This window comes from Fistularia commersonii, chromosome 22 (genome assembly GCF_037954325.1).
Source record: "Fistularia commersonii isolate RoL2024-O1a breed Wild chromosome 22, RoL_Fcom_v1.0, whole genome shotgun sequence".
Classification (NCBI taxonomy): Eukaryota; Metazoa; Chordata; class Actinopteri; order Syngnathiformes; family Fistulariidae; genus Fistularia; species Fistularia commersonii.
Window position 1 is genome coordinate 387501 of NC_141305.1, and position 65000 is coordinate 452500.

Below are 65000 nucleotides of genomic sequence, written 5' to 3' on the forward strand. Positions count from 1 at the left end.
GCAGTCTGTAGATTTTAGATTGAAGGTACTACAGGTTGTAGAAATGTTGGCTGAAGGTTTGACTGACATCTGACAACATCTCACTCTGAGGAGGACGAGGGGAGAAGAACCCTCAACCTTCTCCAGCCCAGACCAGATCAACTGTAATCTCTCAAAGCTTCAACAGATCTAAATCAATAAAATCCTCTCCAACATCCACAAAGTCTCTTTATGCTTCCTTCTACCCCTGGTACCTGCAGCAGGTCCTTATGCCTACAGTAGGTCCTGCTCAACCTGCTAGCTGCAGAAGATCCTGGTCTCTGACCTGCTGCAGAGGGTCCTGGTCTTCCTGATAGCTGCAGCAGGTTCTGGTCTCTCTGGTAGCAGCAGAAGGTTCTGGTCTCTCTGGTAGCAGCAGAAGGTCCTGGTCTCTGACCTGCTGCAGAGGGTCCTGGTCTCCCTGACCTGCTGCAGAAGGTCCTGGTCTCCCTGACCTGCTGCAGAAGGTCCTGGTCTCTGACCTGCTGCAGAAGGTCCTGGTCTCCCTGACCTGCTGCAGAAGGTCCTGGTCTCCCTGGTAGCTGCAGAAGGTCTGACGGGGAGCAGAGCGGGCCGTGCGGCTCTATAGCGCCCTCTGCTGGACGATCCGTGTTCCTGCACTACGCTGTTTGATCACTGAAAAGTAACGTGAACATTTGGGTAAATCCTGATCCAAACAGGTATTTTTATTTTAACGGATTGTTTCACATTTTCCAGACCACTTTCTTTTAATGACTAATCCTTAATCCTATTTATGTACATGTGAGAACGTAAAAATCCCGGCAGTGAACTCCTTCGGTTGGACGGCTTTGTGGACATTTTCTCTGGAAGGATCCCGGCGCCATTTCGGGGCACTTTCGTGGCCGCCTGACCCGCGGCGGAAACCGGGATCGTGTCTCTCGAACCGCCGCCGGTGTCGGACGTCCCGGTTGTTTCCGACCACTGAGCCGGTTCCTTCCCGCGACCCCTTCGTCTGCCTGGCTAGCGGGCCTCCGGCTAGCTAGCAGCCGGCTAGCTTGTGCTTGGTTAGCCAGCTGTAAGAAGTTGAACTCATTTGAAAAGCTATTTAAAGTGTTTGAATCCGGTGGAAATGTTGATATCCACCGGTTTCCCTTCACTTTGTGGCCTGGTTGCGTTTGGGACCCGCTTTCTCTACACGAACCCAGAGTTGGTTCCTACCGAACCAGACAAACCCCCCCCTCCGGGGCCGCAGGTGGTACAGTCCGGCTGCTCGCCGGCCCCCTAGTGGTCAAAGCTGAGAATGCAGTCTCCAGACTGCGCAGGTCTCCAAAGACCAGGGGGTCCCCCAAAGACCAAAAGGGTCCCCCAAAGGCCTTGAAACAGCTTCTGCATCCCAATCCCTTCCTGTATGAAGGCGAAGCAGCATCATGGAGATGTGGACCAGCCTGAACCAACTTTGACGGTTCAGTTTACTGGGTTGTGTTGATGTAGCTCAATTTGACATGACAGACTTCATTTGGGCAGTTTGTCATTGACTAACGGTCCTCAATCCTCTCTGGCGGCTGGTTAGTTAGTGGGAAATCTGTCGGCTGGGTGCGAATTCAAGAGAACCAGTTTAAATATCAAGGCAACTTTCCGTTTATTTTCTTATTCTTTTGATGTCACAAAAAAAAACCGCTGGGTTCAGAGTTAATGCAAAAGAAACTTTCAAGGCAAAGTCACAAATGCAGCAACATGATTTCAAGGAGAACGGAATAAAAAACGGGTCGGGGGGAAATCCATCGATAGGAATGTTGACTGATGGCAGGGACGGGGCGCGCAGAGGGCTGGGTTCAGAGTTCCCCGCAATCAAGAATGGTCAGCTTGCTGGAGGTCTTGCCGCTCGACGATCCGTACTTCTCCATCTTCTTCACCACGTCCATGCCCTCCACCACGCTGCCGAACACCACGTGCTTCCCGTCCAGCCTGCGCGCGCGCACACACACACACACACACACACACACACACACACACACACACACACACACACACACACACACACACACACACACACACACACACACACACACACACACACACACACACACACACACACACACACACACGTGAGCTAACAGGCTGACACAGAAGCCAGTTGGCTTGTGAACACGAGCTCATCAGAAACTGGAACGCTATCAAAGCACAGTTGGAGTGACTTTCTGTGACTCTCAAAGGGTCTCCCGTGTGAAATCGAGTCACCAAAAGCTATTTCGGTGTCACGCCACTCACCAGGAAGTCACGGCCGTGCAGATGAAGAACTGCGAGCCGTTGGTGTTCGGGCCGGCGTTGGCCATGGACAGGATGCCGGGGCTGGTGTGCTTCAGGGTGAAGTTCTCGTCGGCAAACTTGTTGCCGTAGATGGACTTTCCGCCGGTTCCGTTGTGGTTGGTGAAGTCGCCGCCCTGCGGGTCAGAAACACGGGAGATCCGTTGCATGTCCGGCCATCCGGCGAGAGTCCGGTCCGGACGGGACGCGGGGCCTCACCTGACACATGAAATCCGGGATGACGCGGTGGAAGCTGCATCCCTTGTAGCCGAAGCCCATCTCGCCGGTGCAGAGGACGCGGAAGTTCTCGGCAGTCCTGGGCACCACGTCCTTGCGGAGCTGCGGGAGGAGACGGGCGACCCAGTCAGTCCGGGAGCCGAGCGGAACGACCCGGGAGCGGGAAGGAGCGTCAGACGCAGGACTGCGGCTGCCAACCCGCCCTCCCTGCCGCTGCAGCGGAGCGGCTTCACACCCGGAGAGGCAGGAAACCTCCAGCATCCTTCACTCCTCAAACCGGATCGGACCCGCTGAGTCACCGGCCCGCCACGATGGGAGGAACTAGTTCCCCGGGGGACGGAGGGGGGCTGCGGAGGGAGACTGCGGGCGGCGATGCGGCTCCTCTCCCTCTGACGGGCCGCGGCTGGGCTGCAGGTGCGCCCGCCGGACCCGCAGCCCCTCCCGGCGGCCCGCCGCTCACCGACCCGGTCCGAGGAACAAAATGGCTGGACGCAGAGTTCGAAGCACGTTGGTCGGGTCCCGCCGCAGCACGAGGCCGCACCGACACCGGAACCGGAACCCTGTCCGGGGTCTCCAGGGTTTCCGCAGTCCCGCAGCAGGCGGGAAGAGCCCCCGCCGCGCCGTGGAACTTTCTAGAAGTGCTTCTCCGGTAGGCTAGCCCCGGAGGCTAACTGCGACACGTTTTAGCGCCGCGGCCGCAGCCGGCGGCATATCTCCGTCGGTCTCAGACGCCATTTGACGTCGCGTCCGGTCGGTGGGTCGGCGCGGCGGAGCACCGGAGGAGTTCCGGGAACACCGGAGGAGTCCCGGGCTCGGTCAAGGCCGCCTAACAAAGGAAGCGCGGCGCTTCCTCTCCCGCTTCCTCGGTCCTCCCGGCCGGGCGGCACTTTGTTCTCTTAGCATTAGCTGGCCCGGTGCCGCCATTGAGCGCCGAGCGACGGCTGCCGGCGTCGGCCGTGAAACTCCGCTACGAACCGGGACGGCCGGAACCGGGAGCCGCGCGCTCCCGCGATCAGACGGTGCCGGTGACGCGGCTGGCCAGGAGCACGTGCGCAGGGCCGGTAACGGAGGCTACGACGCGCGGCCCGCCGAGCCTCCGGTGCACGGCGGCCCAACGGCGCGCACGGAGCCGCCGGGTCCGCCGTGACGGCGCCGGGGACGCGCCTCCTTCACACAAAGCACAGACCCGGCCCGCAGCACGCGCGCACAGGCACGCGCGCGTGCGCGTACACACACACACACACACACACACACACACACACACACACACACACACACACACACACACACACACAATAGCGGGGCGCTCCGCGGCCGCCGTCCCGCCTCACCTCCATCACGATGCGGCCCAGGCTGCTGCCGTTGGCGGCCACGTCGAAGAAGACCCGGGGGTTTGCCATGAGAGCGGTTACAGGCGGCGAGCTGGTCTGGGCGGCGGAGGGCGCGGAGGATCGCTACGAACCGAGGAAGATGGACGGACGGGCATTAGTTTTATAACAGACGCCGGTGGGCGGGGCCACGCCTCCGCCAGCCAATGGGGACGCGGGACGCGTTTTATTGGCGCGGGCTTCGGTCAATGCGCGTCTGGGAGAGACCCGAGCCCCGCGGCGCGGACGCACTCCTCCGGCGCTCCGCTGGATTTTTTCGCGGGGATGTCCCGGGCGGGCGGGGAGGCGGAAGCGCTGCCGCCGGCCCGCGGGCTCCGCCCGGCTCGGACGTCCCGGTGAGCACACGCATGGCCGGAGAGGAGGTCACGTGAACTGGAGCGTCGCGCGCAACGGTTCACTGACAGGCGGCGCGGCCAATCCGCGCCAGGCGCGCGCCCGCCGCGGGAGAAGCGCCGCAGTCCGCGCGCGCTCCCGCGGCCGGGAACTGGGAGGGGGGGGGGCGGTCACGCGGGCAGGGCGCGGTCCGCAGAACCCGCAGAACCCGCAGAACCCGAGGGGCGGGAAGGACCTCACCGGCCTTCGGGGAGTCACGTGAAACCAATGCGGGGGACGCGGTGCTCCAAGGTTCTCCAAGGTTCTTCAAGGTTCTCCAAGGATCACCAAGCTTCTCTAAGGTTCTCCAAGGTTCTCCAAGCTTCTCTAAGGTTCTCCAAGCTTCTCTAAGGTTCTCCAAGCTTCTCTAAGGTTCTGCTGCATCCGCTCTGAACCTGACATGATCAGTTTTCTCTCCATGCCCTCCTGGTGGTGGAGCTGGAGGAGTGCTTCTCAGACTGAGAACCCTGGTGATGGACAGCAGCAGATGAGATGAAGGCCCCCCCCCGGATGAGGTTCAGGTCCTCCTGGACTCTTCGGGCGCTGCCTGAATCAACAACGTGCAGGCGGCGCCTGGCGAGGAACTCAACTGGAGGTCAAGTGTCTCAGATGTGGGAGGAGCTGGAACCTTCTAGCTGGAGCCTCATCTGCACGAAGCCCTGGAGGGGCGCTGGGCTCCACACTTTGTGGCAGAGCCCGGCCTCGCTGGAGGTCCTGGGTGATGTTCCGGACGCAGCGTCACAGTTGTGCTGGAAGCCCGGCGGGGAAAGATCTGAAGCTGCAGGGTCTTCTCTTGTTGAACGGTCCGTCACCACCTGCACATTATTGGGTCACCTGGAACCAGAAGGCCTCGGGTCAGAGGGCAATGATGGGATCTTCAGCGGGGACTTCCCCGATTGGCCGGCCGAAACTCCGGGGCCTCGCCCTGGAGATAGGCTGAGATGCCCGGAGCTCCAGGGAAGCTCTCCGGCATCTTCTGGGGGGCCTCCTGGTCCACGGTCCCTCTGACCTGGGATGGACCTGGGCTCTCCAGGAGCTCCAGGCTCGGTGATGACAACCTGCTGCTTGTCAAGCAACAGGAGACGCTGCCTCAGCGTGCTTTCACTCCCTCAAACCAAGAAGTACGTGAAATCTGGTGTTCAACAGAGACCTCAGATGTTTTACACACACACACACACACACACACACACACACACACACAGAGTACTGTTAAATGCTTAGTGCAGTTCCGCATGCCACCACTAGGGGGCTCCAGAGAACCGGTGTATTGTTCAGGCTGGGGGGGGGGCCTCCCTGAGCAGCTCCAGGACTGACCTTTGACCCCAGAGCATCCAGGGGAAGCTTGCTAGAATCACACACTCCAGTGGGAGGAGCTCCTCCGTCTTGAGATGTTTTTGGGTGGCTGCAGCGGCAGAGCTGGTCCAGGAGCTCCTCCGGTAAAGAACCACAGGCCCGGCTGTCTTTCCAGTGTGTTTATTAAATTACAAAGGTTATCATGTTCTCCGCTGTCCTGACGGGGGGCTCAGCCCCGCCCTCCCGCCGGACAGACGGACACCCCGACTCGAAGAGGCCCAGGAGCAGGACGTGGAGCAGGCGCCGGTCCGGGGGTTCAGATTCAGAAGCACCTCCGGGCGGACGGACCGCACCGGGGGGGCCGCCGATTGGCCGGAGGTCCGAGGGGGCGGGGCCTGGTGTCAGACCCCGGATCTGATCCCACGCCCGGACCTCCGACCGCCCCGAAGGTACCCCTCCATCGGTCTACAACACTGGAGGTTCTCCTCAGATCAACCGTGTGAAGGAAAAACAACAGGAGTCAAACCTGAGAGAAGCAGATGCTCTCCCTCTGAGGAGACCTGAGAACATCTCACCAGACATCAGGACCACAAATCACAATGACATCATCTTTTGTTCCCGCTCCAACCTCCTGGACCTCCATCACCACCATTGGAAAAAAAAAAATGCTTCCTCTCAGGTCTCTTCTTCTCAACAATGAAAGAGTTACTGTCTCTCAGGTTCTACCAGAACGTCCTGCCGCCCAGCTCTGGAGCAGGAGGACCTCCTCGGACCCAACGCCCTCACAGGTTTCACCTTCTCATTTCTGAGGTCACATTCTGTCAAAAGTTCAGACCGAGATTAAAATAAAATCAGTTCCTCCTCCTGCGGTCTTAAAGCTCCTCTTCAAAGGTTTGACTGTTCCACTGTTTGACGTCTTTAACAAAACCAAACTGAAGAGCTTTGCAGGAGATGCAGCGATGGAGGTAATGGAGGAGACCAGGGGCTCAGAATAAAAAAACATGAAGTTCATGTCACATCACGGAGTTCTCAGGCTCCTTCAGGATGCAGGTGGCCGCCGTGTTTTAACCGCAGCGCCGCCACACCGTGCAGTCTGCTTCACACACACACGCCGTGTGTGTATGTGAGTGCGTGTGTGATTGTGCATGAATGTGTGTATGTATCTGTGTGTGTGTATCTGTGTGTGTGTGTGTGTGTGTGTGTGTGTGTGTGTGTGTGTGCGCTCAGTTGTTTTCAAACAGAGAGAGCAGGTCGTCGTTGTTGTTGCTCGGGAGGTCAGGAGGTCCGAGGTACGACAGCAGCTCGTCCGGGTTGGTCAGCTCCGGGAGCAGCTGCAGGAGACACAGGAGACCACCTTACACCCGGCCCGGTGTATGTGTGTGTGTGTGTGTGTGTGTGTGTTTATTTTGAAAGCATCAAGGAGATGAACAGGAGGTTCCTGTCTGCGCGGCGTCCGATCGCTCGGGTGTCCACTCACATCAAGAGAAGGTTCCGGAACGTCGGACGTCCCGCCGAGCCCGAAGGAGCCGTCGCCGTGGAGACGGGGGTTCTGGTTGCCACGCTGCATCATCTGGTTGCCGCCCCCGAGCTGGGGGTTGCCGTGGAGACCCTGGGATTGCTGGGACAGAGGAGCTCCGTGGGAGGAGGAGTCCAGACGGCCTGGGACTGAGAGCTGAGGGGGGGAGGATGGAGAGAGAGATGAAGGATGGAAGGATGGAGGGATGGAAGGAGGGAAGGAAGGAAGGAAGGATGGAGGGATGGAAGGAAGGAAGGAAGGATGGAGGGATGGAAGGAGGGAAGGAAGGAAGGAAGGATGGAGGGATGGAAGGAGGGAAGGAAGGAAGGAAGGATGGAGGGATGGAAGGAGGGAAGGAAGGAAGGAAGGATGGAGGGATGAAGGATGAACGGAAGGAAGGATGGAGGGAAGGATGGAAGGATGGAGGATGTGGTGAAGGAGTCCGGTCAGTTCAGGGTGCAGATGACGTCCAGGTGTTGCTGGATGTGGACGTACCTGCCCAGCCAGCGGGTGAGGGGGGGGCTTGTCGGGGGTGAGGAGGGCAGCTGGAAGCTCCGACTGGTAGGAGAGTGGGGGGGGGGCCGGGGGAGGAGAAGTCCCCCCCCGCCCCCCCCGGGGTCCCGGGGCCCGGCCCAAAATCACCGAAGGAGGCCGGCTGACCGGGGTAGGACGGAGCTGTGGAGACACGGACACGGAACTGAGGACCACCTGGACCACCGGGTCACCCAGGACCTGCTGAAAACCCCCCAAACCTGCTGAGAACCCCCCAAACCCCCAGACCGGCTGAGGACCCCCCAAACCCCCAGGACCTGCTGAAAACCCCCAAAACCTGCTGAGAACCCCCATCACCTGCCGAGGACCCCCCAAACCCAGCCCTGTACCTGGTCCAGAGTAGTCTGGCGTGTTGCTGCTGTTGCTGCCCCCTGCAGGCAGGGAGGGGTACTGCATGGGGGAGGAGGCTGCGGCGGAGGACGGGGAGGGGGCGGGGCCTAAGGAGGGGGCGGGGCCAAGGGAGGCGATCATCTTCATGACGCTGGGCAGCACCATGTTAGTGGGGCTGAGGGTCCGGCAGCGCTTGAGGACGGGGCCGTCGGGCTCCTCCTTCACGTGGAGGTCGGGTTTGACGGGGACGGGCTTCCAGCTGCACACCGGGTCGATGGTGATCTCCTCGTACTCGGAGCTGCGCACAGGACACGCCCGCCGTCACACAGGCCCCGCCCACTCACACACACACACCCTCGAACCGGCGTGCTTACTTCTGAACATAGATGAGGATCCCGAGCATGTACTGGTCCACCTCCAACCCCTCCAGCAGAGCCGTCTTACTGCTCACACACACACACACACACACACACACACACACACACACACACAGAACACAAAAACACAGCTCAGGCTCCGTCTGTTGGTGTTGATGTTTCAGGAGGTCAAAGGTCATGATGCTGTTCTGACCAGCAGCACAGGGTTTTGTTTCTGTCTGTGTCATCCATGTGTGTGTGTTCGTTTCTGAACCGTGTAATCTGAGGGTGTGTGTGCCTTCATGTGTGTGTTGGGCACATAAACTGTATGTGTGTGTGTGTGTGTGTGTGTGTGTGTGTGTGAGGCCTACTTGCACACAGGACACCTCCAGGTCCCCCTCTCACAGTTGAGCTGCAGGTACGACTCCAGGTCGAAACACTGCGGACAGAGAGCACTTCCTGGTCACATGACCGACAAACAGGAAGCGGCGCGGCAGAGCCGGCCCGTGATTGGCCGCTCACCTGGATGTGTCTGCAGTCGTGGCCCCTGGCGGGCAGCTGGATGCGCCGGAAGGTGATGGGACACTTGAGGGAGACCTTGATGCCGGTCTGCTCCACGCCGTCCTCCCCGTTCATCCCGGGGGTCCCGGGGATTGAACCACTGCTGAAGTTCCTCTTTACTGCAGGGGGGGGGGGGGGGGGGGGGGGGGGGGGGTGTGAGGCGGACCGTGTCACCTTGCGAGTGTATGTGTGTGTGTGTGTGTGTGTGTGTGTGTGTGTGTGTCGTACTCTTGGTGACGCAGTGCTCGGCAGGAAGCAGCCTCTTCTTCATCAGACCCTGGAGCACCGAGCGCACCGACGGCCGGTGGACCAGCTGTAGCACAAACAGGTGCGACTGCAGACACACACACACACATGCAGAGGTCACACGGGATCACGGCAGAGTCCTGCATATGTGTGTGTGTGTGTGTGTGTCCTCACGCAGCAGCAGGCCGTCACAGTGATCTGGATGGTGTTCCTCCCAGGCTGGCACACCTGCTTCAGGTACAGAGGCTTGTGGGAGGTTTTGTTGTCGCCTCGCTCGATGGTGAGCGGCGTGGCGTTCACGCTCACCTGGGGGGCAGAAGGTCACAGAACCACGTCACCTAAGAATCACCTCCTGACTGACTGCTGACGCTGGAGGTCTGACCTGCACCGAGGCCGGCCAGTTGGTGTTCATCTGCCGATCTTCATGGTGGTAACATTTAAACTGGAGCTCCAGGTCCGGCCTGACACACACACACACACACACACACACACACACACACAGTGAAGCAGGGGGACAGCGTTCTGCCTCTGTGTGTGTGTGTGTGTGTGTGTGTGTACCTCATGATGAGTGTCTTGTAGACAGACTCCCTGAGCTGGAAGACGTGGTTGCTGACGGCCAGGTTGTGCTCCAGCCTGAAGGGCTCCAGCACCACGCCGTCTCGCACCGGGAAGGTCAGGCGGAGGTCGTCGCTGGGGTTTCCTGCCAAACAGGAAGTGGAGAACATCCGTGAGCATCCTCTCTCTCTCACACACACACACACACACACACACACACACACACACACACACACGGAGGCAGGCAGGCTACCTGTGGGAGGGGGCGGGGCCAGGGCGGCCATGTTGGGTTTGATGTCGGGCAGGAACGACGAGGGTGTCGGCTTGACGTCGCCGTTGCCGGGCGACATGTAGGGCGGCGCCATGGAGCTGCCCGGCGTGATGGGCGGGGTCGGGTTCCCGGGAACCGGAGAGCTGGGGTATCCTGGCAACCCCCGCCCCGGCTGACACACAGGTGGGGGGGGTCATTGTGGTTGTACACAGGAATACATAGTATTTCACGCTAACACACACAGTAGTATCCAGTATTACGCAGCCGAACACAGTAGTATGCAGTAGAACACAGAGGTACACAATAGTACACAGTAGTACACAGTCTCACCCCTGAAGGCTGGTTGAAGGAGTTGTACACGCCGCTGGCGCCCCCTGCTGTCAAGGGGTTCATGCCTCCTCCCTGACCGTTAAACTGGTCCTGTTGGACACACACAGCCAAACAGTTACACACACACACACACACACACACACACACACACACACACACACACACAGAGGGCGGGCGTGGTGACCCTTCACCTTGTAGTACTGGGGGTTGGGGGGTCCAGACGGCGAGTACTGTGGGAGGGGCATCTTGTGGCTCTGGTAGGAGGGGGAGGAGCCTGTGCGCTGGGGGGCGGGGCCTGGACCACCTGGACCTGCAGGTGACGACAGGCTTTGACCTCTGACCTCCACCAGAAGAAGCTGATGACCAGCAGAGTGTGTGTGTGTGTGTGTGTCTCACCGGGGTGGTACTGCATATTGGGTCCAGGGTACGGCCCGGGCCCAGGGTGGCCCCCTCCCCCGGAGCCGGCGGGCCCCCCGGGCCCGGCGTAGGCCTGGGACATCCCGGAGAAGGACTGTGGAGACCAGAACCAGATCAGACCAGAACCCTGATCACTTATGGATCCCGTGGTATCGACTTCCCGACTCACCTCTGAGCTGTAGGGCCGCTTCAGACCCTGGGGGGGCCTCAGGTGGCCCTGCTGGGGCCCGGGGCCGTAGGCCGGGTGCTGGGGGACCCTCTGCGGGCCCCCCCCGGGGCCATACATGGGGCTCATGGAGGCGGGGCCCCTGGCGGCTCCGGGGACCATCCCTCCTGGAGTCATGCTGGGGGGGCCACGGGGGCCCGAGTGGGCCAGGAACTGGTTGTTGTAGGCGGGACCTCCCATCTGACACACACACACACACACACACACACACACACACACACACACACACACACACACACACACACACACACACAAGCAGGATGTCAGACTGCAAATCACACACATGAACGGTAGCAAACACACCTGGATCCCGGGAGCCCACCTGCCCATAGTTCATCTCCTGGTTCTGCTTCTCCTGGATGGCAGCCACGGTTGCCGTGGCGGTGGCGGTCGCCGTGGCGGCGGCGGCTGCCACAGCGGCGGCGGCAGCCTGGGTGAAGTCAGCTGACCCTCTGGAACCACTAGGGTTGGAGGGGTAGCTGCATGGTCACATGATGCACGCAGGTCAGTTTAACACTCACTGTGTTTAGGATTATATACTCTGACTGACACACACACACACACACACACACACACACACACACACACACACACACACACACACACACCTCCCAGAGTACCCCCCTGGGCCTCCAGCGTAGCCCCCGCTGCTCCGCCCGTACATGCCCTGGTTCAGGTAGCCCTTGTTGGGTTCTCCGTAGCCCTGCTGGTTTATGTATCCTCCGGGCCCGGCGGCCATTCCGGGCCCCCCGGGGCCCTGCATCATGGGCCCCCCGCCCGGGGCGGCCCCCGGTCCCATCACCCCTCCACCCAGACCCTGAGGGACACAAACACCACGGGGATCAGGTTATCCACGGACGGCTGATGACAGAGGGGGCGGGGCGAAGATGATGATGTCATACCTGGCTGGCCGAGGGATTGGTCACCCCCCAGACGGTGGTCACCACCGACAGCGACCCCGTGGGCTGATTGGTGGGCTGCTGCCAGCTGGAGGGGTCATAGGGGAACGAACCCTCGCTGCAAGAGTATTACAACATTCTGTTTCACTGGCTTCATCTCGCTCACGGTCTCTGTGTGTGTGTGTGTGTGTGTGTGTGAGTGTGTACCTGTGGGGGTTGTTGGCCAGTCCGGCCTTCATCTGATTCAGAGGGTTCATGGTGGGCGGGGCTTGCTGGTGTCCAATCAGATGAGACAGACTCCTGCAGATACAAAGACGTCAGTAAACGTTTGACTTTCCAGGGTGTGTGTGTGTTTGTGTGTGTGTGTGTGTGTGTGAGGGGTCATCAGCTGATAGATCAGGATTTTGTATGATCAATAATACATGCGCATATACACACACACACTTCTTCCCTGGTTCAGGCCTCTGACCTGCAGCAGCTGGTCTGTAAGGAAGCCCCCCTCGGCCCACCTGTCACTCATCCAGGTGACACACACACACACACACACACACACACTCGAGTGTGATGTTCAGTCACAATCTTCCCATGATGATGTCACCAGCCCAACACTGCGCCGCTGTCACGGTAACAGGCCGCCATGACACCCTCAGTAAAGGCATCCGGCCTACGTTCAGCCCAGTAACTCTCTGACCGATTGGTGGTTTGGTTCCTCCCTCCTGCAGCTTCGGGCCGGATCAGAGTTCTGACCCCGACCATCAGAAGTCCAGGATCTGATGCCCCCAAAAGGACGTGCGTCAGTGACCCCCCCCCCGTGAACCCTCAGGCTACAGTCACATGACAGGCAGCATCGCCCAATCGACACGCTGCATCACATGCTGTCACACACACACACGGTGTGGGTCAGCTGACCCAGTCAGCCCCGGGCCCTGTGTGACCCAGACATCAGACATGCTGGTTTCATCACCGTGGTAACCTGATTAGCATCAGTGGCAGATCAGCAGATCCAGTGGCGTCCTACTTTGATGTCGCCTAGGAAACGTCCCCGGACCCTCGTCGACAAAGACATGGCGCCGAGCCCGGGAGTCCGGATTGGAACCGGCGGCCCGGTGAGTCACCGAGCGACCGTGGGTTAGCTCTCCTCTGTGACTCAAACTGACTGTTCCACACCGCCTCCATGTCACCATGGTGACCGCCAGCCCTCCGCAGGCCGCTCGCCCTCAGGAGCGCCATCGACCGGAGGTTTTCCGAGACAGTCGACGACCCGTCGGCCAGGCGGGACCACAAACATGACCTTTGACCCCAAATCACCCGAGCGCCCTCCGGCGGGGACGGGTAGTGGACGCCAGAGGTCAAAGGTCGCTTCGGGGTCGGGGCCGCCGAGTCCTCAAAGGCGGCCGTTTGTTTGTAACGGTGGTGAAAACGCACAGGTGTCACGGCCGGTTCCGACTCCCGCCTCTCCGACATCTGAGCCTCATATCACTTCCTGTCCCTGAGTGTGGTCACTTCCTGCGGCCGCCCGGCGTTCGGGGTCGGGTTCGGGTCCGGTGAGCCGCCGTTGACCCGCTCACGCCTCCTGCAGGGTTTGCTTTTGTTTTGGAAGGATCTGAGCAGCACGCCAGACATTCTGGGACCTGCGTTCACCACATTGATCGAACCGTCAAACCCATCAGACAAATAATCACGGCGCTCACAAGAACCTGAGCTCACCTGAGCGGACCGGGTCACAGGTCACCTGCTCGGTCCACCTACCGTCCCAGGAGACGTCCTGCTGATCAACTATCGGTGATCGATCTGCTGTGATACCGCGCATCACACACGTGGTCGGCCGCTCGTCGCACCTCTGGTACTTCCGGGTTCTCCTCGGACCCGGGCCGACCGCTTTCCGGTCAATCTCCGGCTCCGGACCGGAACCGAACCCGAGTCCGGGCTTCATGCCGCCGGCCTCGGGGGGAGGCGGCGCGGACACCGCCGCAGCCCTCAGTGCCTCCGTCGAACGAGGACCAGTACAAAGAGAGGGAGACCGGCCGGTCCGGTTCTCCGGCTCGGCCCGGTCCGGTCCGACCGGAGCCTCCGCGGTGACAAAATGACCGAGAAGACATTTTGATTCTCCGGTGCGGTGGCCACGGGCAGGCTAATGCTAACAGCTAGGCGTTTTATCGGCGTTTCGAGAAGCGACGGGAGACCCGGACCCGGTTCGGACCGATCGACCGGACCCGACGTCTGACGCGGGCGCACGCAGCGTCCCGGTCCCGGCGCAGGGCGCCCCCCCCCCCCCCGCTCCGGGCTGGTACCTGCTAGCATGTTAGCCTCGCTAGCCCAGCCGGTATGTGACAATGGAATCCTGCCATGCTAACTGTTAGCACGCTAACAGTTAGCATGGCAGCCCCCCCGGCACGTTCAGCCCATTTCAGCCCGGCTCAGCCGGTTCGGCCCCGGTTCCACCGGCTCCCCTCTCCCTTCAATAACACGCACGACCGGTACCGACACGAGCCGACGCCGAGGAACCGAATCCGTCTTACCTTCTCTACTTCCCCGGTGTGCGAGTCCTGCTCCTCGGCTCCGCGCTGTGAGCTCCACCGGGCCTCCGGGGCATCCAGAGCCCGGAGCCGGGGGGAGGCGGCACGGCGGGCGGGACCACCTGCGAGAGCGGATCCCGAACCGCCGCCGAGGCCCCCGAACAATCCCGCGACACGCTCGCTCGGCAGCCGAGAGCTTCAGCTCCGGGCTCCGGGCTCCGGGCAGCCCGTCGCCGGCCTCTGCGTCTCGCTACCCGGCTTCAGCGGGCGCCGTCGTCCCCCGCCGCCCCGCGGACCGGAGCCGAACCGCCGACAGAACCGGGGGAGGGGGAGCAGCTACCGGGCGCAGCGTGACCTCCGAGCCGCCGAGCCGGGTTTCCTCCGCATCGCCGCCGCTGGTGAGACCGGCAGCTGGAGCAGCTCTGACGGCCGGGACTGGAACTGCACGCACAGCGGCGACAGGAGCGGACGGAGGGCCGCCGAGGGCCGCGGGCGGCCGCGGGGGGCCGCGGGGTGCACCGGCTCCGATCCAGTCATCAGTTATCAGAAAACCAGGGAGAAATTAAACATTATCTGATATTAATCATCGACACATTCCTAACAAACTAAAGCTTATAACACGTTCATACCAAAAGCCAATGGCGGCGGGTCCTGCCGGTCACATGGCTCCTTCAGGTGCGTTCAGGTGCTGATGTCCTGGATTGATGTGCACGGAACCAATCCAGTCCTGCCAAGCTCACTTTGCTCGCCGTCACCTTCCTCCTCTGCGTCTCCGGGCCGGGCCCGGGTCAGGTTCTCCTGCGGGAATCCATCGTTGGGAGGGGAGGCGACCCACAGTTCGTGGGGCTGGTGTGGAGATGACACGTTCATTACTATCAGGTGTGTGTGTGTGTGTGTGTGTGTGTGTGTGTGTGAGTGAGAACTGTCCACACTGAAGACACATTGCGATCCCCGGTGTCCAGTTGCCACGGCAACAGATGCCCTGTCTCACATGTGTACCCAACGGGATTCATTTCCTGTGAAATGAGGGGGGAAGGAGGGAAATATGAGAAGGAGTGAGAAGGGATTGGGGTGAGGGAAGGATTCACGGTGGAAGAAAAGGTGGCAAAGGAGGGATGAGGAAAGGAAGAGTCTGAGCCCTCGGCTTCCGGTCTGGTACCCCGTGTGGACAGAGGAGGAAACAGCAGCAGCAGGTTGGACGGTGGCATGAATATGGATTTGAAATGTTTCAAAACATCCCATCCCACATCTCGAAGGTTTCAAACATTGGATCGATGTTTAAAGATGAACGTCGTTTGGATCTGAAACGTTTTAAGGGTTCTTGTTTTACTCGCCTTTCAACAAGTCTGGTGGGCAGACAGCTCAGGAGGCCGGAGCTTCTCCAGGATCTCCACGTCAACATTTATAATAACCACAGACTAAGTGGAACCCTGTCCGATGAGAGGAATAATAGTAGTAACGGAGTAATGATGGATGGACTGAACCATTGTGCGGGCGGTGGGGGTGTCGGGTCAGGAAGGAGGCCGGTCTCTTCAGTACATAAAGAATCCTTTATTGAATGAAGCAAAATAATGAAGAGAAATTCAATCCCCTTTTATGAAAATAAATAAATCATTTTCTTTGTCTCACAGAAACACGAGCTGCGGCCGCCGCCGTCTCCCGCCAATGCCGCCGCCGGGGGCGGGGCCAGCAACACAAACCCAAACACTCCCATCCATTTTGGCACGGGGACGAGCGAGAGAAGGACAGAGGGAGGAGTTTGACAAAGACCGGCGGCGCGTAGGGGTCAACTTCTGTCCAGAGAGGGCGTTGCCATGGCGACCAACACTCCTGACAGACAGACCTCCTGCAGCGACGACGCTAATCTGCTTTATGGAAAAAAAAAACTTCTAAAAATATTTCTGGCAACAACAACAAAGACGATGAAGAAGAGAAAAGATGTGTGTGTGTGTGTGAACCCTGACCCGCTGCATGTGCGTGTGTGTTGGGATCCTCTGACCGAGGTTCAGAGGTCAAAGGTCAGACATCTGAAGTTGACCAAGAACTGGACGGACCGACCAGAACCAAACTCTGCCCACATCTGCCATGTGACGTCGGCGCCGCCATCGCAGAGGTCACCTGACTGCGTCGCGTCCTGCCGACCCCCGACCCCATCACCCAAAATCATTCTCCTACTACTTCTGGAGGACGACCAGGATTATGGAGTATTTCCAGACATAATGTGTACTTTAGCTTGCCCGCTGGCCAGAAACCATCTGGAGGTCGTTCTGTCTGAACCAGATCAAGACGACGGGGATGCTGACGCGGTCAGAACCCGGCCCGGTTCTGGTTCTGATCCGTCACATGTGGAAAAAGAAACATGGAGCTGCTGAAGATGGACACTGGTGACACTGAGCTTCTCTGGACTCTCCCTCCGCAGCCTCACCTTCATCTGTCCGTCCGTCACCCGACCCGGTCGGGTTGGGTACACACTGCTTTATGACACACACACACACACACACACACATACTGCTGAACGACCTCGGTCTGAGCTCCCAGAGTACACGTACAGTACACACTGATCGTACATCAATGCCTCCTGCTATCATGTACTCCAAGAACACAGTACTGTGTAGTACTGCAGTAGCTGTGCATTATATCATAAGTGGACTGTGTGTAGTTGCAGTAATACTGCAGTACTGTGCAGTATTGAGCATGTCAGTGTACTGGGCCATATGATGTACTGCAGTACTTGTTTGGAGTATCACTCCCTCACTCTGTGTACTGTGAAGTACTGCCGCTGCAGTGAGACAACTGACAACTATGTAATACCGTAGTACTCGTGGCCAATGTATGTGTGTGTGTGTACAGTGACTCAGCGTACAGTGACTTCAGCAGCTGAATGTGACTGGTGTGTTTGGCTGGGAGGGTCAAAGGTCAGGGTGTGTTCCAGGTGACCAGGGGTCAGAGGTCACTGCTGGTCCTTGAACGCCTCCAGGTCGAAGGCCGTGTCCAGGAAGCGTCGCAGCTCCATCAGGTGAGTGTTCTTGTTTCCAGTGGCGGGCGCTGCTGCCGGCCCACGCCCAGCGTACCTGCATGCACACACACACACACAGGTCACTGGAGGGTCAGCTGACCCCTGGGGTAGGTAGGGGTGTTGGAGGGGGAGTTACCAGACAGGCTTGGCCCTCTGGTTGGTGGTCCTGATGCGCGGCTTGACGTAGTCATAGTAACCCTGGTTCTTGTGCTCCTCCTGACACCAGACCAGGTCGGCGGCGGGGAAACGCTCCAACTCCACCTTGACCTGGTCGAACGGGAACGGAGACAGCTGGGACACACACACACACACACACACACACACACACACACACACACACACGCACGGTCAAGGTAATACTTCAAGGCGGTTCTAGTGTGATAGATGTAGTTCAGCTGATCCATCACTAGAGGGCTCACTGTGTGTGTGTGTGTGTGTGTGTGTGTGTGTGTGTGTGTGTGTGTGTTACCAGTCCATGTGTATCTACTTGCTCTGTGTGTCTACCCACCGTGCATGTGTACTTGTTCAGTGTGTGTGTGTCTACATGCTCGATGTGTACCCGTCCCAAACGTGTGTGTATCTGCTCAGCTTGTATACAGCTGGTGTGTGTGTACCTGCTTGATGTGCGCATGTGTGTGTGTGTGTGTGTGTGTGTGTGTGTGTGTGTACCTGCTCCATGCGAGCAATGGCCACCGTGCCCTCCATGCCTCTGGTCTTCCTCTCTTTGGTCAGCTCGTAGTAGACCTTCCCAGTGCAGAAGATCAGCCTCCTGACGTCCTGCGGCTGCTGCGAGGCCGGGCCTCCTTCAGGGATCAGCCTCTGGAAGTGAGTTCCTGCAGGGAGTCGTTCAGCTCGTGAGGCTCCGTTCCACCTTTCACACCAACCGTCTGAAAGCTTCTCCTCGCCGAGGACCTTCCCCTGACGGGAGGAGGCGGAGCGCCTACCGGGCAGCATCTCGTCGAAGCTGGATCGAGCCTCCGGGTGACGGAGCAGAGACTTGGGCGTGAAGACGATGAGCTGCAGGGAGACGAGATCACACAAGGTGAGACGAGACGAGGCAGAAGGACAGAAGGACAGAGGGTGACCGACATCTCACCGGCTTCCTGAAGGGCAGCAGGATCTGCCGACGCAGCACGTGGAAGTAGTTCCCCGGGTTGGAGCAGTTCACCACGATCCAGTTGCAATCGTACAGCTGACGCACGGGGAAGTCATCCGTGAGGGACTGGGAGACCAAGGAGACACTTCAGTGGAGAACCTGAACACAGACCAGTCTCACAGCCCAGACCTACCATCAAACATCTGAGGACCTCCTGTCAACACCTCAGATGGACCTCCTGTCTAACAATAGGAGGACCTCTTGTCTGACACCTGAGGATCTCCTGTCTAACACCTAGGATTGGACCTCCTGTCCAACACCTGAGATGGACTTCCTATATAACACATGAGCACCTACTGTCTAACACCTAAGGTGGACCTCCTGTCAAAGACCTGAGGTGGACCTCCTGTCAAACACCTGAGGTGGACCTCCTGTCAAACACCTGAGGTGGACCTCCTCTCAAACACCTGAGGTGGACCTCCTGTCGAACACCTGAGGTGGACCTCCTATATAACACATGAGCACCTACTGTCTAACACATGAGGACCTGCTGTCTAACACCTGAGGTGGACCTCCGTTGCCAGAGCTGCGGTGTCTTACGGGTAGGACGTCGGGGTCGTCGTTGCACATCTGCAGGAACCTCTCGGGCCGTGCTGAGGAGTGCTCGGGTCCCTGTGGACGGCGAGGACAGACGGTGAGGGTGGGCGCGGCGCTCCTCCAGCAGGGGGCGCCGCTGAGCACTCACCATGCCCTCCATGCCGTGGGGCAGCAGCAGCACGATGCCGTTCTGCCGGACCCACTTGGCCTGGCCGGGGCAGATGAACTGGTCGATGATGCACTGGGCCGTGTTGTGGAAGTCTCCGAACTGGGCCTCCCACAGGATCAGGGCGTTGGGGCTCGCCATGGCGAAGCCCAGCTCGAAGCCTGAGGAGCACAGGGCAGAAGGTCTCAGGCGGGGGCGCCGGCGGAAGCGAGCGCCGGCGGAGCTTCGCTGACCCAGGACGCCGTACTCGGACAGCGAGCTGTTGCAGACGGTGTAGGGCGCCTGGTCCGGAGACACGTGGTTCATGGGGATGCAGATCCTCTTGTCCACGTTCTGGTCGTGGAGGACGTGGTGGCGGTGGCTGGAAGGAGATGCAGCCAGAAGCTCAGACCACAGGCGCACACACACACACACATGACGTGAACCTCAGGCAAACAAAGGGCACGCTGAAGGTCCAGACATCCAGCCTCATCCATCCTTTTCACACACAACCCGGCCGGACCGGACCGGACCGGACCAGGTGAGGACCGCATGACTCCCGGAGGAGCTGTGGGTCCCGCCAGGCCTTCTCGGACCTCAGCGGTGTTCTGACCGCCATGGGGTCACCTGAAGGTTCCTCTCTCCACGTCCTGGCCCGACAGACGCACATGGATCCCCTCCTGCAGCAGCGAGCCGAAGGCCATGTACTCTCCCAGGGCCCAGTCCACCGTACGCTTCTTCACCATCTCCGCTCGGCCCTTCAGGATGCGGCTCAGACCTGCAACGACACGCCGGCGTGAGGTTCCTTCACCAGAGATGAGATGAGAACAACTTTATGTATCCCGGAGGAAATTGTTGTGCCAGAGTTTCAAGCAAAAACATAACAGTCATAGATAATAGTAGGAAGGAGGGAGAATAAGAATGTCTTAAGAAGGTCTCAAGTACAAAGAGTAGAAGATTCCCTGCGGCTGAAGGAAGAGGAATTAAAAAGTCTGATGGCCTCAGGTAGGAAAGACCTCCTGTGGCGTTCAGTGGAGCTCCTGGGTGGTATCAGTGTACGACTGAATGAAACACGCTGCAGCCAGGCACCTGAACGCATCACGCCGCGGTCACCGTGTCGAGTATCTGAACGCGTCACGCGGGTTTCGGTGAGCTGAAGGTATCACACTCCCTGGTGTCCAGTATCTCAACGCATCCCGCTCTGCGTGCCAGATCCAGGTGACCAACTGCATCCGACTCCACACCCTGGCATCAACCCGGATGCGTCGCGCCGCACACGCTTGTGTCAGGCGCTTGAACGCATCGCGCAGTGCACACACTGCCGCCAGGAACCTGAATGAGTGACGCAGCCCATGCCGGGTGTGTGAACGCTTCATGGAGGCATCAGGTACCAGAAGCAAGTCACGCCTGAAGCTTCACGTGTTGCTGCAGGAACAGAAACACCTCACGCGGACCTGAACGCCTCAAAACGACCGGAAGGTCAGGTGTTTACAGGACACTTTGATGAGAAGACACTGACATCACACACTGGACTCTCCTGGCTGTGTCTGAACGTTCACAGCCCTCACACACACACACACAATGAGCCATATCTACACCTCTGTGCGTGTGTCTGACCTCCATGGATTGTGAAATCCTCCACGGGCACAGATGATGCCACCTGTCCGATGTGGTTGAGGTTCTCCTCTGTCAAACCGGTGGAGGGGCAGGTCATGGACTTGGGTTGTCCGTCCAGAGTGAAGAAACCTGTGGACACGCGACCCATTACAGGACAAAGGTCACATCAAGGTCACGTGACTCCCCTAGGTGAAGGTGTGGACATGGCGGTCCAGGATGGACCTCCTCCTCACCGGGCCAGGGGGAGTCCAGCCAGTGCTTGATGTGGAGGATCTTCTCGTCTTTGGAGCGGGTGTACGCCTCCTCGCAGATCTTGTCGTACTTGGCGATCTCCTCCTGCGGAGACACAGATGGTCGGGTCAGCCAGTCACGTGACGCCCGCAGCTTCTCCGAGATCCTCTGGTGGACACGAGGAGGACGGGGCCACCAGCAGCCGCTCCACATGACCACCCCGTACGAGCGAGAAGATAAACAGGCAAGAGCATCACTGGAGTCCAACGCGTTGTGTCTCTCGAACCGCACACCTGCGCCGCCATCTTGGTTCCACCCTGCCTGACCAATCGGACGCAGGCAGGAAGTGTGTGGAGAAGTAAGACGGCCTCTCCTCTCCACCAGGTGTTGGTGATGTGTTCCGGGTTCTGGTTCCGATCGTGGGGGAGACGCTCACCTCGTACTCCTGGCGGCTCACGGCGCCCTCGGCGATCAGCTTCTCGGCGTACTTCTGTAGGACGGGCTTCTGCTTCTTGATCTGCTTGTACATCAGAGGCTGTGTGAACATGGGCTCGTCCATCTCGTTGTGACCCATCCTGCGGTAGCACACCTGCACACACACACACACACACACACACACACACACACACACACAGTTAGACTCGGCGCACACCCGGTGCGGTGCTGCGGTGCGACGGCCACCCACCAGGTCCACCACCACATCCTTGTGGAAGGTGGCCCTCCACTCGGCGGCCACCTTGCAGACGTAGATGACGGCCTCGGGGTCGTCGGCGTTGACGTGGAAGATGGGGGCGTTGACCACGCGGGCCACGTCGGTGGGGTACGGAGACGAGCGCGCCATCCGGGGGTCGGTGGTGAAGCCGATCTGGTGACGGGAACTCGGGGGTGAGGGGGCGTTCTCATTGGCCGGAGGGGTAGGATGTCACGGCGGGCCGTACCTGGTTGTTGACCACCACGTGCACGGTGCCGTGAGTTGTGTAGGACGGAAGGTCAGACAGGTGGAAGGTCTCGTACACGATGCCCTGACCTGCGAAGGCCGCATCTCCGTGGAGCAGGATGGACATCACCTGCAAGCGCACACACACACACACACACACACACACACACACACACACACACACACACACACACACACACACACAGGTTGACTTTTGGTCTCCCCCCCGTCCAGACGATTCGGCTCACGTCTCCCATCTATCTTGAGATGATACCAAAGCGAATGTGACCCACCTGGTTCCCGTCGTTGTCCCCACAGTAGAACTGCTCGGCCTTGGTCTTGCCCTGCACCACGGGGTCGGCCGCCTCCAGGTGGGAGGGGTTGGCCACCAGAGACAGCGTGATGTTCCTGTCCGTCACGCGGTTGATGCGGCGGTGGTACATGCCCAGGTGGTACTTCACGTCTCCGGAGCCCTGAAGAGGAAGTGGACCGACTTACTTCCTCCGGTATACTGCAGTACTTACGAGTACTCCTACGCAGTACTCTTACGTAGGCGGTAAAAGTACCTCGTCAGCAGCTTCCAGTTTGGAGTCAAACTGACAGAAAATCTGCTCCAGTTCCTTTCGGATCACGTTGGCCAGAACATTCAGACGGCCCCTGGAGGAGGACGGGGCGGGTCAACGTCAGCTCAGCACTGTGTGAGTGTGTGTGTGTGTGTGTGTGTGTGTGCGTTACCTGTGCGGCATGCCCATGATGACATACTCCACCCCGCTCCCAGAGGAAATGTCGATGATGGTTTTCAGGGCCGGGATCAGAGACTCACATCCCTCCAGTCCGAACCTCTTCTCTGCAGACCACTTCTTCTGGAGGAACTCCTCGAACCTGAGTGCGCACACACACACACACCAAGGATTTGTGTGTGTGTGTTCATGAACACTCATACAGTAACTAAAATGTAAGCACTCACACAGCAGCCTCCTTGTGATGTCACAGCCAAGCCAGTGGTCTGGACCAATCAGAGCTGCCGTGTGTGTTTGTGTGTGTGTGTGTGTGTGAGAGAGAGAGAACATAGAGCGGTCGGGGGGGCGGACGCTAGCTGATGACATCACGGCTGTGACGACGGCCCCAAATCTATAAGTGATGTTGATGGAGGAGGACTGGAAACAGCTCCTCCGGCCGTGTGACAAGAACCTGGACATCATGGCCGCCATCAAGCAGAAGAAGCCCGTGACCGTGCCTGAGTGGCTGAGGAAGGAGGTGCAGGAGTGGGACCTCCAGCAGCACCAGGACACCGAGGAGGAGCAGGAGAGCCCGATCCCTGACATGGAGCAGGAAGCGTGCGCCGGCGGGCGCCGTCATGTGACCTGGCTTCTGAAGCGCGAGCTGCTGGACGCCCAGGAGGACCGGCGGCAGCTGCTCCAGGCCCTGATCCACAGCAAGGAGCAGACGGCGGCCCTCAGGGAGGAGAACCAGGCGCTCAGGCAAAAGAAACGCCGGCGCTTCTGGAGGAGGTGAAGGAGGTGCTCTGAGCTCCAAGAAGACACCAGGTCTCTCCTGGTTCCCAATGTTTGAGTCCGTTTCCAGTCTATTCTGCTGCTGAGGTCATGGTGAGGGATCTACAGGGTAAGTAACTCAAGGAGCAGAGCTGCAGACATTCTCTGGTCTACTGGTGGTCCACCATGTCTGCAGCTCTGCTGGGGTCAGGCCGCGCTCACCGGTTCGGAGGTGACGAGCGATGTTCTACTCGTTTCTACGGCGCATCGGTGCGGCTGGGGGTTTACCTGGTGGAGCGGACCATGCGGGCCAGCAAGGTCCTCTTCTCCTCCAGGGTGAACTGCATCACGCCGGGCGTCTCGAACTTCTGCCGGATCCACTGGCACTGCTCCAGGTCGTTGATGAACATGAACTCCACGCCGATGTGCTGGCAGTACGCCATCTGTCATACGGAGAACCGGGTCACCCAACCAGGCCCCTGGACCAGGACCGGCAGGCCCTGGAGTCTGGACTGACCTCCTGAGTGTTCATCATGTACATCAAGACCCACCTGCCAGACTGTGACCGTGCGCTTCGGTTCGAACACTATCAGTTGCCATGGCAACCAAAGAAGAGACCTTAAGAGACTCTAACATCTTTGTCTAGATTTGTAAGGTTTCTGGCAAGGCAGCCCTGGAGGCTGTGATGGCAGTGAAGGTGTGTGTGTGTGTGTGTGTGTGTGTGTCCTCACCTCCAGGCGGCGTATGATCTCCTTCAGAGTAAGAGCACTCTCCGAGCCTCCGATGAAGGTGGTGGTCGGCAGGCGGAACACCTTGTCCAGGTCCGACTCGTCCAGGCCGTAGAAGCCTACATGTCCCAGGGTGCGTTGGCACATGGGGGGGCAGAGGGAGATGAGCATGCATACGAGGAGGAAACGTGCGGAGATGATTGGGCGATGAAGAGGGAGGAGTGGGAGCAGGACGAAGAGGACAGTCAGTTAGTATCAAACACTCGTCCAATCGCAGAGGACCCTGAACACATCAGAGCTTCAAAACAACTGTGGGCAACGGACGCAGATGCTAAGCCCCGCCCACACCGCGGCGCTAAGCCCCGCCCACACCGCCGCCCCAGGCCCAGGCCCAGGCCACTCGCTATTTGAGGGGCTCTACATGAAGGTGACAGAAGTACTCGAGATGTTCTGAGGGAACCAAAGCCTGGTTCTTACAAGAACCAGGTCACGTACTTGTCTGAGTGGGATCCAGATCTGGACCTGGTCTGGTCCAGGCCTGGAGCTGGGCCTGGGTCAGCGGGTCAAGTCTACATCCTTGCCGTCAACGGAAAAGGGGACCAGACCTGGAACTGAGCTTCCAAGACCAGGGGGGGCCATCACACTAGGTTGAGACCAGGGCTCAGGGAGGTGGAGGCAAGATGTTAACCCTCTATGGACTGATCTCTCTCTCACACACACACACATGCACACACACACACGCACACGCACGCACACACACACACACACTATGTTGGGACTAGGATTGTGGTTACTACAGCCACTACTAACACTTAACTCCACACACACCTCAATCCCTCAATCCACCTCCCAGCAGTGCGTGTGTGTGTGTGTGTGTGTGTGTGTGTGTGTGTGTGTGTGTGTGTGTGTGTACGTGCCTGCGTGCATGCACGTGCACACACGCCCAGCCCCAGCTCTGGTCCCCTGGCCGAGGCCAACATGGACATGCAGCGATGTCTCAGCAGGACCATGGGTGACGGGTTAGCGGGTCAGACTGGTTATTTCACACCACAGGGGTTATGGGACGGTGAGGGGCAGGAGGTTATGGAGGAGGGGAGAAGGAGAAGAGAGGACAGAGGAAGAGGAGGAACCACTCGTATTGACCTTCACCCTTAAAAAGCTCCAGCGGCGCCCTGACGAGAAGGAAGAGGAGACTCCAGGATTCTCAAGACGTTCACAAGCACCTGAGCCCGTCACCCGCGGCCCAGCCGACCAATCAGAACTCTCCAACGTGCGAAGGTCAGAGCACCTCTCCAGCTCGGAGCTGACCTTCCAAACAGTCCAAACCCCCGGGACCCAGACCAGGATCTTCACTGAACTCGAGGGCAGCACCCTCTGAGGAGCTCCAGCTCCCCGACCTAGCCGGCGGCTGACAATCGCAACACCTGACTGAAACGAGTCCCTGCTTCTGCATCTCCTCCACGAGATGCTCCTCACTGTCAGAGGGTGGTTTGGAACAACTGAGGCCCTGAACCTTCATTAAAAGTTTCCCGATAAACATCTTCCCTTTTCTGTTAGCGATCATTCCTCTCCTTGAGTTGATGGGACTACCTCCCCCGGCCAGCAGGGGGCGCCACCTTCCGTTCCACCCTCACCTGGGCTTCCTGCTCTCTGGATTTACAAAATACAATCTAAGCCAACAGCGGGGACTGAGTTTTAATGAGGGAAATAAAGAAAAAAAAATCAGACAAATGCACCATCACGTGCACACATAGCGTGCAGTCACGTGCACACTCACGTGCACAGCCCGGCGGCACCAGCAGCTCAAGCACCAGAGAAGCTCACAGACACGCAGGAACATCAGCGGTTTGTCAGGTGGTCACGCTAACAGCTAGCGTTCTGCTGGAAATTTGTGATTTGTAGCTTCTGGTTTCCAGAATCCTCGCTCCACCTGCTAGCCCTCTGCTCGCACCAGCAGCCGGCTGGAGGACCATTTTTGGACCGTCTCTTAGATGCTGCGAGGCACCCTAGTGGTCAGCGGGGGGATGGCAGGCCTTTGCCAGCAGCGGCAGCAGCTAAAGCTAACAGCGCTAACTACAAGAGGCAGCAGGACCAGAAGCAACAGCACCTTCATGTTGCAGGACAGTGGAGACACCTCCGCCTGCGGCCTAGAGGAAATGTTCCATCCCGGAGTCTCCGCGGGTCCACAGGAGTGAAGAACTAACCTCACCATCCCATACATCTCCTGGAGCAGGAGCTGGTGTTGTGGGTCTTCCAGGTCAAGTCCCAGGTGAAGGTCCAAAGGGGTGGAAGCTATCAAATATTAAATGGCACCAGAACATCTGAGAGCAAAGATCAGTGGAATCGTCCATGTCCAGGACCTCCACTGCGCATGGGTTTCCCTGATCTGAGGTCAGCGGGCCGGCTGTGACGGTCGCGGTAGATACCTGACCATCGCACCGGCGGGGAAGCAGAAGGAGAACGACCGAGCCCAGACTGGTCCTCCTGGTTCTCCTGAAGCTCCTGCCGGGTACTGGGGGAGTAGCAGAACCTTGAGGAGCCTCCCGGACTCTTCTGGACTCTAACAGTTGGACACTGTTAAGTTCAGGGGAGACCAGCCGACCTCGAGGAGGGAGACCTTCAGGTGAAGGCCACTTTGAGCTTCTCCTGAGCATCCCTTCGCCTTCTGTTAATATGCTGCTAAATTTGAGGTCATTTCTGACCGATTGGAGCTTCTGGACCAGCAGAGCTCCTCGGCCCAGATTTGGACACATCATCTTGGAAGTCTGGAGATGTTGACGGATAAACCAAAGAGGTAAACCAGGTTGGTGCTCCCTGTGTTTGTTCTTCAGCTCGGGTGGATCCAGGGGGACCCGGGATGGAAGAATCCTGCAGCTGCTACAGACTAGAGGGAGGAGTGGGAGACACACCGAGGGCCGCTCGTACCTCCGACCGTGAGGCCTCTCAGCCTCTCCTTGAAGAGCGCCACGTCTGGACAGCAGGGCAGCAGAGGGGAGAGGACGCTGTTAGAAAACCAGGAACTTCCACCATCGCCGCCGCCAACTCGCACCAACGCCGCAGGAAGTCACGGCGAGCGGCCGCCGGTCTCCGCCGGGCCAGAGGGCGCCGGGCGGAGAGGGCGGGGCTCCCGCCACACCGCAGAACCACGTCCTCCGATCACAAGCGTCACCACGGCAACGGCCGGGCTAACAGAGGGGAGCCTGCACACGCCTGGCTCGGGCCTACGGCTATGAAAGGGTCCTCGGGTCGTTTCTGGGACGGTGATGTCATTTCCTGCTTCCGGGAATTTAGATGAATAAACGAGTCGGCCCGATTCCCGGGAGTCCTTTTCTACACGACGAGTGAGGAGTTTCAACTCAGCGGAGCTGTGTGAGATTCAGCGATGTTTAAGTCCCCGGGGCTCTCCAGCCACCTCCTGCCTCCGAGGACGGACGGACGGACGGACAAACCCAAGCGGCGCTCGCCATCCACCTGTGACTCCGCCCCCAACCCATCAGGACACACCTGGACAGGCCTTCAGATGGGAAACCTTCAGAAAGCCTGTGTGGATGCGGGGGGTTCTAGGTGGGGGAGGGGCGGAGCTGAAGACACCCGTTCTTCTCAAACACAACACACACACACTGTCTGAGTACCATACACACTGATTCCAGAAGGTTCCAGAAAGGAAAAGGAAGATCTGAGGCCCAGAGAGAAGAAGGGCTGTCAGGTTTAAGCCACAGGCTGGAACCTCCTTGTCCACCTGGACTGTCCAGGTGGACAAGGAGGTTCTGCAGGGCGTCTGGGGGGGGGAGGGGGGGCAGAGAGCAGGACACAGACTGGGGGGGGGGGGGGGGGGTTCTCCTCACCAAGCTTGTCGGAGGAGGTGATTATGTCAGTGGGGACGCACGAGTCCAGATCGGCGTCCATGATGCCAAGGGGGTCCAACTGGGCCACATGGTGCCCTCGGATCTACAGGGAGGGCGAGAGGACAGAGCCCACCCAGGGCGGGGGAGGGGGGGGGGGGCAGGAGGAGGAGGAGGAGGAGGAGGAAATAACCAGGAGGTTTGGAGGTGGACAAGAAGCAGGATGGAGCCACGGAATAAAGCAAGGACACAGAGGCATCAAGACCAACGAAGAGGAACGGGACAGCAGGGTGAGGAGAGCGTGAGGAGAAAGGCAGAGGAGGAGGAAGAGGGGATGGGTGGGTGGAAGGAGGGAGGGAGGGAGGGAGAGGCCACATTAACACCACAGGCTGCTGCTGTCCTTCAGCTAACGTTCTCACCAACATCCTGGAAGCCAGTATTCACTGGAGCATCGTCAAAGTTCACACAGCTGATTCCCAGAGGGTCCAGACGGGCACTGTGGTGGCCCATCACCTGCGCACACACACACACACACACACACATACGCACACACACATACGCACGCGCGCACACACACACACCAAGAAAAATCCAGACATACAAACAAGTACACATCCAAAAATTCATACACACACACACAAAGAAAAATCCATGCACGCACGCATGCACACGCAGACACCCAGGTACACACCCAAAAATTCCACACACACGGAAAAATCCACACAAGCGAGCGCACACACACACACACACACACACCCAACACCATACATACAGAAAAATTCCACACGCTCACACAAACAAGGACACACCCACACAGAAAGACAATTACAGACACAGACACACACACACACACACACACACACACACACACACAGAGGCAGATAGACAGACAGACAGACAGACAGGATAGTCTCAGGTATCCTGGGCTTTAGGCTGAGGTCCACAGACGAGGTCCTGAGTTCTTCTCGGAGGACCTCAGCTGCTGACCTCAGCCTTGGTCCCCATGTGATTGGTACCTTCAGGTTTAGTCAGATTAAGATTCATGTCTGCTCATTCAACCTGAGGGATTAAGTGTGAAGTGCCGCCCCGCCCGCTCTTCAGTCTAACAGATCTTTGCTCGTGAGCGGACGATCTTCAGCAGGTCTGGATGGTCACCTGACCTGCTGCAGAGGTTCAGATGGAAAGATCTCAAGCGCATGTTGAGTCTGCGAGCGGAGGAGCGTCTCCACCGGGCTGAAGTTTCTGAATCCCCTCGTCCGGTCTGCTGTCATCTGAAGCAGGGCCGGGGCCTGCTTGTTCTGGGGGGTCATCAGGACCGGCTCAGACCTTGGGAATCGGGGGTCGTCCTTCCCGAAGAAGCGTCCACACCAGGACGCAGAGGGTCAAGCATCTGGCTTTGAGTAATTCCTCATCAACGGCACTGGCCTCTGAGGCACGCTAACACTTACGATAGATCAAAAGTTATTATGCTAAGCTAATTAGCGCAGCGCAGAGAGGACCAGGGAGGGGCACGTCAGTGTGGCCCATTAATGAAGTCCTGCTGAAGAGCACGCAGGACTCCCGTTGGAGGACATACAGCGACCGTTGGACCACCTGACCACTGATGGTGGATGTCAAAGTCAGGCAGCAAGGAGGGGGCTTCCAAAAAGGCGTCTGGTGCTCCAGAATTGCTCCCAGCAGTTCTTCTGGATGGAGGTTCCACTTAGACCCTGGCCACCCTCTGTGACCTTCACCATCACGGGTCTGACATGTTGGCAGCGTCAGGAGCAACGGCAGGATGTGACTTCACTGCTGTCTAACAGCCTGGAGTGTGTGTGAGTGTGTGTGTGTGTGTGTGTGTGTGTGTGTGTGTGTGTGTGTGTGTGTGTGTGTACCTGGTAGGCTCTAATGAGGGACTGCACAGCCAGATGATCCTCCACCAGCTTCTCCACGTTGGGCTGGGCTCCTACCAGTGACGACAGCTGGGGGGCAGCGGTCAGAGACAGGGGGGACTGGTAGGCGGCGCCGGGGGGGGCGCCGGCGTTGGCGTTGCGAAAAAACACATCCCACGACTGCAGAGGGGAGGAGAGACGGGGGACCACGAGTGAGGGTCTGGTGGAGATGAGCAGCAAGAAGTGGTAACAGAACAGGAGACCGGCAGAAAATATCCCATCTTTCAGTTTGTGAGAACATGGGTCTGTTTTTGACAGAAGCTTGAAGAGCACACTGACCCTGGACAGAGGGGCACCCGACACCAGCAAGGTTTCAAGCAGACGGTTCCAAGGAGGTCTTCTGAGTGTATCAGAAGGTCAGACAGACGGCCCTGTGTGTGTGTGTGTGTGTGTGTGTGTGTTTCATGCTGCTCATGGCGACCTTTAATCGTCCAGAGTCGTCCCTTTCTCCCTGTTTGACAACAGTTTGCAGGAGAATCCGATTTGCACGGGCCAATCGGAATGGATGGCACAGGTCACATGACGGGGCGTGGCAGGAAGTGCCTGACCTGAGGGCGGATAAAGTGGTGCGTGTTGTGTATCGGAGCGATTTTGACTGTTACCACGGAGACAAACAAAGAGGATCTCTGAAGGTGAATCTGACTAATCCCTGGAAAAGTAGCGGTCACGTTTAGGAGCCGTTAGAAGAAGAAATAGAATCGGCTTCGGTCAAAGCTGTGTGTTCGGCATGATTCTGCTCGGCAGAGGCGACCCCATTATGTTTCTTCTTTTTGAGAAGGCCTTGTGACTGTCCCGACACCCGCCCTCTGCTGGCCGGGAGCCGTAAAGGCGGCAGGACCTGAAAGTGCTGACGGGCCGCGATGATGCAACAGCACGTGCTGGTGAGTCGCCCTCACACTCCAACCCTGCTGGTTCACATGATCACCAACGCTTGAGACCAGATCTGCAACACCTAAGACCGGTTCCCCGCTCCAGGAACCAGGCCCACCCATCTCCTTCCATGGTCCTCCTAACCCTGATGTGACTCCTCCACCTCTGAAGGAGGGGCAGGCTGACGGATCTGCTGGCTGATGAGGTATGTGAGGGTGGAGATGGGAGGAGCCAGACGCCGCCGCCCCGCCCTGGCCCATATCTGAGCGGTTATCATCCGATCACCTTAATAAAGATCAATGATCAGGTCTCCAATGGCCTAAGATGAGACAGTCCCGGTGAGCGATAACAAGAGAAACTGTTGAAAAAGGAGAAGGTCAGGTGGAGGCTGACGTTCCACAGAGAAGGAGATCATTGGGATCATGTGACAGCAGAGCCGCTGTTAAACCGCAGCCGACATTAGAATGTTGGAATCACACGAAATGTTTTGTCGGCGAGGTGTTGATGGACCGTCGGGATCGATCTGAGACGTCGCTGACGTACGGAGGTCAAAGGTCAACCCGGGCTCCAGCGGGGGGCTTGACCCACCTTACCTTGTGAACACTCTTAGGGTCCTCCAGCCAGGCAAAGTACATCTCCTCCACGTAGTTGGAGCTCGTCCCGTTCAGGAACGGCTCCGAGGCCACCGGCGCCGTGTAGCACCGGATTGGCTGAAACGTCCTTAAGCCTCCGGAGGAGACGGCTGTGATTGGCCGCTGCTGGCCGACAGTCTGAGCCGCCTGCGAGGCGGTGAGCGGACGCAAGCGCGCCGCACAAGTCCTTAAACGGTGCATAGCAGTCCTTGCTGTCTCAAACACTCCGGGTGGGGGTCAGTCCTTGGGTGGGGGGGGATCCTCCAGCACGACAGGAAGCCTCGGGGGTCCAACACGGAGGGGGCTGGAGAACGCTCCCACAGGATGTCCGTCCAATCACGCTCTGAGATACTGAGGACACAAGGAGGGGAGGTTAGCATGCAGCACCAACAGCATGTTAATGTTTGCTAACAATTAGCACAGCCGATCAACATGACTCGACACACACACACACACACACAGTCAGGTTCATCTCCTGACAGCAGACTTCCTGTGTCTGACGAGCATTCATGTTCCAGAGGTTCCAGCCCTGATCTTCTGGCCCGCCACCTCCTCATGTCAGCTGTGCTCGTCAGTCTCCAGCTGATCCCAGCTTGCAGTTGGAGGACCTCCTCCAGGCTCCGTGGACCGGGTGACACCTGAGCTCCCCCTCCCTCACTGAGAGGGTCATTTCACATTGTCTGAGAATGCCGTCCAGTCTCCAAACAATCAGACTGCTGCTTGTCTGACATTGAGGAACATCTACTGATACTTTCACTCTGACTCCAGGACAAGCTCTCATGGCTCTCCAGGATCTCATTTATCTGCAGGGTTGATCTCTTGGACATCTACAAGCTTTATTTCTATTAATTGGACAAACAAAAAGTACAACCCTGTTCCAAAATGTTGTGTAGATATTTGGGCAGATAGAACCTGCGGGTTCCTCGATGGAACCGATCTCCTGTGTTTTCCCTTCCTGGTTGAGGAACACTCCTTAACCCCATGCGTTAGGATTAGACTTCCAGTTCTTCAACGTGGATGAGGCTTCCTCCTGACCTCATCTTCCTGGAAGCAGGAAGTGGAGTCAGATTCAGGTTCTTCACAACACGGGGTCCTCACAAGCTTCTTCAGTGTGCATTTAGGTTTCCTCCAGACATCATGTTCTTCATCACATTGGGTGGAGGTTCTTGCAGACGTCAGGCTCTTTAGGGCAGTTCTTTTAGTCCTCGGGTTCCTCTGGACGTCCCGTTCTTCACGTTGCAGATCCCAGGTTCTTCAAGGTGACTAATAGTTTCCTCTGGACCTGAGGCGGCGTGCCAGTGGTTATCCAACCTTCTTCCTGAGCACCTCAGCAGCGGGACCTTCACCTTGAGCGCCGCTGACGGCTTAGCGGGACCGAGGTTATTTCCGGTGTGTCACGCGCGTGCCCCGGCCCCGCGCGCGCCCCGGCTCCCCCGTGTTTTGACCTTGTTGGGTTTCGGCCCCGCCCTCTCCCCCAGGCCCCGCCCCCACCGGCCTACTCTGCCCTCTGATTGGCCCGCGGACGGAAGGCCCGCCCAGACGCGGCAGAACGGGCCGTCCCGTTTGGCCGGCGGAGATGTCGGTCAACGTGTCCTTCCACAAGTCAGGAGTTCCACTCCAACAACCTGCTTTCTCAAAACATAAAATGACCTCCGGTCTTCGTGTGACGGTGAGCGGCGGGCCAGGGGCGCGGAGCGCCGGTATCAGTTGCCTGGCCGAGCCGCCGGGCGGTTATGTAATTAGTCCGCTAGCCTCCACTCTTGACTTTCCCCAATTCCATGAACGCACACGGCTAACACAATTAGCCTAACGTCCAGCTAGCTCCGGAGTCACGGAGCCGCGGCCGACATGCCGGAGCGGGAGGGACCGCGAGCTAGCCAGCCTATTAGCAGCCTATTAGCTGGCTAGCTCGCTAGCACGCGGCTAGCGGCTGAAATTTGTGTGAAATTCCTCAAGACGGACGTCCCGCGCTCCCGGCGGCCGCGCGAGCCTCACCGGGAGCGCGCGCACCCGGTACTCCCCCGGTACTCACTCGGTGACACGCGCTGGATCGGCTCTGCCCGGAGTCCCGGACGCCCTTCGCTGGTCCCGCCTCGGAGCCTCGGAGAGGACAGCTAGCCGCCGCCCGACGCTCGCACACAGGGCCGCGGATGGAAGTGACGTCATGACGCACGGCGCGCCTGGGTCCCGCCAGCCGCGCGGTGACGTCATCCCTCGCGTGGCAACGCGCCCCTTTGTGACGTCACCCCCCCCCCCCCACTCGTGCTGCGGTCACGGCGCGCAAGGAGACTCAGACTCAGCCTGGACCGCGAACAGATTATGGGTTTTACCGTTTTTACCGTTTTTACCGAACTATTTTCTCTGAAGATTTGAATAAGTATCTTCAGTCAATATTGAATTTTGTTTTTATTTTGTATGGATGATTACATACAAGATAGTGTCGGTACATTTATATGATCATTAATGATTTTGATGTTGAATTAAAATGCCAAAACATTTAATTATTTCGATTACATTTTTCATTTTTTTCAATTTACATGCTACGTAGTTGACCCATGCCTAAAAATTAACATTACACTACATTGCATTACATTACATTACATGACAGTCATTTGGCAGACGCTTTTATCCAAAGCAAATTACGGAAAAGTGTAATTCAGTGCAATTAAAAAAGAAATGTGGCCCACCAGCCAAAATAATTGGCCACCCCTGGCCTGGACTCTCCGTCCTGCACAAGTGCTGCTAGCAGCTGAAGCTAACACCTGCCGCCTGCCTGATCAGTGGATTACAGAATGAAAGTCTTCTTGTTGGAAGCAGAGGCAGCGAAGAACCTCCCAGTGAATTCATCATGGGGGTGGAGGTGTCATCCCACAGGAGAAACTCATGAACTTGTTATATCAGGATTACCAGCTACTCCATCAAAATCAAAGCCTCCACAGATAAGCCGAGGCCAGCCTCCTGATTGTGCGCCTTACCAGACCTCACCGGGGAAGCGGGCGTCAGGTGACTTCTGCGTCAATGTCCATGAACATCAATCTGATCGAGCGGCTCGATGTTGTGACATCACGCAGAGCTCACAAGGGAAGAGCTTATGATGACTTGTATGCTCGGTTGGATAGTAAGGAGGGTGAGAATGATCTATACAGGTTGGCGAAACAGAGAGATAAAGATGGAAAGGATGTACAACAGGTCCGGGTGATTAAGGACAGAGAGGGAAATGTATTGACAGATGCTAGAAGAGTGATGGGAAGATGGAAAGAGTACTTTGAAGAGCTGATGAATGTGGAAAATGAAAGAGAGCCAAGGGTAGAAGAGGTGACTATTGTAGACCACAAAGTCGCACAAATTAGTAAAAGTGAGGTGAGGAAGGCATTGAAGAGGATGAAGAGTGGAAAAGCAGTTGGTCCTGATGATGATATACCTGTGGAGGTGTGGAAGTGTCTTGGAGAGGCAGCGGTAGATTTCCTGATTAGATTATTCAACGGGATCTTAGAGAGTGAGAAGATGCCTGAAGAATGGAGACAAAGTGTGATGGTGCCTATTTTTAAGAATAAAGGGGATGTGCAGAATTGTGGCAACTACAGAGGGATAAAGTTGATGAGCCATACAATGAAGTTATGGGAAAGAGTAGTGGAAACTAGACTGAGAGCAGGAGTCAGCATTTGTGAACAGCAGTATGGCTTCATGCCTAGAAAGAGTACTACAGATGCAGTATTTGCTTTGAGAATGCGAATAGAAAAGTACAGAGAAGGCCAGAGGGAGCTGCATTGTGTTTTTGCAGACCTAGAAAAAGCATATGACAGGGTGCCAAGAGAGGAGCTCTGGTATTGTATGAGGAAGTCTGGAGTGGCAGAGAAGTATGTTAGACTGGTGCAGGACATGTATGCCAGCTGTGAGACACTGGTACGGTGTGCTGTAGGGGTAACAGAGAAGTTCAAGGTGGAGGTGGGACTCCATCAGGGATCAGCTCTGAGCCCCTTCTTGTTTGCAGTGGTGATGGATAGGCTGACAGATGAGGTTAGACAGGAATCCACATGGACCATGATGTTTGCAGATGACATTGTGATCTGTAGTGAGAGCAGAAAACAGGTAGAGGAACATCTAGAGAGGTGGAGGTATGCTCTGGAAAGGAGAGGAATGAAAGTTAGTCGCAGCAAGACAGAATATATGTGTGTGAATGAGAGGAACTCAGGTGGAACGGTGAGGCTACAGGGAGTGGAGATCAAGAGGCTGGAGGATTTCAGGTACTTAGGGTCAACAGTCCAGAGCGTAGGAGAGTGTGGAAAAGAGGTGAAGAGACGGTCCAAGCAGGTTGGAATGGGTGGAGAAAAGTGTCAGGGGTACAAAGAGATAGAAGAACATCAGCCAGAATAAAAGGAAAGGTTTACAAGACAGTGGTGAGACCAGAGATGATGTTTGGACTAGAAACTGTTCCAATGACCAAAAGACAGCAGGCAGAACTAGAGGTTGCAGAGATGAAGATGTTGAGGTTCTCTTTGGGAGTGACCAGGATGGAGAGGATCAGGAATGAGTCCATCAGAGGGACGGCACATGTCCGATGTTTTGGAGAGAAGGTCAGAGAAGCCAGACTGAGATGGTTGGGTCATGGACAGAGAAGAGATAGAGAATATATTGGTAGACAGATGCTGGAGTTGGAGCTGCCAGCCAAGAGGTCTGGAGGAAGACCAAAGAGAAGATTTATGGACGTAGTGAGAGAAGATATGAAGGTAGTTGGTGTGAGAGAGGAGGATCCAGAGAATAGGGTTAGATGGAGAAGATTGACTTGCTGTGGCGACCCCTGAAGGGAAAAGTCCAAAGAAGAAGAAGAAGAAATACATCTCCAAAGGGGATTTAGAAGGACTAGGATGAGAACCTGCTGGACGTTCAGTTCCAGACAAACAACCTGGTGACATGATGGCTGTGGACAAGCAGCAGAAGACATGAAGAAGGAAGGGTGGTCAGAGGATCACCAGGGCCCCAAGGAGGAGCTGGAGAAGATGGAAGTGAAGGCAGTGGAAGTCCCAGTGGTGACGATGTCACTTGGAGCGACACCGCCGAGGCCAGGAGAACATCACGCATCTCCGTCCGGAGGAGCAGCAAGGGTCCTGAGCAGAACCTTGAAGCTCCTGGGGCTGCGGTAGAGGACCAGGGTGTGGAGAAGACACAACATGGCCCAGGAGGCCCAGGAGGGGCTTCTGCTGGTATGCAGGATATATATATACTAGATAGATTCTGTATAAATGTCATTTTGAAATCTAAAAAGAAAATCTAATCGAAAGTCAAGATGGCAGCCCGAAGTTTAAATAAACTTTATTACATGATCGTGTGAAGCTGCAGGGCGTTGCCATAGTAACCGAGCAGAAAACATCCTGTTTCCATGACGACACCGCAAGGCTTCGGCTAGCAATTAAGTCACGAGGTTGTATTTTTTTAAACATCACCACAGGTTGATCGTTACATTTGGAAAAAGGAAAATAAAAAAACCCCAACAGTATCATTTGTTATCGCGTAGGTCAGTCTCTGCGTTGCCATGGTGACGGAGGGACGGTCAACACGCGGGCCTGCGACCTCCAGGTGGTTCTGATGGTTTCCTGATGCCGGCGAGGATCCGTCACAGACCGAGTCACAGTCCGTCAGTGGCCTGGAGGTCAGAGGTCACAGGTCAGGTCTGGATCCCGCGGATCAGCGCGAGGCCGTGCTTCCGCGTCGATCCCCTGGAGGGCGCCGTCATGTGGCCGAGCGTCGTCGTCGTACCGGCCTGGAGGCGGCTCCGCCCCTTCCCCTCCCCCCGCCGCCGCCGCCGCTTTGCACCGTGGGATTTCCTGAAGTGGCTTTACATTCCTATGCCAGTGCAGAGAAGAGCGGCTCCAGTGCTTTCAGAGGGAACGCCGCCCGGGACCCGGGTCTTCAAACCAGCCAATCAGAGAGGAGCGAGGTGAGGGGACGCGTCCCAAAGCTCTGTGTCCCTGATGCTAGTCCGTCACCGTTAGCCAGCTCATGCTAGCTAGCATGCTAAACGGCTAACAGTCGTCAGTAGCCCTTTTTTGGAGATGTTCCTGATTTCATCAGCTGGTCGCAGCTTTCAGGTTCATGCGAAGAGTTTCTTCAGAGCTATAAGGCCAAGAATCAGTCCAGGAGGCTGGTAGTGAAGGACACACACACACACACACACACACACACACACACACACACACACACACATGAAAGTGTGTGTCTCCAGATGTTTAGCAAACTGAGATTATTGATGGTTCCTTCAAGCCAGACTTCTGTGGGGTTTGCCCAGATGTTTCCAGAGTCCAATCCCGGCTGAGCGACGGCCGGGAGTGGGCGGGGCCAGGGGTCAGAGCGGGGACATCGGATTGGCTGCTTTGTCGACGGGACCGGTCTGCGGGCGGGACCTCGGCCCCCCCGCTGAGGGAGGGGGGGTTATAATGGCGGGGGAGGGGCGGGTCTTTGAGGCACCAGAGGCTGCGACGCCGCAGAAGGTTTGGGTTTCCTACGGACACAAACATCAATGAAGATCCAGCAATCAACAAAGAGGCAGCCCGGCTCCGGGGATCAGACGTCCTCCCACATCTCAAGATCCTCCAAGACCACCAAAGAACACAGAACCCAGAACAGCCGCCGTCTGATTGGTTCGTCTATGGAGGGGTGACTCGCTATCGATCAGCTCCAAAGGCGATCAATAATATATGAGAACACTGATAAAACATTAATGATAATCACTGTGGTTCAGGTGCCTCTTCACCTGCATGAGTGTGTGTGTGTGTGTGTGTGTGTGTGTGTGTGTGTGTGTGTGTGTGTGTGTGTGTGTGTGTGTGTGTGTGTGTGTGTAGGTGGCTGGTTGTCCTTACAGTGGAGGAGGGGGGGGCCTGGAGGTGAAGGAGGGTGTCATCCTGCTGGTCTCCACCACCTGAACACACACACACACACACACACACACACACAGACACACACAAAGTGTAACACTCCACCAGTGGACACGTCTGGTCATGAACCTCCATGGTGGTGCCTTCAGACGGATCTCCACGCCCTGCTAACATCACTCCCTGCCAGTCAGCTGATGGGCGTCCAGCTAATGATCAGTGAGGGGCTTTACCTGCTGGGGGGGCAGCAGCTGGGGGTGATGCTTCAGGAAGAGAAGAAGATCATTAGATGATTGGACACGCACACACACACACACACACACACACACACACACACACACACACACACACACACACACACACACACATATGAATGTCCCTCGACTAGAAGGCGTGTCAGATGAGAGCAGCGATCAGTGATCAATCCCTCTGATTGGGTTGTGGCTCACCGTGTCTTTGCCGATGCTGTGGGCGTTGTCCCTGGTGACAGGTGGGGGTTTGGCCCTGGGGGGCGGAGCTCTGCCGGGGTTCGCCGCCCCCGCCGCCGTTCCATCGCCCCTGAAGGCCAGAGAGGCGATGACATCGGTGACGCGTCGTGAACGCGCACGCTCACGGCCGATTGGCCGAGGGGTCGGTTACCGGGGGGGGGGGGGGGGGGGGGGGGGGTGACTCACTGGAAGCCCTGCGTCCTCTTCCTGCGGCGGCGCTCCAGGCATCGCTGCAGCTGCGAGCGGCGCAGGAAGGCCAGGCCCAGCAGGACCAGCGGCAGGACCAGCAGGAAGAAGACCAGCAGGCCGTCCCTCAGAGACGTGTCTGTGTGACAGGACGCACGCCGTCACACACACACACACACACACACAGCCGGAGGTCAGCTGTCAGAGCACCTACCGGTCCAGGTGGGGCCGCTGTCAACACTGCCGCCGTAACCTTTGACCTCGCAGAAGGGGGGCGCCCAGCCGTCCTGGCAGTGGCAGTTCTTGTTGCTGTTACACACCTGCGGGAGGTTCGGGGGGGTCAGCAGGAGGTCAGGTGACCAGCGCGAGGTCACGCACCAGCCTGGACTCACCCCCCGCCCGTGGCACTTCCTGTCCGAGTCGCAGTCGGACTTCAGGATGTCGGCGCCGCGACACTCGAAGTTCATGCAGACCTGGAGGCATCGGGAGAAGAAGAGGCCTGAGTCTGTCCTCGTCTCCTCGTCTCCTCGTCTCCTCGTCTCCTCCCCCCGCCTCCTCCTCACCTTGTCCTCCCCGCACCGGGTGCCCTCGCCGACCATGCCCGGGTCCGGGACGTCCGAGCCCAACCTGAAGTCCACGCCGTAACACTTGGCGCCGCCGATGGGCGTGCTGATGATTGACGGCTCGATGCCGAACACCGTCGCCGCACGGACATTGGAGCACTGCAGCTTCCCGCACATGGCGTTTCTATGGCAACAAATAAGTGATCACGTGTGGAAAAACAGGTGTGTGTGTGTGTGTGTGTGTGTGTGCAGTGACGTGCAGTCAGTAGAGGCAGGGGAGGCTGGACCTCACCTGATCGTGGAAAGAAAAAAATCCAAAATGAAAAAAATGTATTAAATGGTTTGTAGTATAGAGTCATTTTCCACATAGCTTCCCCATTTTTTGTTTTTTTTTTTCAAAATCGCTAAAAAGAATTCACGTTTAGTGTTCAAATATGAAGAGATGTGCGGTGACGCAGCAACCAGCTGAGCCCACTATGGATTGTTCAATGATTGTGCTAGCTGTGCTAGCATGCTATGCACTCAGACCATAGTGCTGTCTCTGTGATGTCACTATTAGAAAAAAAACATTTTAATGTATGAACTAAATTTCCATAGTTTAGCTTAATTTTTTTGTCAACAACTGTAACGTGTTTCTCGTAACCATAAATCGAGTGTGAAGAGACATGAGGTGAGGCAGGCAGTGACGGTGCCTCATGCTAGGGGGCGCCGCTGATCCCAGGGATCCTTCTTACTATTCGACGACAGAATAATAGAAATAGCAATAGCAAGATACAGTAAACAGTTAGCAAGTCAAGTACAGCCATCCAGTTATATTTTCCCGATGTCATGGGTCTGTATAGCTCACAAACGATGGGGGATGAATGTAAATCTCCTGGGCAGCTTCTCAACTTCTTGTCCCAGAAGGATCTCATTCAAACTGTTCCTGAGAAGACAACGTTGCTCCGGCCGTTGGTCACCGTTCTGGCCACAACAACAACGGTGGAGCGCTCGTTCTCGGCACCGAAAAGACTCAAAACATAGAGTGGGAACAGGAGCGATCATGACGACTGTCTTCACTGGCAGTGATTTCCATTCAGACGGAGAGACTTTTAAAACAGAAGAAAGATAAGGAAGACTTCTAAAAGCAAGTTATGGATGCTTCAGAAGGAGCGACGCATGGACTTCATTTATAAGTAAAGGTAAGAGATAATAATGTTTTTTACATGTGCTTTTTGTCTATGCCACAGTTTGTACATGTAAAGAATGCTGATATGATATTTTAAACAAAACATGTCAACGGCTGCTAATAAAATGGTAAATAAGCTTCTCTGTAGGTTCATATGTTTGTGAATCTGACTGATGATGTCAGTGCCTCAACAGCCATCCAACTTACTGCACATCACTCTGTGTGTGTGTGTCTGTGTGTGTGTGTGTGTGTGTGTGTGTCACCTGCTCTCACACTTCTTGTATCCGTAGTTGTGGAAGCCACAGTTCCCGAAGCGATCTCCTTTGCTGTTCACCTCTTTGAAGCAGATGTCAGGAGCTGCTTTGGCCTCTGAGGAGCACACCTGGAGATCAGTGCACTGACACACACACACACACACACACACACACACACACACACACACACACACACACACGCACACACAAACACACGGACACACTCACCGGCTCCAAAGATGGCCTGACACTGGCCGTCCAGATGCTGACACTTGCCGTTGTAGCAGAAGGCTTGCTTGGTCCTGCAGGGCTGCCCGTTCTAGAACATTCACAGCCAACGTTTATCCAACCGGCGACACCGCTCTTCCACCCCACCACCAGGGGGCGCCGGCGAGCACTCACCTGGACAAAGACGTCGCTCTGACAGAGGGACGACGTGCCATTGCAAAACTCGGGAAGGTCACACTCGTCTGTGCTGGAGCGACACACCGTCCCCCCCGGCAGGAACTGACACACACACACACACACACACACACACACACACACACACACAGCCCGGGTCAAATGACTGTCACTCAGAAGGAAAGAGTGGAAACAATGAGGGTGAAAGGCCGTCAGTGGACTGGCTGGAGCTCAGTGGAGTTTCCTGAGTTGGGCCTCTGACGCTCGACACGATGGACTTGGAGACACTATGTGGAGCCGCGTGATGTTCAGTCAGGTGGTTTGTGCGTCCGCGGCGGTTTGTCGGCGCCATGTGGTTCAGCGTACTTGCATTTAGCCGTGGGTTTTGGCTCTACGGAGGACGATGGCGTTCTGAATGTTAGCTGCCGCTTCATGAACTTCGGTGTCTGATGGAGTACAACGCGGTTCGATCCCATGTCAAGGGACGCCGATCGTCCAGCGGCGTGGATGACGGGACGATGTAGGTGTGTGAAGCGGCTGGACGGAGTCGGAAAGGGCGGCGTGACAGGAACAGGAAGTGAGCGGGCAGGACGGCGGTCATGTGAGGGGTCACCTGACAGCGATGACAGCACTCTCCAAAGGCACACTGGGCTCCGGCCTTCAGCCTGCAGGTCCGGAACTCACAGCAGGGGTCCTTCTCACACTCCTGCAAACACACACACACACACACACACAGTTGAGCTCCTGTTCCGGTGTCCCGGCCCCGTCGGCCCCGGGACCCCCGACCTCCGACCTTCTGGGACCCGCAGTCGCAGTCCTCGCCCACGTCCACCAGCCCGTTCCCGCAGGAGGGGGCGCTGTAGGCCTCGTCAGGCCGGGGGACGTTCAAGAGACACGACCCCCCCGTCATCAGGATCATCTTCTCAAAGTCATCGGCGCTGCAGCTGCTGAAGTTCCTGGAGCCTCTGAAGACGCCACGAGAGGAGACGGGAGCGATGAGGTGAGTGTGAGTGTGTGTGTGTGAGTGTGTGTGTGTGTGTGTGTGTGTGTGTGTGTGTGTGTGTGCAGGTGTACACCCACGTGGCTCCAGAGTTCATGATGCAGGCGGACGAGGGGCAACTGCAATCGCGCCCGTCGTCGTGGTTCATCCCGAGGTTGTGACCGAGCTCATGGGCCAAGATGGAGGCGAAGGACGCCACATTCTTGTTGGGATACTGGAGGACACACACACACACACACACACACACACACACACAGACAGGTTATCAGTCCGCTCTCTTCAGTCTGTGTCTCCTCCGCCCGCCGCCTCCTACCGCGTTGATGCCGCCGCCGTGGCTGCGGGAGCAGACGGTAGAAACGTACGCCATCCCCGCCGTCACACCGAAACTCTTCTTCCTGCATGGGGAAAACACCATCATTGTGTGTGTGTGTGTGTGTGTCTGTGTGTGTGTGTGTGTGTATGCACGTGTGAGCTTGCTAACAGGATGAGTTGTGCTGAGTCATGGCGACGGCGAGGGACCAGCTCCTTCTCCCTCCACTGGGTGAAGCGACTCAGCACCTCCCCTGCACCTCCCTCAGTGCTGATCATGTTCTGCAGGTTCCAGATCTCCAGACCCACCAGGACCACCCTGATGTTCAGCGGCATGTAGATCTGAACGCACACGCACACACATACACACACACACACACACACACAATGTGGTTGTCTCATACACACACACACACACACACACACACACACACACACACACACACACACACACAAGCGCACAAGTGAGTGTGCAATGGCCTGGGAGAACAAAGCAGTGCTCCCTCTGCTGGTCAGAAGGGGGTTTACAACTAATACATGGAAATGTCACATTTACAACAGCACTGTGTGTGTGTGTGTGTGTGTGTGTGTGTGTGTGTGTGTGTCCTCTTACGCTGTCCACAATGTTGGCCAGGAGAACCATCTCCTCCCTCACAACTGTTGCACTTCTGTTCATGTAGTTAAACTGGGGGGGAAGGGAGGGTCCGTCAGATGACACACAGATGGCTTCATGTCCTATGAACATACACACACACACACACACACACACACGCACACACACATACTCACCCTCTCGTTGTCCACAACCAGCAGCAGCTCCACATAGTGTGTGTTATGGAGGACGTCTCTCCTCACCTGCAGCACACACACTGTTAGCATACACTGTGTGTGTGTGTGTGTGCTTGAGTGTGCGTGTGTATGTGTGCATGTGTCCTCACCCTGCTGTGTTGGGTGTGAAGAATGTTGTGTTGCTCCGTCCTGTTGCCGTGGTTTCCGTGTGGCGTTCCGCAGCCCAGAGGCTGTGACATCACATCCTGCAGGCGGTACAGCAGGTGCCGCTCGGGGGACGATTCAAGAGGCTCCATCCCATAACTGTCCTGGGGGAGACGGATCACCCCTCTGAGGGACACACAGGCGGGACGGAGTGAGTGTGTGTGTGTGTGTGTGTGTGTGTGTGTGTGTGTGTGTGTGACCTGAGGCCGTTGCAGATGCTCATGCTCACAGACGAGTCGTCCACGTCCTGCACGAAGCCTCGGTACTGGCAGTGGTTCTGGAACACAGGCTGAAGTTACACCGCGTCGCCAGCAGGGGCAGCAGAGAGCAGCGGGTCGGATTCAAGAAACATGTGGTTTCAAAATGAGATCAAATGATTATCTGATCATTTCCTAAACAGAAAAGATCAAAGGGTGAAAACAAACAGGAAGTGAGGTTGGTTTCTCCTGTTTGACGAGCTGGAGGGGCGGAGCCTGCAACAACCAATCACAGATCAGATACTCATGTCCCTGTGGAGCTGGAGCAGGCAGAGGGTCACACAGGAAGTCACACAGGAAGTCACACAGGAAGTCACACGGGAAGTCACACAGGAAGTCACACACACACACACACACACACACACAGGAAGTCACACACAGGAAGTCACACACACACACACACACACACCACACATTCATTGTGGAATCCTGCAGAAACGTCTGCTGTCCAAAAAGGAAAAGACAAAGAAGAGATGGGATAACGAGGACGATAAAGATCTAAGAGGAGATCCTGAGATCAAAGAGTCACAGCTCTTTGATGAGAAGAGCAAACAGAGAGGGATGGGGGGGGTGTCACCTGACCTGATCACCAATCAATGGATGATCAGGAGATCTGAACTGATGGATATTGTTTTAATAGGTCACTGAAACCTCAGCAATGTGTGTGTGTGTGTGTGTGTGTGTGTGTGTGTGTTACCTGTACAGCAGGTGTGTGTGTGACCAGGGACCCGTCGTCTCCGTACGTGAACACGGTGAAGTCCTCTGGAAGCAGCAGTCTGGAAACAAACCGGCTCATTTCAAGCTTAGATCCTGACAACCAATCACAGCTGAGCCTCCGTCCAACCAGCCACTCACACTCACACCTACAGGACACTCAGGACGGGTTCTAGGCTGAAGATGGGCAACATGGAGGAGCCAGCAGGAGAACATGGAGAGAAGCTGGACAGAGAACATGGAGAACCCAGCAGGAGAACATGGAGAGAAGCTGACAGGACAACATGCAGAGAAGCTGGACAGAGAACATGGAGAACCCAGCAGGAGAACATGCAGAGAAGCTGGACAGAGAACATGCAGAAACCCAATCAAATGATAGGATGAAGGCCAAGGCCATCAGGTCACATGACCCTCCTGCAGGCCCCCCCCCCCCCCCCCCCCCCCGTATCTGCATGCTGTGGGAACAAACAGATAAGCGGCGCGTGTCGGACTCCACGGATCAGTAAACAGCCAGGAGATGGGGGTGTGTGTGTGTGTGTGGGGGGGGGGGTGACGCTTTGCTGCCGTGGCAACGCAGCAGGAGAGCGAGTCTGCGAGGTCGGCGAGTTTCACCGATCAGCAAAGTTCACTTCCTGTCCTGCTGAAAGCTCAGATACCATGACTGCACTATCAGCTGAGGATGAGGTCATCAGACCTAACAGCTCTCTCACACACACACACACACACACACATACATAACTCTTCGCTGTGTGAGTGTGTGTGTGTGTGTGTGTGTGTGTGAACATAGTTTGAACTTACAGGTTCCTCTCAAGATGGACAACATGATCCCGTCCATCCACTGGGATAATGAAGGAGACCTAGACACACACACACACACACACACACACACACACACACACACACACACACAATCAGTATTATGAAAATGATAAGATTAATAATAATATATCATGTATTATTAGCAGATTTAATATATATAATAATAACTATGGATAGTGCTGCACACATCATTAGAAGACAATGAAACAAATCATCCCTTCCTTCACTCATTCCTTCATTTATTCCTTCATTCCTTCATTCCTTCATTCCTTCATTCCTCCACTCTCTGGTTCTCCCTGACAATCTTTCCTGATTGAATCCTGACACATACGTTTCCCGTGGGATGTGTGTGTGCTAACATGTGCTTGAATATTCATGTGTGTGAGTGCCTGTGACAAACAGCAGGGGTGTAATTACTGAGGAGGAACAGATTCACCCTGGACTGTGTGTGTGTGTGTGTGTGTGTGTGTGTGTGTGTGTGTGTGTGTGTGTGTGTGTGTGTGTGTGTGTGCGTGTGTGTGTGTGTGAGGTGAGTCAGGACAGGAAGTCAGCAGTGGACATCATCATTAAGCAGGTTCTACTGTCCTCCAACATAGCAGAGGTCAAAGGTCGACCTTTCAGACAACCAATCAGATTCCAGCTCTGTCAGCGGGTTACCTGGACCAGGACCAGGACCAGGACCAGGACCAGGACCAGCAGCTGGTGTGTGTTAACATGTTTTCCATTTCTATAAGGAATAAAGTATCTCCAGAAGAAAGTCTCCTCTGATATCAGACCTGCTCTGGTCTCTTATTTGAAGATCTACAGGCTGAAGAGGGAGACAAAGGACAGACGTGTTCCCTCTTCATCTTAACCATCATCTCCAGGACCAGTCAAAGCAGAGCTTTCACACACACACACACACACACACACACACACACACACACACACACACACACACACACACACACACACACACACACACACACACACACAGATGACATTCCTTAACACGCCCTCGCTCGCTGCAAACATCCTCACTTTTCACTGGAGTGTGAGCGCTGAACATGTTCCAGCGGGAACACACTCACACACTCACACACTCACACACTCACACACTCACACACTCACACACTCACAGTTTCCGACAAGCTGACTTGGAGCAACATTTAAATCTAGTGATGCCATGTGAGGTCACACAGACAGGAAGTGGCGTGCGGGTCAGCTGACCCCGCCCAGCTCCTTCCTGAGGTCAGAGGTCACATCAACAGCAGAACAGAGAATCCGCCGCACCTGATTGGGCAGCGCGCCGTTGGCGCTCCTCCTGATGCGGCCTCCTATTGGTCGGGGGACGGTCAGCTGGTAGGACGCCAGGTGCTGCGTCTGCTGGGCATCTGGGGGGCATGACATCATCAGGTATGACATCATTATTTCAAGAAATTTTTCAGTAAAACAAGCCCAATGACACACACACACACACACACACACACATACATATGTCCATCTGTTCACAAGTGTGCCGCCATATCTGTTACCATGGCAACCCCTGACTCCTGCACTAGCAGCTTCTCTAATCTCTTGCTGAGTCCCTCAAACAAAGACATCTCCCATTGCAGTGTGTGTGTGTGTGTGTGTGTAGGTGCGCATGTGTCGTACAGCGTGCAGGTGTGCATGTGTAAAGGGCCAATGCATGCATTGATGTTACCCATCCACACCCTTAAACAGAGCGATGGTCAGTGTGTGTGTGTGTGTGTGTGTGTGTGTGTGTGTGTGTGTGTGTCTAAGCATTATGCTAGCTTATACAGCCAGGTATGTTATTGTGTGTGCATTAGTGTGCATTTCTTGTCCTGTTCCTGGACTCATGTGTCTCATAGCCTCCTAGTCCACAGGTGTTAGTGTTTGCTGCTAGCATGCACCTGCTCACGTGCACTATTATCTTGCTTGGATTAGCATGTGTGTGTCAGAGAGTGTCTTTAGTGTGCATGAGGGTCCAGGTGAGGTCTGAGGAGGTTCTACAGACCAGGAACCGGAATCAGAAACTATCTGGCCCTCAGAATGAGGAAGAACCTGAGGGGATGGAGAATCTCCTGGGACGTCACTGACTGATGGTGAGGCGCCGTCATAGAGCAGATGTTCCACCACGACAGAGATCTTCTGTTCCTCCAGCTCCAGGCAGGTCCGGCCCAATCAGAGGGTCGGACCCCGATCCAGTCGCTATCCAGTCAGAGAACGTCTGGAACGTCTGAGCTTAGACTTCCTGCGCTCTTTGTGGACCAGGAAGTCAGAGAGTCAGGCCCCGCCCACCGAGGTCCAGGCCCCGCCCACTGAGGTCAAGAAGGTCACCTGATCAAAGGTCAACCCCACCGTGCTTTTCCCCACACTGAAGATCTAAAGCTCCTGAGGAACCTCTGAGAACCAGAGATCCTCCAAACCCCAAGATCCTTGACCTCTGACCCCGACCACTTGTTCAGATCCTGTTGTTGCTATGGCAACAAGAACAACAAGCAAGAGTCCATGAGGGAGACCAACAGGTGAAGAACATCTTGAGGAACCAGAGCCTAGAACCAAGAGGGACCAGGATCTGGAACCCAGAGAACCTGGAACCCGGAGAACCCTGTCAAAGGTAACCATCCATCTGCATCAGGATCCAGAGAGCTCAGGTCTGGAAGTGCAGGAGCATCTCTAGAAACAGCAAACAGCAGAGAGATGGACCCCGAAGAACCGGAGGGAAAGCAAACATGTGATCTGAGCCGACCAATCGGACGGCAGCTTCCTGTTTTGAAAGGCGGAGGCCTTCGAGTCCAAACTTTCGGCAGCTTTTGGTCTCAAATTGTTTCTGGACGGAGACAAAGTGACTCATTGCTCTGGAAGCACTGCCTCTGTGTGTGTGTGTGTGTGTGTTTGTGTGTGTGTGTGTGTGTGTGTGTGTGTGTGTGTGTGTATTTGACTCAGCAGTAAAGGCTGTGGCTGTTTGCGGTAAATGTGTTCATCCAGCTTCACTCTCACACACAGAAACACACACACACACACACACACACACACAGGGACAATAAGAAATGTGTAAGAAATGTGGACATAAAATTCCAGTGAATTAGGAAATGTCCAGAAAAAGGCCCTGAACTAGACCTGATAAGTGTTTAATTACACTTTCATCCACATGATTGATTATCGGCTTGCCGGACCCGCAGCCCACCAGCCCACCAGCCCACCGGGCCGCCGGGCCGCCGGGCCACCGGGCCACCGGGCCGCCGGGAGGCCGGGCCACCAGCCCACCGGGCCGCCGGGCCGCCGGGCCACCGGGCCGCTGGCTCTCCGCTGGGCCGGGGCTGCAGGAACCCTGGAGGTGGAATGTGACCCAGAAAGGAAGTGTCTACCTCCTGGGTCAAAGGTTAAGCTTCTGTAAACTTTCTCTGCTAAACCTCTTAAACCAGCGGCTGCCAGACAGGACCTGGAAAGATACTGAAGGACCTGGAGAAGGCTGGAGCGGAGAGACTTGGAAAACCTGGAGAGGAGTGGAAAGACCTGGAAAAACATGGAAAGACCTGGAAAGAACTGGAGAGACTTGGACATGGAGACATGGAGAGCTTCCAGGCAGGAGAACATGGAGAGAACGCACGGTGTGTGTGTGTGCGTGTGTGTGTGTGTGTGTGTGTGTGTGTGTGTGTGTGTGTGTGTGTGTGTGTGTGTGTGTGTGTGTGCACCTCCGCAGTGTCCGTGCCCGGGCAGCAGCAGCAGCAGCAGCAGCAGGACGCAGAGCCCCGGTGGTCCTCCCATCTCCTCCTGTTCTCCTTGTTGTTCTGGTCCTCGGGTGTCCCCCCTCCTCGTCCTCGTCCTCGTCCTCCTCGTCCTGGTCCTGGTCCTGGTCCTGGTCCCCCCGCGGAGCCTCAGCGCTGGGTCCCGGTCCTCCTGGCGCTCCAGGCCGGGGCCATGGACTCCGCGGTCCCGGCGGGCACCGGGGCGGTCGAAGGGCGGCCGCGGCGCTTCGTGAGAGCGGAGCCGGGATCCGCCGATCGGACGGTCACCGGAATCTGCTGATCCCGGAGAGAGACGGCGGAAACCCCGCCGCTTACCGACGCCCCTTCACAATAAGAGCCGGGGTGGAGGTGGGGGGTCCACGGGACCGAACCGGATCGCGACTCTGTAACGGATCGATTCAGGGGGTCGACGGGCCGGTGACGTCACTTGTCTTCATCCCGATTGGCTGAGACGACGAAGCGAGTGAGTCGGAGCCGCTCGGAGCCGCTCGGACCCGTTCGGAGCCGTTCGGAGCCGTTCGGAGCCGTTCGGAGCCGCTCGGAGCCGTTCGGAATCCCGGCGGTCACTTTCCGCTCCTCTTTCTTCTCGCTCCACAACCGAGAGTCAGGGTGAAACTTCTCCACAGACTTGACGTCACGGCACGCCAAACCCGTCCAGGGTTCCACGGACGGCAACGTAAAAATGAGATTTGAAATCAAATGGATTCAGAAGAACGACGTACGTCTCTGTAGCTCAACCTCCGAGGGCAGAAGAGACGCGTTAAAATGAAAATAACGCTTTGTGAAGATCATGTTAAAAACTCTGATCATAAACGTTTTTCATTGGAGAAAATGCATTGTTTCCGGCCTGATATTCAAAACTGGATGAAAGAAAAGTTTCCATCATCAACAGTTTTTCCCTCGAAAGATGACATAACATGCCGTTTCCAGGAAACGGAAGTGATGTTATTCTGTGTTTAGCCAAGTTCTCCTGACACAAAAACAGGATGCAAAGTTCACCTTCTTTAAAAATGACTCAGTATTATAAAATATCCTTATAAACTATGGAAAGACCTAAAAATACAAAGACTGTGCTGTCTTATGAGAGATATTGCGTTGGATTCAGAACCTCAATGCACATGTTGAACCTGAACACGAGCAGAGACGTCAAATGGTTGCAATTAGTTGTCATGGGTGCGTGTTTGGTTTTTGCCAGTCATCTCTTTCGAAGTTCAATAAAGTTGGAAAAAAATCCAATTAAGAAAAATGTGCGGCGTGAACCGCAGGCTGACGTCATGGGAGTGACGGTTCACGGCAAACCACCAGAAATGGGACGTTTCGTTGTACATCATTAACATAAAACCAATTAATTGCAAAAGTAAAAACGAGTAAAGGCCTGTGAGAAACAATGTACACTTTCAGAAACAAAAAAGAAAAAAGTGGCAGAGAAATGTATGTATTATGTATTCATAATATCATTCATAAAACGGTATATTTTTTGTTTTTTGACTTTTTCACAAGTTTTAAAGATCTTTTTTATATCCTTCCAAGTTACATTTAAAGAAGGTATAGTTGGGGAGACATTTTTGCATTCTGTTTTTGTCAATGAAGAACTCGGCCAAACCGAAAATAGCATTGGAACAGAGTTCATCGCTTTCGTTTCCTAAAGTAAACCAAACGTGATATCATCTCTTGAAAAAGAAATTGGTGATGATGGAAATTTTTCTTTGATCCATTTTTGAGTTTTAGCCCGATGACTGTGCACTTTTTCACACGAAAAAAATTTATGGTCTGTGGTTTCAATAGTGTCTTCACAAACTGTTCAAATATAATAATCTCAATAATTCTTTCGATGGGTCGATGTTATCCATCGTTTTAAAGTGGGTCTCTTTTGCTTCAGGGTGTAAAGGTAGAATGAGATAAATAGTTCTCCGTTCGGCAATGGATTCCTTATCAAATTCATTTAGAATACCATTTTTGTTTTGACGTCAAGGGAAAAAGTTCTCTGAAGAACATTTTCTACCCAAAGAGTTGCTGCATTTTCTGTCCAGAGTTGAAATTCCTTGGCGTGATATCAGGGGTAATTGTGGTTGTACGGTTTGGTGCATCATGATGTTTTCGGTCAGGAATACAAATGATCGGCCCAGTGCGTTATGTAACTCCAGGAACTCTAATAATGGAGGGTTAAATGTGACTTTAGCACAGAATTGTACCCATATTGTCGCGTCCATCCAGTCAGTGACTGAGAGTCTCCCAGTCGGTCAGTGAACGCGTCATCGGCCTTTTACTCTGAAAGTATTAGTCACGTGACCGGCGCCAGCCGCCGGGCCAATCAGCGGCCGCGGCACGGACCCACATTCCGCTGCCCACGCGACCCCCGCCTCATGTAATTGGATCCGCGGGCCGGAAACTCTCGTCGGGTCACGTGACCGAGCGTGATGGAATGTCGGCCGCTGATTGGCTGAAACCTAATGAGACGGTGACGCGTTCACTGTCCTCAGTTGCTCCGGTAAAACGCAGCTTCGAAACACAAGTGAAGACAGTCAGTTGTTTTCCGTCCATCAAAGTGACTGGGATCGATGAAGTCGATTATTTTTTCACTTTTAATTCAAAACAACTTTAGGACATGATGAATGATGTTGCCCATGTCATCCCTGATGTTGTCTAATTATTCATGGATGATCTTTTTTTGTCTTGCTATTTATATTTATATCCTTTATGGTGACATAATTGTTATGCTGCCATGACAAAGAAATGCCCCCGATGGGAATCAATAAAGATTATCTGTCTTGTTATTGTTATTATATTTACTCCACACCAATCTGCTTGATCAATAATCTGCTCATATTTCCTCCCCACAGCTCGGGCTTGTTACGTCACCATTCCTTAAATGTAAATCTTTTCTTGTGTTCAGAAACTTCTCTAGTTTTTTGTTCTGAGAAAAAAACCATTTTTAAAACAATGAAATGAAAGCTGTTTTTCTGAATGAAAACCAATGTTTAATAGAAGTATGACAGAAATCGTCCCCAAACGATCGACGAGCAGGAAATGATCAATTGCAAATAAAGGAGCGGTGAAGGTCACTTCCTGTGGCTGAGCTGCCGGTAGAGCTGGATGGTCATCAGCTGGACCTCGGGGTCACCGGGCCGGAGGTCGATGGCAGAGAGGAACATCTCCAGCGCCTCCTCCAGTCTCCCTTTGTTGTAGTTCTCTCTGCCTTTCAGGACCAGGAGGTCATAAGTGTCCTCCTCCTTCCTCCTGGTCACTCCTGCGTCCACCGTCCACTGATCCATCTTCTCCGTGGACCCCAGCTCCACCTCGCTAGTCGACTCCTCCATGTTGGTGCTCCTGTCATCAGCAGATTCAAAGTCCTCCTCCTCTTCTTCTTCTTCTTCTTCCTCCTCCTCCACCTGTTCGTCTTTTCCTTCTTCTTCCTCCTCCACTTGTTCTTCTTTTTCTTTTTCTTCTTCCTCTTCTTCTTCTTCTTCCTCCTCCTCCACCTCCTCCTCACTGTGTAAGGTCTCTCCTGTGGTTTCCTCTAGCTGAAGCTCACCATGAGAGTCTCCGATGCTGTTGTCCTCTTCGGCCTCATCGTCACCCGTTTCCTGATCGGCGGAGTCCTGGTCCTGGTGGTCCAGGTCTTCCATGATGGACTGGAGGAGGGAGCGGCGGGAGGCCACCGAGGTGTTTCCTCCCACGCTCCTTCTGGAGGACTTAGGGGTGGAGGCCCCGAGGGCCTGGAAGGAGCCATCGATCTGGCTCTCGGTCAACATCTCCTCCTCTTCATCCCCCTCTTCCTCGTCACTGTCGTAAATGACGGCGGCTCGTTTCCTCCCGGTGGCCACGATGGACTCCTCTCCATCGGTCGAGGAGATGCGGCTCCTGTCCGGGGCCGCTTTGTGTTGCCACTCTGAAAGCGACCGGTTCACGTCGAAACTCCCGTCCGCCTGCAGCTGGGACAGCAGCCGCTGCTCCTCGGGCTCCGCCTGATCTTCAACCGCGTCGCTGTCCTCCAGCTGGAGGTTGAAGTTGCCTTCACAGGACTCCAACCCCAGGGTGCCTCTTGAAGGACTGTCCCCTCTGAAGCTGATGTTTGACGGCTGGAGGCCAGAGACTCTCTGGTTCCAGAGGGGAGTTCCATCCCGGGCTTCGGTCTGATGTTCATCTTCGCCGATGTACGACGGATGATCGCCGGCTGCGGAAGATTCACTGGCTGGAAACTCGTCCATCGGTTCCTGACGTGAGACACCTGGACCATGATTTCCTGGAGTGGCATCATCCTCTTGAGCGGCATCGTCCTCCGGAGCGGGATTGTCCTCCAACATCACCAAAGAATCATCGGACACCTCCTGAGGAGAATGTTCTGGCTCCACATGGCTCCTCTCCCGCTTGACCGTCGGTCTTCTCGGGGACTTGTGATCGACTTCCTCGAGGGCTCTGTCTTCGGCGTCACTCCCTCCAGCTGTGAGGTCAATGAGGCCGTTACTGAGGTTCTCGTGGTTGCCGTGGCTGCTAGAAGTTGAGCGGTCCAGCTCCACGACGACCGGAGAGGTGCCGGAGTCCCGCCGAGCAGGTGCAGGACTAGAGCTCGGCTTCCTCCGCTTCTTCTCGTGTGACCTCTTTTGGTGGTCGGCCGGGGGATGTCGGACCCACGACGGCTCGGTGCCGGACGCCATGGCGGCCGTCAGCTGCATCTGCAACTCCGATTCGGCCTTCATCAGCTCCTGGGCCTTCTGGACCCGCCCTTCGATGTAATGCTGCTCCTCCTGGCGCTCCAGGACCTCGTCTCGGTCCCCATCCAGCGAGAACATGAGGTCGTGGTCGGAAATCCCAAACATGTCCATGGAGTGGAGGTGAGCGAGGTGCTCGTCCAGCTGAGCGTCGGTGCACCTGTGCCTGGAGTGCAGGGCCTGGAGCTGCAGCTGCGTGGAGGACGACCTGGTGTCCTCCAGGCTGAAGAGCTCCTTCAGCTCCTGCTTGCTGAAGTATCTAAAGGGGTTCTTTTTATCCCCGGTGTTCTGTCTGATCAGGGAGTCTTTGAAAACCTGCCGTCTGTAGATCTTCTCCTCCACCGTCCCGCAGGTGATCAGCCGGTAGATGATCACGTTGTCCGTCTGCCCGATGCGGTAGGCCCGGTCCACCGCCTGGGCGTCCGTGGCCGGGTTCCAGCTGGGATCGTAGATGACCACTCTGTTGGCGGCGGTCAGCGTGATGCCCACGCCGCCCACCTGCGTGGTGAGGAGGAAGACCGAGTAGCGCTGGTCCGTCTGGAAGAGAGAGATCCGCCGTTCCCTCTCGGCCAATTGCAGGATGGTCCCGTCCAGCCTGAGGACCCGGAAGCCCCGGTTCCCCAGGATGCGCTCCAGGACGTCGAGGACCATCCTGTAGTGGGCGAAGACAAGCGTGCGATGGCCCTCCTGGCGCAGCCTCTCCAGCAGCGCCAGCAGGAACGTCAGTTTGCCCGACTCGGAGATCAAGGTGTCGTCGGGGACGCCGGCGATGCTGTGAGAGTTCGCCTCCGCGTCTTCGTCCTCGGCCCGGTTGTCCTCCAGACCCAGGCTGGCGACGGCCCGGGCGGAGAGGAGCCTGGGATGGTCGCAGAGCTTCTTCAGGACGGTGAGCTCGGCCAGAGGAGACCTGGTGGTCATGAGCAGCTCTTTGATGTGGTCCAGGGAGATGAACTTGCGGTAAATGTCCTCCTGGACCGAACTCAGGTACGTCCAGACGACGAGGTCGTTCTTCCTGGTCAGGGTGGGCTTCGGCGCTCCGGGTACCTCTTGGTGGTCGGCCAGGTCTCCGCTCTGCCTGTCTGGACGTTCCTCCTTGCTCCGGTGTTCCGTGGTCTTCTCACTCGTCTGCACTTCCAACTTTGTCCTGCGGAGGAAGTAGGGTTTGATGATGGCCATGAGGATCTCTGACATCCTGGAGCCGAGGACCTTTTCCCCGGGCGTGGCGTCCCTCTCCCGGGCGCGGGTGATGGGGTTCTCGTACTCGGTCTTGAAGGTCTTGACGGAGCCGAGGAGACTCCCTTGGCAAGCGAAGTCAAAGAGAGCCCACATCTCCCGGAGGTTGTTCTGCACCGGGGTGCCGGTGAGCAGCACCCGGTTCTTCGACGGGATGGCGTACGCGCTCTTGGCCGTTTTGGTGGTGGCGGTCTTGATCTTGTGAGCCTCGTCCAGGATCACGTAGTCCCAGGTGAACTCTCCGCCTCGGTAGGCGGACAGCTGCTGCCAGTTGTTGATGAGCATGGTGTACGTGGTGATGACGACGCCGCCACGCCTCTGGACCTTCTCCAAGTTGCGGGTCCGCTCTCCTTTGCTGGTCCCGTGAAACTCTTTCACCCTCATGCCGGGCGTCCACCTGGCGAACTCTTTGGTCCAGTTGGTGATGAGGGACGTGGGCATGACCAGCAAGGTGTGCTGCGCGAGCTCGCTGTCGTACATCCCGGAGAGGAAGGAGATCACCTGGATGGTCTTCCCGAGGCCCATGTCGTCGGCCAGGATGCCCCCCCTCCGGCCGTCCCTGAACAGGCCGTACAGGAAGGCCACGCCCTCCCGCTGGTAGTCGTACAGTTTGTCGTGCAGCTCTTTAAAAACCTTCAGGCCGCTGCCGCAGACGTCCACAAACTCCTCGTCATCATCGTCGGAGTTGGTCTGCTCGATGAGTTCCCGGATCTTCTCGATTCTGTTTTCCAGTTTCTGGCTGGGGCGGATGCCATGGGCCTCCTCGAAGAGTTCAAGAGCTCTGGACAAGTTCCCCTGCCTGGCAACATCCTTTCCCTCCTGGATCAGCCTGGCAGAAAGGACGAGAGAGAACATCAGTGACCCATGGATACCCACCTGTGGAGTTCTCCCAGAGGACCCTGGGGTGCAGGTGACATCCTGGACCTCCTGGCCTCCTCTCAGACAGATGGATCCCTTCGAATCGGGCTAAAAACAGGGGTTTGGCAGAAAATGTTCCTTCTTTGCTTCTGATAAGTGTCTCTTGAATTTCTAGTTGTTGTTCTCTGGCAGGATTCAAGTGTAAAGACCAAGGCGGATCAGAGGGTTCTGGCTGTGTCTGGTGCAGACGCCCCTCAAAGAGGAGCTGGATTCCTGGCTCACACAGGACAGGGTCTGGCCCTGCTGGCCACGCTCAGGGGCTACAGCTGTGTGGACCTGGAGCTGCTCCTCCTGGAGCGAGCTGGGAACACCAGGGGGGTAATCATAGAGAGAGAGAGATTTCTGACCAGAGAAGGACCGGATTCTCCGTCCACATCCCGCCTGGCTGGGTGAGAAAAAGGTACTTCTGACGAACAGGAAGGTGAAAGTTATGGTAGTGGGTTTTCCTGTGTTTTTTCATGGATTCGAGAAGTCCAGAGTATTTTTTGGAGCTAAAGAAGAATAAACAACCACGGGGCTGACGTGGTTGTTACGTCTGCACCCCTGGTTCTCGGAGATTATGAGGTAAGAGGTAAACCCAGGTAGACGGTGGGTCGGTGTTACCTGTGGTAGGTCTCCTGGTCTTCTTCTGTGTCCATGGAACAGGACCTGTCGGGACAATGTCAAGTCAGAAACAACTTCAGAGATTCAAGTTCTGTGAAGACATTTTGTTCCCCGAACATCAACGACATTCATGGTATTGACCACTCAGGTTGAGTGTCCACTTTCAAATATTTCCCTGTGCGGCGGCAAATGATGGCCGTGTATACCACACCACTGAAAACATCAAAGTCGCTATGACAAAGCCTGACAACACCCGGAGGCCTGAGTCTTTCTTCTTAGAAGAAAGTGTTTTCCTGGCCTCACATCGTCCCCCAGCTGAGGCCAAAGGTGTGTTCAGTCCAGCACATCACGTTAAACGGTCGCGGTGGGATGGGGCCGTTACATGGACTCGGACTCGGCACTGCCAACTGTGTGCTAACATCGCTCGGGAGAGTCAGTCCTGAGAAGGAACTTAATCTGGATTGATATTCATGAGCCACCAAAGACAGAACAAGAATTACAGGAGCCTGCTAAGGTAGTCTTATCCCCTCCAATAGCCTTAATTTTACAAACACCACCACGGCTATTGTTAACGCTAATGTGCTTTGCTTCCACAACTACTGTACCCCAGGAGACATGGACATCAACTTGAGGGCACTAAGAACATTCAAATTTACCCCCTGAATCCTCCAGCACCCCCAAAACAGATGAGATTGGATGAATGCACGACAGAAAAACAATACAGACCAAATCGCCAAAGCTATCATTGTGCAGGAGTCAACTTCCTCCTCTTCTCCAATAGACCGTAAAACCCGAGTGAAACAAAACATTAGCCATGACAAATCTTTAGATGTCACTGATGTGAGCTTAGATTCTGACACGTTTGTTTGTTCATGTTTTTTTAATTCAATAAAGTTGGAGGGGAAAAAAAAAAAAAAAAAATCCAAGAGCGCGTTGATTCCACTGTGACGTCAGAGAGCCGGTAGCGTACCGGACACCTCGTAAAAAAGAGGGGCTCCGACTCTCTGAGGGACTTAAAATGTCTATTAAAGATTTAACGGTTAAAACAGTCGGTTTAACAGACATCACCGGACCCTGGGGACGGCAGGCCGCGGTGTGACGGTTTACCGGCACCGGCGTTTACGTGTCCCGGTGACAGGATGGTAGCTGTTAGCCTCAGGTCAGCCTCCGCCCCCGGGGACTCCAGCCTTCACCTACCGGTTCAGCCTCTCGCCAAGTTCCGCCACCTCGCTGTTAACGTGACCGCCGTCCATCTCGGCGACGGAAGGCACGTCCCTCCGGTGCCCGGGAGAACAGCTGGACTCAGCGCCGGGCTAGCTCCGGTGAGCTAGGTGAGCTAGGTGCTTGTATCCGAACAGAAGGTTCATCCCCCCCGCCAAATTCCCCTCGCCAATCAGAGAAGAGGACTTAAGGACGTGATCGTGCCGACCAATCAGGAACCCTTATGAAAGCAGGGGGCGGGACTTCTAGCAAAGGAAAACAAGAGAGCAAACGGTCGGAATCTCCAACTTCTCATTGGACGGCGAGTTCGCCCTCCCGTTTCCGTTTTCGAATAATCATAAAAATAATAAAATACTTTTACAATCTTTATAAATATGACCTGGATCTTAGGTCTGCCTAGCGGTTGCCTGGCAAGTTTTGAATGTGTATTCAATTGGTGCCAGAAATGCAGCTTTGGGGGGTCACGGGCCAGTGTCTCCCTGAGCCGGTCCCAGGCCCAGATACATGCAGAGGGTTGTTTCTGGAAGGGCATACGGCGTAAACCTTTTTCCAAAACAAACATGTGAATTTAACATAATAACCAGATCAAAAGGGATCGGTCGAGGCCCGGGTTAACAACGACCGCCATTGGTACTTATGACCTACAGGGAACCAATGGAAACTGGGGCTACTGGAGGTCAAAGAAGGAGAGGAGGAAGGTGTGTTTGGAAGCAGAGAAAGAAGAGGAAAGGAAAGAGTCTGGGACTGAGAGGAGGGACTTTGAATATTGGGACTATGACAGGAAAAGGTAGAGTTGGTCGACATGATGCAGAGAAGGAAGGTGAATACACTGTGTGTCCAGGAGACCAGGTGGAAAGGTAGTAAGGCTGGAAGCTTAGGAGCAGCTTTAAGTTGTACTATTATGGTACTGACAAGAAGAGAAATGGAGTAGGAGTTATCTTGAAGGAGGAGTTTGTTAGGAACGTCCTAGAGCTGAAAAGTATGTCAGATAGACTTATGAGTCTGGAACTGGAAATTGAAGGTGTGATGCTCAATGTTGTTAGTGGCTATGCCCCGCAGGTGGGAGGTGAATCTGAAGAGAAGGAGAAGTTCTGGAATGAGTTAGATGAAGTGATGCAGAATATTCCCAGAAATGAGAGAGTGGTCATTGGTGCAGACTTCAATGGGCATGTTGGTGAAGGCAATAGAGGGGATGAAGAAGTGATGGGCAGATTTGGTATCCAGGATAGGAATGCAGAGGGACAGATGGTGGTAGATTTTGCGAGAAGGATGGAAATGGCTGTAGTGAACACTATATCCCATAAAAGACAGTAACTTATAAGAGCGGAGGTAGGAGCACGCAGGTAGACTACATCTTGTATAGACGAGGTAACCTGAAAGAGATCAGTGACTGCAAAGTAGTTGTAGGTGAGAGTGTAGCCAGACAGCATAGGATGCTGGTTTGTAGGATGACTCTGGTGACAAGGAAGATGAAGAGGACAAAGGCAGTCCATCAGAGGAACAGCACATGTTAGATGTTTTGGCAAGAAGGTCAGAGAAGCCAGACTAAGATGGTCGGGTCATTTACAGACGAGGAAGAGTGAATATATTGGTAGACGGATGCTGGAATTGGAGGTCTGGAGGAAGACCAAAGAGAAGATTTATGGACGTCATGAGAGAGGATATGAAGGTAGTTGGTGTGAGAGAGGAGGATCCAGAGAATAGGGTTAGATGGAGAAGGATGATTCGAGCCCTGAAGGGAAAAGCCTCAAGGAGAAAAAGATTCAATTGGTGCCAGAAGTAATGGGAGGACTGACTTTCAGCCTTTCAAACCCCAGGTGAACCCCTTCCAGGTGTGATGGATGGATGGGAGGGAAAGAAAGGAGAATCTGCTTGAAATGTCAGACAGACACAAATTCAATTGCTGGTGTGAACGCAACTGCTAGAGGAGTGATCTCCTACTCAGGATAGGGGATCATTCAAGGAGCACATAACGCAACATCCTTCTTAAATCCTCCTTTATTAGCTACTGAAGGGCAAAAATACATGTTTTATGATATAACATCATAAACCAGTAAATTCCAAATACGTTGTGATTCCTTTCAGTTTTCTTTTACATTTGTTTCATATATTCATCGATCGACGTTCACCATCAATGACTCCTTTAATTGTAAAACAAGATAAGATAAAAAGGCACAACATCATTGACAAATTATATAGTATTGGCAACACATGATGACATGCTACTTTCTAATGGGAGCTATATGATGTTCCCAGAGGGTGCATGGTGAATTAGAAAAGGGGTGCGGTGTCGAGGGCTTTGACCCGGGCTGCAAAGAGCAGGACCTGCTTCTCCACCTCGGCGTTGAGGACGGTCTGGGAGGCCTTCGGGTTCTGACGCACAAACTCAGCGATGCTCAGGATGCACTCCCTCTGATGAAGCACACACACACACTGAATGAGCAGGACAGAACCTGACCTTCATCAGAACAACCGTCATTTACCGCAGGGGTCGCACACATGCAAATTTGGACTTTCATAGAAGTCTCAGCGGTTGCAGGCCCCGCAGGCCCCGCAGGCCCCGCAGGCCCCGCAGGCCCCGCAGGCCCCGCAGGCAGGACAGATACCTTGCAGGCGTCCAGCCGCCTCTGGCCGCTCAGACGCTCCAGAAGCTCTCCGGCCACCTGAACGCCGGTCAGCGCCGCCAGGAGCCGCCGGTGCTCGTCGCTCTGGGAGCTCAGCCACTGCAGCAGCGCCACCTGCGGGACGGAGGACGGAACAGCAGGCCATCAACACGGATGTGACGTCAAACGTCAACGCGACGGCAGGTTTTCAGCTTTGGCCGGTTTTCTCCTGCGGACTGCCAATCGAGACCGGCGTGTTTTGACGTCGGCGCGCTACTGTTAGCTCTGGGACGCTAAACGGTCTTCCGGTGCGGCTCGCGGTTCCGCCGACCTCAATAGATTGATAGCGGGTCCACCGGAAGTGCCCGCGGCGCCGTTTCCGGTTAGCAGTGAGGCTGACCTCCCGGAGCAGCTTCTCGTTGCTCATCCCCGCCCCTGAACCGGACATGGCGAAGAAAGGGCAAGTGGGCCGGGAACCCCGAGAAACAGCGGTCGGAAGCAGCAAAGCCGTGGCGTTTGTGAAGATCCGAGAGTCCGAAGCTACCACCCGAGCCTCCGTCCACCGAGAGCAGAGGAAGGGTTCCTCTTCCGTGTTTACTTCCTCCGACTTCTTCGGTGGTGCGGCTTCGCTGCTCTCTGTCGCCCCCTGGCGGCCGCGGCAGGAACGGCGGCTGTTCCTGACCGTCGCTTCTCCTCCAGATGTTACTCAGAAGAACCTCATGGTTCGATCCGCGCTGGGACTGTGCACGCAAATACTTCCACAATTCATTCGTACCATCACAGACTGTCCAAGTGTTGCTGTGAAATCTGATAACATTTTGCATAATTTGCATCCTTTCTAACAAAGTGTAAATGACTTCATGTCAAATTTGGGTCTTAGAAGCTCCGTGTGACAGTTGGTGCTTTATTAGTGGAAACTTTGCTTGAAGATGTGACGGCAGCAGCCGGAGCCCACGTGCTATCTGATGGACGTTGGAGGGTTCCTGTGTGGCAGGAGGCTCTGCTGCTGTTCAGGTGTGAGGGTGAGGTTCACATTTGAAGACCAGAAGGATCCAGACTGTATCACCTGCTCACCGCCAGGTGCTGACCAGGTAGTCCTCTGAGCGCGTCCAACAGCCGAGGAGCGTCCTGACTTTATTTTCTTGTTTGCTGGGTCGATGTAACGCTGACGCGTCTGCTCGGTGTTCATGTAGGAACAAAGATCTCAGGAGGCAACAATGAAGGCCGTGCACTGAAGACCATTTCTGTCCGCAGGGCTGTGGAGACAAAGCTTCATGCGGAAACACGAGTCAGGTTACAGCTTCATTCATTTAATACAGTTGAGTTCTCACAGGGACGGCTGTCAATCACAGGCCCGACTCTCTCATTCACACCCACGGACAATTTAGTCTTCGATGAACCTCCTGAACCAGATCTCGGTGAGAACTCAGAGTCCACCACAGGGTCAGAACCCGCGGAGGCAGCAGGTCCGTCCTCTGGACCCCACGCTGTCCAAACCTGCCGTCCGTGCGTCCAGAGATGGAAATCCAGAAGAGTGACGGTGAAGGAGGTCTGGAGATACACATCTCAAGAGAAGCAGCAGAGAAGTATGACGTGTCCAGGAAACACAGAGAAGAACCTCAGTCGGTTAACAAAAGTCTAGGTCGGACTGGGTGACCTTGGACCACTCAGTCCTTCTGCTCCGCTGACACTGGCTTCTGCTTCCTGGAGGCACAGAGTGACAGACGGGGTCAGTCTGTCTCTGAGGGTCAGGGGTCAGGGGTCAGGGGTCAGGGGTCAGGGGCGTCACGGGGTTTGGAGAAGGAGCCCAGCTGCTTGGTGTTGGCGTCCCTCAGCTGATCCAGCTGCCTCTGACCCCGCCGGTACAGATACTCGATGTGCATCACGTCCGTCTTCTTGATGGCGGCGTGTTCGCGGAACTCGTCCCGGATCCGCGGGATGAAACCCGGCTTGTCGCGTCCGGCCCGCAGGAAGTCCCGGTACAGAGCCAGGACCTGCTTCTGCAGCTTGCTGTGCCTCGACATGGCCGACGCCACGGCCTGGTGCACACACCGCTTCCTGTTGGCACGGTGTCTGAGCAACCCTCGCTGAGGGCAGCTGACCTGAGGAGCCTGAGGAGAGAATCACACACACACACACACACACACACATTACATTTGGCAGATGCTTTTATCCAAGGCGACTTACAATAGAGGACATAGGGACTGCAAATACACTTGCAAATACACAATGCACAGGAAATATACAGAACAGTAAGCTTGGGTTAGTGAGTTGGTTTTTTTTTTGACAAAGACATACACAAACTTACACACACACACCCACTGCATAGCCTAACTTGCTGCCCAACCTGATCTGGGGCATCAGCGCAGTAAAAAGTCCTGAAAGAGAACAGTTTTTACCTGTTTCTTGAAGGTTGAGAGAGATGATGCTAGTCTTGTTGCTTCTGCACACAGCAGAAGCAGTCAGAACACACATCATGGAGGTGAACGGAACCTCCAAAGTGCAGTGTGTGTGCTTCCTGCAGGTTTCCTCCATGCTGTGGTTCTACTGAGGCGTTTGTCTTCATCTTCTTTCATTCATTCATTCATTCATTCATTATCAATGAATGTGTGACCGCTGGTAAACTGACTTTCAGACAAACATCTGAGTTCAATCTTACCTTACACTGAAAGCCTAACACACACACACACACAGTTTGCATGTCATCGAATCGAAGCAAAGGTGAAAGTGATCCCCACCTCGTCTCGGGTCAGAGTGACGGTGCGTTCAAAGACCACGCGTGGATCAGGAAGCTCCCGGTTCGGGCGGCTCGGAGGCACCCGGGGAAGGCGGTGGGCTCCCGGCTAGCAGCGACGGGCAGCAGCGCAGCTTCTGCGACCTCTGCTGCGGATTACAACACCAGCCTGCAGCCGGAGGACTACAAACACGTGACTTCCGGTAGACACAGGAAGTGAAATAATAATCGAAGCAACGTGTACAACGAGGAGTGAAAATGGTGAACACATGCGGATTGAGCTGTTCACCTATGTATTCGGGTTGTTGTCTCGATGTTTATTCGCGTATTTTGTGGGTTTATCCGCTGTAAAGACGTCGCTGTTCGCCGCAATCTTTATTTTGAAAATCCCGAACCGGAAACCATCCGTACTTCCGCTCGGCTCCGAGGCGTCAGATGTCCGACCCGAGCGGCCCCGGCGGGACCCCGCGGCCCCAAACAGGTCCGTACACCGGGACCGGACCCCGCCCCGGCGGTGGAGCCAGAGTTACTGGCCCATTAAATAGAAATAAAATACATTTATGAGCTGCTCTTGTTAGCATTAGCTTCCGTACGCTGTTAGCCGCCGCTAGCTTAGCTGGTCCTCCCTGCAGGCGTAAACCTCGATCAACAAAGAGGGGAATTTAAATGACTGAAAACAGATGCATGTTTTAAAGTGATATTAAAGACATTAAAACTGAGTTAAACTGGAAAACCCCTGACAAACAGAGCAGGGTTTCTCACGAAACGACGGAGAATAACTTGATTGTAGGTTTATTGACGGTGTGATTATTTATCACACCGTTATTCGTGATTGGCTGAACACTAAATACATCACTTTTTTCTTAAATGGCTTATTAAAAGGTCCAAACTACTCAGCCAAACAGACTCCTGCTGCAAACCACATAGCGATGTTGTAAGTTGCACCGTAACCACAGGCTGCATAACGTGGTGGATAAAGTGTTTTTGGTGGTTCGTGAGTTTGTTGAACATAAAGCTTCAGACCATCCCATGTGATTCCAGAACACTAACTAATGCACCAACTAAGTTCCAGCCCGCCATGTTTACCTGCAGCGGCAGCGTCCTCCGGCGAGGGCCGGCGCCACACTGCCGTGGAGGGGCCGGCGGGGGCGGAGGGGCCGGCGGAGGCGGAAGGCCGGCGGCGGGCGGAGGAGCAGGTGGAGCTGCTGCTGGACGGCCAGGGGTCAGAGGTCATCGGCTGCGACGTGGGTCTGGAGCTGAGCAAGCCGGCTATGCTGAGGAAGACGGTTACTTACATTGTCGCTGCTGTCATCTTCAATGACAAGGTGGAGAAGACACAAAGACTCACACACACACACACACACACACACACACACACACATGGCGGGACAGATGGTGAATATTGATATGTTCATCAGTGTGAAGGTTTGAAAACTGAGATGCTTTGAAAGGATTGGCAGATTGATAACTGATTCATAGGATGGAAGGGGAAGATGAGAATAAAATGGTAATAAATCATTCAGTGAGTCTGTTAGACCTGCAGAACCTCTAGGATGGATGAGGTGAGGAACATCTTCAAGGAGAGTAACCCAGACATCATAAGATCTGAGCACTCACCTGCACCTGGAGGTCTGACAGCATTCACAGATGTCATTTTCTCACCTTCACAAGACATAAGTTGAACGAAGAAGATATTAGAAGGAGGAGTATCGTTGTCCTTGTTGTAAACAAAGCAAAAATTAG

At 55.5% G+C, this 65000-nt stretch overlaps 8 protein-coding genes across 10 annotated transcripts in view; 1 reads left to right on the forward strand and 7 right to left on the reverse strand.

Moving 5' to 3' along the window:
• Nucleotides 1-1601: 1601 nt before the first annotated feature.
• ppiaa (peptidylprolyl isomerase Aa (cyclophilin A)) lies at nucleotides 1602-4012 on the reverse strand. Its single transcript, XM_086169348.1, has 4 exons — nucleotides 3852-4012; nucleotides 2503-2622; nucleotides 2248-2420; nucleotides 1602-1944 (listed from the first exon to the last, which is right to left on the reverse strand). Exons 1-4 carry the CDS (start codon nucleotides 3918-3920, stop codon nucleotides 1812-1814), a joined length of 495 nt encoding a protein of 164 aa, XP_086025474.1. The 5' UTR covers nucleotides 3921-4012; the 3' UTR covers nucleotides 1602-1811.
• Nucleotides 4013-5737: 1725 nt separating this feature from the next.
• LOC147221178 (zinc finger MIZ domain-containing protein 2-like) lies at nucleotides 5738-14507 on the reverse strand. The gene is given in 22 exon segments (XM_086169353.1): nucleotides 5738-6904; nucleotides 7051-7245; nucleotides 7585-7668; nucleotides 7670-7764; nucleotides 7971-8269; nucleotides 8346-8414; nucleotides 8699-8766; nucleotides 8850-9007; nucleotides 9117-9222; nucleotides 9309-9440; nucleotides 9517-9595; nucleotides 9693-9834; nucleotides 9943-10132; nucleotides 10291-10380; nucleotides 10482-10600; nucleotides 10687-10801; nucleotides 10877-11113; nucleotides 11256-11412; nucleotides 11542-11750; nucleotides 11836-11950; nucleotides 12040-12132; nucleotides 14352-14507. Coding segments are annotated over 21 exon segments (2817 nt in total). The 5' UTR covers nucleotides 12090-12132; nucleotides 14352-14507; the 3' UTR covers nucleotides 5738-6796.
• Nucleotides 14508-15879: 1372 nt separating this feature from the next.
• On the reverse strand, nucleotides 15880-33628 carry ogdha (oxoglutarate dehydrogenase a). Of its 3 annotated transcripts, XM_086169349.1 has the most exons (24): nucleotides 33516-33628; nucleotides 31445-31834; nucleotides 29925-30101; nucleotides 28054-28156; nucleotides 27134-27178; nucleotides 24212-24327; nucleotides 23769-23923; nucleotides 22723-22869; nucleotides 22554-22644; nucleotides 22281-22460; nucleotides 21989-22117; nucleotides 21736-21915; nucleotides 21487-21639; nucleotides 21053-21155; nucleotides 20820-20948; nucleotides 19830-19980; nucleotides 19457-19584; nucleotides 19206-19384; nucleotides 19061-19132; nucleotides 18461-18586; nucleotides 18309-18381; nucleotides 18034-18197; nucleotides 17501-17655; nucleotides 15880-17419 (listed from the first exon to the last, which is right to left on the reverse strand). In XM_086169349.1, exons 2-24 carry the CDS (start codon nucleotides 31682-31684, stop codon nucleotides 17299-17301), a joined length of 3117 nt encoding a protein of 1038 aa, XP_086025475.1. In that variant the 5' UTR covers nucleotides 31685-31834; nucleotides 33516-33628; the 3' UTR covers nucleotides 15880-17298. The 3 variants fall into 3 exon arrangements, with proteins under 3 accessions (XP_086025475.1, XP_086025476.1, XP_086025478.1); XM_086169350.1 differs by lacking the exon at nucleotides 27134-27178; XM_086169352.1 differs by lacking the exons at nucleotides 27134-27178; nucleotides 28054-28156 and adding an exon at nucleotides 28470-28563.
• A 3148-nt stretch (nucleotides 33629-36776) lies between these two features.
• Nucleotides 36777-49636, reverse strand: adam9a (ADAM metallopeptidase domain 9a). Its single transcript, XM_086169354.1, has 24 exons — nucleotides 49183-49636; nucleotides 46775-46875; nucleotides 45482-45540; nucleotides 44667-44745; nucleotides 43913-43989; nucleotides 43658-43838; nucleotides 43509-43574; nucleotides 43333-43404; nucleotides 42892-43061; nucleotides 42724-42805; nucleotides 42491-42624; nucleotides 42204-42375; nucleotides 42024-42116; nucleotides 41411-41515; nucleotides 41237-41327; nucleotides 41018-41123; nucleotides 39587-39770; nucleotides 39416-39496; nucleotides 39238-39343; nucleotides 39024-39162; nucleotides 38799-38907; nucleotides 38583-38612; nucleotides 38338-38396; nucleotides 36777-37979 (listed from the first exon to the last, which is right to left on the reverse strand). The coding sequence occupies exons 1-24, from the start codon at nucleotides 49253-49255 to the stop codon at nucleotides 37910-37912; spliced, it is 2439 nt and encodes an 812-aa protein (XP_086025480.1). The 5' UTR covers nucleotides 49256-49636; the 3' UTR covers nucleotides 36777-37909.
• A 2555-nt stretch (nucleotides 49637-52191) lies between these two features.
• Nucleotides 52192-58092, reverse strand: ercc6l (excision repair cross-complementation group 6-like). The gene is made up of 3 exons (XM_086169473.1): nucleotides 57897-58092; nucleotides 56700-56744; nucleotides 52192-56007 (listed from the first exon to the last, which is right to left on the reverse strand). The coding sequence occupies exons 1-3, from the start codon at nucleotides 57950-57952 to the stop codon at nucleotides 52296-52298; spliced, it is 3813 nt and encodes a 1270-aa protein (XP_086025599.1). The 5' UTR covers nucleotides 57953-58092; the 3' UTR covers nucleotides 52192-52295.
• A 1808-nt stretch (nucleotides 58093-59900) lies between these two features.
• Nucleotides 59901-61678, reverse strand: LOC147221182 (uncharacterized). The gene is made up of 3 exons (XM_086169363.1): nucleotides 60924-61678; nucleotides 60527-60658; nucleotides 59901-60332 (listed from the first exon to the last, which is right to left on the reverse strand). The coding sequence occupies exons 1-3, from the start codon at nucleotides 60969-60971 to the stop codon at nucleotides 60192-60194; spliced, it is 321 nt and encodes a 106-aa protein (XP_086025489.1). The 5' UTR covers nucleotides 60972-61678; the 3' UTR covers nucleotides 59901-60191.
• Nucleotides 61679-61812: 134 nt separating this feature from the next.
• On the reverse strand, nucleotides 61813-62547 carry sdhaf1 (succinate dehydrogenase complex assembly factor 1). The gene has a single exon (XM_086169366.1). The coding sequence runs from the start codon at nucleotides 62545-62547 to the stop codon at nucleotides 62293-62295; it is 255 nt and encodes an 84-aa protein (XP_086025492.1). The 3' UTR covers nucleotides 61813-62292.
• A 1095-nt stretch (nucleotides 62548-63642) lies between these two features.
• The window catches only part of nudt18 (nudix (nucleoside diphosphate linked moiety X)-type motif 18), a 3161-nt gene continuing 1803 nt past the window's right edge, over nucleotides 63643-65000 (forward strand). The window contains exons 1-2 of the mRNA XM_086169362.1: nucleotides 63643-63738; nucleotides 64350-64582. Of these exons, the coding sequence (XP_086025488.1) occupies nucleotides 63693-63738; nucleotides 64350-64582 (279 nt within the window). The 5' untranslated portion in view covers nucleotides 63643-63692. The remainder of the gene's footprint in view (nucleotides 63739-64349; nucleotides 64583-65000) is intronic.

Bases quoted from the DNA above. Each gene is read 5' to 3' on its own strand.
- ppiaa (XM_086169348.1), bottom strand. From the start codon at position 3,920: ATGGCAAACCCCCGGGTCTTCTTCGACGTGGCCGCCAACGGCAGCAGC. The intron at 2,421-2,502 runs GTGAGGCCCCGC...TCTGACCCGCAG, and splicing joins TCCCGGATTTCATGTGTCAG to GGCGGCGACTTCACCAACCA. The intron at 1,945-2,247 runs GTGAGTGGCGTG...GCGCGCGCGCAG, and splicing joins TGCACGGCCGTGACTTCCTG to GCTGGACGGGAAGCACGTGG.
- ogdha (XM_086169349.1), bottom strand. From the start codon at position 31,684: ATGCACCGTTTAAGGACTTGTGCGGCGCGCTTGCGTCCGCTCACCGCC. The intron at 21,640-21,735 runs GTGGGTGGCCGT...GTGTGTGTGCAG, and splicing joins AGGATGTGGTGGTGGACCTG to GTGTGCTACCGCAGGATGGG. The intron at 19,585-19,829 runs GTGACCCCATGG...ATCTCCTTCCAG, and splicing joins GTGGAGAGAGGAACCTTCAG to CCACCGCCACCACGTCCTCC.
- adam9a (XM_086169354.1), bottom strand. From the start codon at position 49,255: ATGGGAGGACCACCGGGGCTCTGCGTCCTGCTGCTGCTGCTGCTGCTG. The intron at 42,117-42,203 runs GTCGGAGGTCGG...GTGTGTTTGCAG, and splicing joins GCGACTGCGGGTCCCAGAAG to GAGTGTGAGAAGGACCCCTG. The intron at 39,771-41,017 runs GTGACACACACA...TTGTTGCCATAG, and splicing joins TACAAGAAGTGTGAGAGCAG to AAACGCCATGTGCGGGAAGC.
- ercc6l (XM_086169473.1), bottom strand. From the start codon at position 57,952: ATGGACGGCGGTCACGTTAACAGCGAGGTGGCGGAACTTGGCGAGAGG. The intron at 56,745-57,896 runs GTAGGTGAAGGC...TTGTCCCGACAG, and splicing joins CTTGGCGAGAGGCTGAACCG to GTCCTGTTCCATGGACACAG. The intron at 56,008-56,699 runs GTAACACCGACC...CCTTTCTGCCAG, and splicing joins GACCAGGAGACCTACCACAG to GCTGATCCAGGAGGGAAAGG.
- LOC147221182 (XM_086169363.1), bottom strand. From the start codon at position 60,971: ATGTCCGGTTCAGGGGCGGGGATGAGCAACGAGAAGCTGCTCCGGGAG. The intron at 60,659-60,923 runs GTCAGCCTCACT...TCCGTCCCGCAG, and splicing joins ACGAGAAGCTGCTCCGGGAG to GTGGCGCTGCTGCAGTGGCT. The intron at 60,333-60,526 runs GTATCTGTCCTG...GTGCTTCATCAG, and splicing joins GGCGGCTGGACGCCTGCAAG to AGGGAGTGCATCCTGAGCAT.
- sdhaf1 (XM_086169366.1), bottom strand. From the start codon at position 62,547: ATGTCGAGGCACAGCAAGCTGCAGAAGCAGGTCCTGGCTCTGTACCGG.